The sequence below is a fragment of the Oncorhynchus kisutch genome, linkage group LG30 (assembly GCF_002021735.2).
Source record: "Oncorhynchus kisutch isolate 150728-3 linkage group LG30, Okis_V2, whole genome shotgun sequence".
Lineage (NCBI taxonomy): Eukaryota > Metazoa > Chordata > Actinopteri > Salmoniformes > Salmonidae > Oncorhynchus > Oncorhynchus kisutch.
In genome coordinates this window covers 42,481,228-42,536,831 of record NC_034203.2, presented here as the reverse complement: position 1 = coordinate 42,536,831, position 55,604 = coordinate 42,481,228, and the positions used below count along the sequence as shown (strand labels likewise).

At 43.1% G+C, this 55,604-nt stretch overlaps 1 protein-coding gene across 4 annotated transcripts; it reads right to left on the bottom strand.

Annotated features, from left to right (window-relative positions):
- Positions 1 to 18,341: 18,341 nt before the first annotated feature.
- Positions 18,342 to 42,374, bottom strand: xirp1 (xin actin binding repeat containing 1). Of its 4 annotated transcripts, XM_020467402.2 has the most exons (9): positions 42,245 to 42,374; positions 39,168 to 39,339; positions 38,767 to 38,830; positions 38,198 to 38,578; positions 37,994 to 38,075; positions 29,927 to 30,078; positions 29,665 to 29,706; positions 21,349 to 25,884; positions 18,344 to 20,861 (listed from the first exon to the last, which is right to left on the bottom strand). In XM_020467402.2, the coding sequence occupies exons 2-9, from the start codon at positions 39,302 to 39,304 to the stop codon at positions 20,859 to 20,861; spliced, it is 5,397 nt and encodes a 1,798-aa protein (XP_020322991.2). In that variant the 5' UTR covers positions 39,305 to 39,339; positions 42,245 to 42,374; the 3' UTR covers positions 18,344 to 20,858. The 4 variants fall into 4 exon arrangements, with proteins under 4 accessions (XP_031665727.1, XP_031665728.1, XP_031665729.1 ...); XM_031809867.1 differs by having other exon boundaries at positions 18,342 to 25,884; positions 42,245 to 42,364; XM_031809868.1 differs by having other exon boundaries at positions 18,342 to 25,884; positions 38,776 to 38,830; positions 42,245 to 42,364.
- Between the last annotated feature and the right edge of the window lie 13,230 nt (positions 42,375 to 55,604).

Genomic DNA, 55,604 nt, shown 5'->3' with positions numbered 1-55,604 from the left:
TGACTCTTGAAAATCCCTTGGTTTACATAGAGATTCTGGGAACATCAGAAGGTGGGGGGAAATGAACCATATTTTGGTAATCCAACCAGTTGAACATATGCATTGGTACTTAATGAATATGATGTCAGTTCGGTTGTCATCTGAGACATTCTCATCAATGATAGGATGACATAAACTGTACAGTGGAAAGTCTACACATTCACATGGAATTGTTGTGCAATTTAAATGTTTGGATATGAAATAATTTCTGAGGGGATGAAATTTGATTTTAGCTTCAAAAATGTGACAATTGGGTTTTCATGAGTGAATTAGGCCCAACTCAGTGGCTCGGCCATGTGAAGAGACATTGGTTTTCAACTATGAAACACGCCCTCCTCTCCCTTCCTATATAAAGCCTTGACGACAATATAACTTCCTGTTCTGGGGACATTAACGCGACTGCCTTGACGTTAGAAGGGCACCTACAGAGCAAAGCCAATCTCAGCTACCCAACGAAATTAGCATTGAATCATCACGTGAAGAGGACGATCGACACGTTGAATATGATGAATTTCGACAATACCAGCCAGAATATAACATGAGCATATAAGCATGGAAACGGGTTATGAACTTTGAACTCTGATTCACTCCAGCCGCCAAGCGTGAACTGGGAAATGACAGACAGAGTATACCGTCTACCACACAATCCCGTTACTAAAATGGGTACAGTTAACCACCAGAGACGCTCTTCAAAGGATGGAAGAACTCTTGGGCAACTCGGCCTTCCATCTACCACCAACCTATTGAAGTGCAGCTCAGAGTAAATATTCATTGCATTTTCCTTTTCCAAGTGGGCGGTAATTTAGAATGCATAAGATCCTGTATTTACGATAGAGACATCGCTTCTCCCTTTGTTCTTCAGTTTTCCCGCTCTTTCACTCAAACCCAGCCCCCTTTTCTTTGTGGGTAACCAGCTGTCATATCTGTTCCGCCTGCTAGGGACGTTTTCCTTATGACGTCATTTGTAATCAAGTTATGATTAATTATGTGTATGTGTAATTCTGTGTGATTTAGTTAGGTATTTAGTAAATAAATAATTAAACCCAATTTTGTATTGCTGATTCAACTTGTTAGCCAGGGTTCGTGAAGATAACCAAGAATTTACAACGTTCAGATGAGACTGAATTAAGAAGACAATTAATATTGACTGCTATTGATGGAAAATATTACCAGGTCTTTAAGAGTTTATTCGGAAGATAACAGCTCTATAAATATTTTTTCATGGTGCCCCGACTCTCTAGTTAATTACATTTACATGATTAGCTCAATCAGGTAATATTAATTACGGAGAAATTATTTTATAGAATAGCATGTCATATCACTTAATCCGGCATAGCCAAAGACACGACAATGGGTATGCTTGACATTGGCAAATACTGGGGAGTTTTTCAGGATAAAGAAATGTATGGAGCTAAGAACAGGCAAAATCCTAGCGGAAAAACTACTTCGGTCTAGAGGGGGATGCAAGTGGGTCCGACAGAGATCATTGTGGTGTGGGAGAGGGCAGTCAGACAGACGATTTTGGGATGAAATATTTTTATTGTACCGCAGATTATTTAGAAACGGTCATCTTTCTGCCTAGGCTAACCTATTGTATTAAAAGCACATCTTTGTCACGTTATTCACACACTCTCAGCATTTCGCTGCTTCAGGCCTACATCTCCATCTCCAATCCTATTTGGATGTACGAGATCAAGTGCGGCTAGTATATGTGTGGTCTCATTGAAATAGAGTAGGCTGCCTATTTATGGGCAGAGAATCACTGTCAGGTATCTTTCCAAGGAAATGTACTTATTAAAAATGATTAGGCTATAGTTGCCTGTATATTGCCTGGAAATAAATGTTGATCACCCATATTTGTCTTCGTCTGAAAATCGTAGGCTATAAAAATATCTCAAGAGAAAGTGCAAATCACTCCGACTCTGCTTTCTTCAGACTATGTCTAGAATATTGGCTGATATGGCTCAGTAATATCGATATCTTAATATAACGGGCCATGCGAGAATCTCTGGTAATTTAACCTAAGCTATTTTTTAGGTTATTTTTGTGCATTATTACATTGCCTACAGAATGCAAAATTGCCTGGACCATGGCTGGCAAGTGAGCTGTGTCACATATGCCTAAAGTAACAGGCGGGTGCGGTATGAAAAGCTACAAGGCAGGAGGGGGATGAAGAAATCAGTCCCATGCAGACCTCTACTTCAGTCTGATGTGCAATAGACACTGGGAGACCAATTCACCTTTCACCATGACAATAACCTACAGTTTTGCAGTTTTGACTAAAGCCCCTAATCTATCAAGTTTTCAAGATAAGTGACTTTCAAAATACAGAAATCATCACCCCAATACAGAGATGATTTCAATATTTTGAAAGTTACATATCTTGAAAACTTGATTGATGACAAGCAAAAGATTTTGGGACTATGTCAACAATAGACTAATGAAATAAATACCGAAAGTGAATTTTTAGGTGGAGTTTTCCTTTAAGGTGTCAGCATACTTCAGTTCGGCTGGCTAGCGAAAGTCGACTAGGCAAACCGGACGAGCGTGCTTGCATGATCCCTAAAAAGACATTCGCTTGAAAAATGACAGTAGAGGGTGATCAGCTGGTAATACGGCCAAACAAAGGAAATTACGACACACCCAAACATGGAAGACACGCGCGGGAAAATAAAATAGTGTACACAGAGAGATAAATAGCGAGAAAATTGAAGTTGTGCGTATTGCCACATATCTACTTGATTTGATGTACCAAGCAACACATATTGTATAATAGGTGAGATAAGGAGACAGAGAAGATGCCCGCTACAGGTTCACAATGGTGGCGGTAGGGGCACATGGCCTTGAGAGCTATGGTGGAGTGTTTCAAGAAAGTTATTTTGAGTCCAAACTGCTTCAGAAAACCGATGATGGCTGTCCTGCCAGGTACCACAACATTAAGTCCTCATGTTTTCCTGGGAGATGCAGCTTTCCTCATACATGAGAACATCTTGTGCCTTCATCCAGGTATGTTGATAATAGAATGTTAGAATGAATTTCACTTTTTCTGTTTCTAATTTCCCTTGATACTGAATACATGTATGAAACCTCTATGTCATTTTATCAAGGCTTTTAGAATATGATTGCTGGAAAAATATTTAAATTGTTTGTTTTTTTGTTTACCCAAAAAAAAAACGGTTTAAAAACAGTTTTTGGGAAAATTTTGCAAATGAATTTAAATAAATAAAACAGAAATACCTTATTTACATATGTTTTCAAACCCTTTGCTATTTCCGCCCAGGTGCATCCTGTTCCCATTGATCATCCTTGAGATGTTTCTTAATTGGTAAATTCAATTGATTGGACATGATTTTGAAAGGCACACACCTGTCTACATAAGGTCCCACAGTTGACAGTGCATTGTCAGAGCAAAAATCGAGCCATGAGGTCGAAGGAATTGACTGTAGAGCTCCGAGGCAGGATTGTGTGGAGGCCCAAAACATTTCAGCAGCATTGAAGGTCCCCAAGAACACAGTGGCCTCCATCATTCTTAAATAGAAGATGTTTGGAACCACCAAGACTCTTCCTAGAGCTGGCCGCTCAGCCAAACTCATCATTCAGGGGAGAAGGGCCTTGGTCAGGGAGGTGACCAAGAACCTGATGGTCACTCTGACAGAGGTCCAGAGTTCCTCTGTGGAGATGGGAGAACCTTCCAGAAGGACAACCATCTCTACAGCACTCCTCCAATCAGGCCTTTATGGTAGAGTGGTCAGACGGAAGCCTCTCCTCAGTAAAAGGCACATGGCAGCCCATTTGGAGTTTGCCAAAAGACACCTAAAGAAGTCTCAGACCATGTGAAACAAGATTCTCTGGTCTGATGAAACCAAGATTGAACTCTTTGGTCTGAATGCCAAGCGTCACGTCTGGAGGAAACCTGGCACCGCCACTACCGTGAAGCATTGTGGTGGCAGCATCATGCTGTGGGGATGTCTTTCACTGGCAGGGACTGAGAGACTAGTCAGGTTCGAGGGAAAGATGAATGGAGCAAAGTACAGAGAGATCCTTGATGAAAACCTGCTCCAGAGTGCTTAGGATCTCAGATTGTGGCGATGATTCACCTTCCAACAGGACAATGACCCTAAGCACACAGCCAAGACAACACAGGAGTGACTTTGGGATAAGTCTCTCAATGTCCTTGAGTGACCCAACCAAATGGAAATAAGCTGTTAAGCTTTATTATGTTGTCCTTGATGATTTTCTTAAATTGTATGTGGAGGCGTCACCAGTTGGAGGTCCCTTATGTATGGATTTGACAAATTGTCAAATAAACACAATCAAGCCTGGACTTGAACCTGATTTAACATCTCTGGAGAGACCTGAAAATAACTGTGCAGTGACGCTCGCCATCCAGCCTGACAGAACTTGAGAGGATCTGCAGAGAAGAATGAGAAGAAACCCCAAATACAGGTGTGCCAAGCTTGTAGCGTCATACCCAAGAAGAATCGAGGCCCTCAATGTGTAAAAAAGTAACTCAAAAGTTTGGACACACCTACTCATTCCAGGGTTTTTCTTAATTTTTTACTATTTTACTATAAAGAATGCCAAGTGTGCGACAGCTTTGCACACTCCAGGTGACTACCTCATGAAGCTGGTTGTGAGTGTGAAGAATCTCACATATAAAATATGTTTTGATTTGTTTAACACTTTTTGGTTACTACATGATTCCATATGTGTCATTTCATAGTTGTTATGTCTTCACTATTCTACAATGTAGAAAATATTTTAAAAATTAAGAATATCCTTGAATGAGTAGGTGTGTCCAAAATTTTGACTGCTACTGAATGCACGAATGGTTCTGAACTGTTTCGGTTGGGAAGCATGCGGCCGCCTTTAGACAGCACGGGAGGTTGCATATTTATCCAGATTGGTCTTTGGGCTGCCTTGGGGTGCATCAACTCGTAAAGTGCGCAGTATCAGGGTTACCACAGTTTCCTGTGGGTTTAAGCTTTGGGCTGCAGTGGTTCATTGACTCATTGGTCAATGCTTGTGTGCGCTTTACCAAGTCACTACAGGTGTTCTGTTGTTTCGGACTTACGGTTCCCTGTATGATTTCTGACATTTCACGATCGCAAGGTGAGTATTGTTCTTGGAACCATGTGGTCTAACGAATTTGACTGCAGTGGCAGTGTGTCCGTGCACATAGCGAAGTTGCAGCAGGTTCTGGTTCCCGATAAGGTGATCTGACAATTCAGGCTTCATGAGGCTATGACAGTTCAGGATTCATGAGGCTATGACAGTTCAGGATTCATGAGGCTATGACAGTTCAGGATTCATGCTTCATGAGGCTATCAGGATTTTCTAAGGAAAAAAGTGGCTTCTTTATCCTATTTTTGTAGCCGGTGGAACCTGTGTGTGGTTAGGCTGCCTAGTTCGGTACCCTCTGAGCCAGCTTGGGGCGTGATTATATGTCCCTATAGTATGTTATACCGACTGACCGACTGAAAGAGAAAGTACAGTTATGAAAATAACTACTGTTCCCTGAAGGAGGAAACGAGGTATAGCATATTTTGGCACAGCGTCGTCAGGAGGGTTTGGGCTCACTAAAGAGTGGTACTGATTTGAGGAAATGAATACTGGCCCCGGTATTATAGGCAGGAAGGCGGGGCTTCCGAGGGCGGGCTTGGCATCCATTGGCCTGTTGGCAGTGATTTTTGTTTTCTTCAAGTGAATATGATTGGTTGTTTTACTCCATGGACAGAAGGTAGCCTAGTGGTTGAAGAGTTGGACTAGTAGCCAAAAGGTTGCTAGATCAAATCTCAGAGTTGACAAGGTAATACAAATCTGTTGTTCGACCCCTGAACAAGGCAGTTAACCTACTGATCCTACGTTCTCATTGAAAATAAGACTTTGTTCTTAATAACTGACTTGCCAAGATAAAAAAGAGATAGTATGTTATACCTCCTTCAGGGAACAGTAGTTATATTCATAACTGTACATTTTGAATGACGTCCTTTACTTCTGGTCTTCTGTCACTCTGTAAAAATGCAACCAAACATAAAACAGTTTTTTTCAGAGGAACATTAAACAAACCTTCAAAAGGAGGTTTCAACCAGTTTTAACCAACATGGTTTTCTCACCTTTTCTCTTCCAGATTTGGTCGCCAACGAGCAACTCAGATACCCATGGTTATTATGCTCATTTTTACTGTAACGACAGGCTTGTCTCCAAACTTTTATTTGTATATGGCATCCCAGTTTTTAGTAGGGATCGCATTTGGTAGATGATACTAGGCAAAATCCTTTCCATTCCAAACAAATCTACGTTCTAAAGGAATAAACATGAGATAACAGAACTCAGTCAATGATTTGTCAGTCAGCCGGTCATATTAAGTTGTTTAACATTACTACATGTTCCTTCCACACAGCAACTGAATGGGTCGGAGTGACAAAACGTTCTTATGCGTCTTGTTTGAGTCAGACGTTCAGTGGAGTTGGCCAGTGCATCCTTGCTGGCATGATCTTCTTCATCCGAGACTGGAGACTTGCCCAGTTTGTCATGGCTGTACCAATAGCAGTGGTCGCTTCTATTGATGCCTTCGGAAGGTATTCAGACTTTTTAAACATTTTGTTACGTTACAGCCGTATTCTAAAATGTATGAAATAAAAAACAATTCTCAGCAATCTACACACAATACCCCATAATGACAAAGCGTAAACAGGTTTTTTTTCTTCTTTTTTCCCCAGACGTATATACCTAATTTACATAAGCATTCAAACCCTTTGCTATGAGATTGGAAATTGAGCTCAGGTGCATCCTGTTTCCGTTGATCATTCTTGAGATGTTTCTACAACTTGATTGGAGTCCACCTGCAGCATTGAACAATGGAGGGGATGGCTGCCGGTTTACTGGCTCCTAAATAACTTTGCTATTTTGTTTGTTTTTTCAACAAAAAAAATCTAACTAATTTTGTACATAATGTTGCTACTATCATCTCTTATGGCCAAAAAGAGCTTCTGGACATCATAACAGCGATTACTCACCTCGAACTGGACAAATATTTTTTATTTAATGAGTCCAACGCAAAGGATGTACTGCTTCCCGGAGACCAGGGCCCTCAACCCTGTCATTCGCATGAAGAAAAGACTAAAATACAGGGGGCGGAGGTCTGGGTGCCTTGTGAGAATTAGTCGGCGAATGAGTGACCACCTCTACCCTCTGTATTATTGGACAACGCACAGTCATTGGAGAATAAACTGGATGATCTACAATTGAACAATATCAGGACATTAAAAACTGTTATATCTTATTTTTCACCGAGACTTGGCTGAACTACGACACGGATTATATAGCGCTGTCTGGCTTTTCCGTTTTTCGTCAGGACAGAGCAGCTACGTCTGCTAAGACAAGGGGCAGGGGTGTGTGTCTATTTGTCAATAACTGCTAGTCCGCGATGTATGATATTAAAGAAGTCTCAAGGTATTGCTCACCTGAGGTAGAATAATTAATGATAAGCTGTAGACCACACTATATCTAGCAAGAGAGTTCTCATCTATAATATTCGTAGCCGTCTCAAAAAACTAAAGCAGGAATTACCAGTGACTCGCTCAATACAGAAGTGGTCAGATGACGTGGATGCTACGCTACAGGACTGTTTTGCTAGCACAGACTTGAAAATGTCAATAAGTGCATCGGTGACGTCGTCCCCACAGTGACAATACGTACATTTCCCAACCAGACGCCATGGATTACAGGCAACATCTGCACCGAGCGAAAGGCTAGAGCTTCCGCTTTCAAGGAGCCGGACACTAATCTGGACACTTATAAGAAATCCCTCTATGCCCTCAGACGAACCATCAAACAGTCAAAAATTCAGTACAAGACTAAGATTGAATCCTACTAAGCCATCTCTGATGCTCGTCAGAGCGGACTACAAAGGGAAACCCAAATTACCCAAATGTGAGCTGCCCAGTATCGCGAGCCTACCAGACAAGCTAAATGCCTTTTATACTCGCTTTGAGGCAAGAAACACTGAAGCATTCATGAGAACACCAGCTGTTCCGGATGACTGTGTGATCACACTCTCCATAGCCGATGTGATCAAGACCTTAAAACAGGTCAACATTCACAAAGCCACAGGCCAGACGGATTACAAGGACATGTACTCGAAGCATGCGTGGACCAACTGGCAAGTGTCTTCACTGACATTTTCAACCTCTCCCTGGCCGAGTTTGTAATACCTACATGTTTCAAACAGACCACCATAATCCCTGTGCCTAAAATAGAGAAGGTAACCTGCCTAAGTGATTACCACCCCATAGCACTCACGACTGTAGCCATGAAGTGCCTTGAAATGCTGGTCATGGCTCACATAAACACCATCATGCCAGAAACCCTAGACCCACTCCAATTCGCATACCGCCCAAACAGATCCACAGATGACGAAATCTCAATCGCTCTCCACACTGCCCTTTCCCACCAGGGCAAAAGGAACTCCTATGTGAGAATGCTGTTCACTGACTACAGCTCAGCGTTCAACACCATAATGCACATATAGCTAATGACTAAGCTAAGGACCCTGGGACTGAGCACCTCTCTCTGCAACAGGATCCTAGACTTCCTGACAGGCCACCCTCAGGCAGTAAGGGTAAGCAACAACACATATGCCACACTGTTCCTCTACAATGGCCACTCAGGGGTGTGTGGTTAGTCCCCTCCTGTACTCCCTGTTCACCCACGACTGTGTGGCCAAGCATGGAAGGTGCTACAGAGGGTAGTGCGTACGGCCCAGTACATCACTGGGGTAAATCTTCCTGACATCAAGGACCTATATACTAGGCGTGTCAGAGGAAGGCCCAAAAAATTGTGAAAGACTCCAGTCACCCCAGTCATAAACTGTTCTCTCTGCCACCGCACGGAAAGCAGTACTGGAGCGCCAAGTCTAGACCTTAAGCAGCCCCCAAGCCATAAGACTGTTGAACAACTAAACTAATCAAAATGGCTACCCAGACTATTTACATTGAACCCCCCAGCACATTGACTCAGTACCGTTACCCCCTGTATATAGCCTCGTAATTGTACATTTCTTGTGTTACATTTTGATTGATTCAACATTTTTTTTTTACTTTAGTTAATTTAGTAAATATTTTATTAACTCTATTTGTTGAACTGCATTGTTGGTTAAGGGCTTGTAAGTAAGCATTTCACCTTTTGTTTTCAAAGTGCATGTAACAAATAACATTTGATTAGATTTGATTTGAACGTCCCCCAAGAACACAGTGGCCTCAATCATTCTTAAATGAAGAAGTTTGGAACTACCAAGACTCTTCCTGGAGCTGAGCAATCGAGGGGGAGACGGGCCTTGGTCAAGGAGGTGACCAAAGTTGAAAATGGTCTTATTTTGTACAATGGACTGTGTTTTTATTCCTAGTTTTTATTCTTGCCCGGCAAACACCATCTTCAACTATTCCTCATCTACAATTTAGACCACAGTTAGTTGAATGAGGTGTACTGATCAAGCCTTTTTAATTCATCTCTTTGTTGTCCCTCACTTGGGGATATTAAAATGTTTTTCTATTCTACTGAGCCATTTACTTCATGTTCATATTATCTTTAATGTCTTATTGCTGTTGCATTGTTGAGAAGGAACCTGCAAGTAAGCATTTCATTGGACCGTGTGTATCCTGTACATACGACCAATACAACTTTTGAACAATGGACCGTGTTCTAAGGATTCATGCAGATGAAGGTGAACCAATGAAAGGGTTAATATGAATTAAACATGACAAGTGTTGATGTTTCCACACGGTTCCACACATGTTTCCACACGGTTCCACACGTTTCCACACGGTTCTACACATCTCCACACGGTTCCACACATGTCTCCACGCGGTTCCACACATGTCTCCACACGGTTCCACACGTTTCCACACGTTTCCACACGGTTCTACACATCTCCACACGGTTCCACACATGTCTCCACGCGGTTCCACACATGTCTCCACACGGTTCCACACGTTTCCACACGGTTCCACACACGGTTCTACACACGTCTCCACACGGTTCCACACATGTCTCCACGCGGTTCCACACATGTTTCCACACGGTTCCACACACGGTTCCACACACGTCTCCACACGGTTCCACACATGTTTCCACACGGTTCCACACATGTCTCCACACGGTTCCACACGTTTCCACACGGTTCCACACACGGTTCCACACACGTCTCCACACGGTTCCACACATGTTTCCACACGGTTCCACACATGTCTCCACACGGTTCCACACATGTTTCCACACGGTTCCACACACGGTTCCACACATGTTTCCACACGGTTCCACACATGTCTCCACACGGTTCCACACATGTCTCCACACGGTTCCACACATGTTTCCACATGGTTCCACACATGTTTCCACACGGTTCTGGGTTTAGAGTCGTGGGTATCTAGGCAGCTGCAGTTTATCTGTCTTGTCCCCTGTAGGGGGCGATAAAGGCATGAATAATATTACAATGGTCTATTCATTAAATGTAATATATATTCCTATTTGATATGAATGTATATAATTAAATTGGACATTGTATTTTATAACATGCCAGTGTTTTTGTTTTGTATCCAAAGCATTTAGCTTACATTAGGAGGAAGAAGCCTAGGTCTTTTATTCTAGTTGTATTACATCATATCACCTAGCAATATTAGCTATCAATGCATCAAGGTGAATATAAAACCACGCTATCTTGAACATCGGTGTCGTTTTAATAATAGGAATGGCTGTTATAGTTGTATGAATGTATTACAATGCCGGCTAACTGGAAATTAAACACCAGCAGTCCCAATGCAATGAAATATTTGCTTCACAGTGAAACACCACTATTCCTGGTAGTTATCAAATCAAATCAAATCAAACTTTATTTGTCACATGCGCCGAATACAACATGTACTGTGTAAATGCCTACTTACAAGTCCTTAACCAATTCAATATAAAAAATATTTAGTTATCACTCTTAAACAGTAAGTAAAATAGCTTATTTTACTATTTCCTCATATTTTTTGCTTCAGCCTCTGTCGAATTCATGAAAGCATACCTGTTAGGGGGGGCTCCCGAGTGACGCAGAGGTCTAAGGCACTGCATCTCAGTGCTAGAGGCATCACTACAGGCACTGTTTCAATTCCAGGCTGTTTCACAACCAGCCTTGATTGGGAATCCCATATGACGGCGCACAATTGGCCCAGCATAGTCCGAGGTAGGTAGAGGGCGGTGCACAATTGGTCCAGCGTCGTTAGGGTTTGGGCAGGGTAGGCGGTCGTTGTAAATAAGAATTTGTTCTTAACTGACTTGCATAGGTCCACAATGAAGTAGCAGCAGACCAAGCAATTTGTGAGAGGAGGACCCCTCACAAAATGATTCTGGTGTGTGTCAGTTGAATTCACTAACGTTTATTCTGTTACTTGTTTACTTGTTATTTGTGTTAAATATCTCCGTTCTGGGATGGTTTTTCACTGAATTGCGAGCACTAGTTGCTCACGGTGCTACATTGTCTATAATGTAAACAGACGTAGCTAGCTAGCATAAAAGACAGTTTTGTTGACGCTGGCTGATGATGCGGTTTCCTGTTTAGGTTAGAGGTTCATTTGAAGTATGTTTCAAATTTTGCCGATTTTACGCACTCTTGCGTTGTCTAGACAGTGTCAGGTGTTCTTGGAAGATCACCCTTGAAAGAACAGGAGAACGCAGAACAGAGCTCCAGAGTTCCTCTGTAGAGATGGGAGAACCTTCCAGAAGGACAAACATCTCTGCAGCACTCCACCAATCAGGCCTTTGTGGTAGAGTGGCCAGACCGAAGCCACTCAGTAAAATGAACATGAAAGCCCGCTTGGAGTTCGCCAAAAGTTACCTAAAGACTCTCAGACCATGAGAAACAAGATCATCTGGTCTGATGAAACCAAGATGGAACTCTTTGGTATGGAACTCTTTGGTAAACCTGGCACCATCACTAATGTGAAGCAGGATGGTGGTAGCATCATGCTGTGGGGATGTTTTTCAGCGGTAGCATCTGAGACACTAGTCAGGATTGAGGGAAAGATGAATGGAGCAAAGTACAGAGAGATCCTTGATGAAAACCTGCTCCAGAGCACTTAGGACCTCAGACTGGGGTGAAGGTTCACCTTCCAACAGTACAACAACCCTAAGCACACAGCCAAGACAACACAGGAGTGGTTTCGCGACAAGTCTCTGAATGTTTTTGAGTGGCCCAGCCAGAGCCCGGACTTGAACCTGATCGAACATCTCTGGAGAGACCTGAAAATAGCAGTGCAGTGACGCTCCCCATCCAACCTGACAGAGCTGGAGAGGTTCTGCAGAGAAGAATGGGAGAAACTCCCCAAATACAGGTGTGCCAAACTTGTGGCGTCATACCCAAGAAGATTCGAGGCTGTAATCGCTGCCAAAGGTGCTTCAACAAAGTACTGAGTAAAGGGACTGAATACTTATGGAAATGTGATATTTCAGGTTTTTTTTTTTATATAAATTTGCAAAAATGTCGAAAAAACTGCTTTGTCATAATGGGGTTTTGAATGTAGATGGAAAACAATTTGATCCGTTAAAGAATAATATAACAAAATGTGGAAAAAGTGAAAGTCTGAATACTTTCCAAATGCACTATATATTATTCATATTTTGGATTGTTTATATGTTTTTTAATGCACAAAACAAAAAAAATCTCAATCATTGACGAACATTAAATTAGAAACATCTCAAGAACAAATGCAACATTTACAATATCAATTTAAAGATTCATCCACTTCAGATTCGTTGAAATATTTTTGACATTTGGTCAAACTGCAAGACTGCATTGCAGTAAATAATATGAAACAGGTTGTAATATATACAACATAAAGTCAATATAGACTATTAGAGTTTTTAAAACAGACTGCAATGAAGATTAATTCACTATAAATAACCTGAAAAGAAGATGGGCTAAACGGTATGCAGAATCATTAAAGATGATTGGACAAAAAACTGTGGCATTCTGTTCATTACATCATGTCTTTAATAAAGGTTTTATGTCAGTGTTTAGGATATAATTTGCATTATAAAGTGCAATATGATACATTTTATGTGAAATCTGTTAGAAACAGTATTTTATTACACATTTATCATAATTCAATGTTATAAATGACAACACAAGAAACAAAATAATTTTCGATCACATTCTAAAATGCAGTTTGGATTAAGACAGAGTATTATGACAGTATATACTTTTGCATCACTAGATCAATGCTTCAAAGAAAATGATTTTATATTTAATTAAGGTGTTTTCACATTCATGTTATACATTGTTGGATGCATTTGCAGTTCGTTTTGGTTGTTTTTCAGATTATTATGTGCCCAATATAAATGAATGGTAAATTAATGTATTGTCATTTTGAAGTCACTCTTATTGCAAATAAGAATATAATATGCTTCTAAAAAATGTCTACATTAATGTGAATGCTACCATGTTTACGGATCATCCTGAATGAGTCGTGAATAATGATGAGTGAGAAAGTTACAGAGGATCAAAGATCATACACCCCCGACGACATGCTAACCTCCCCTGTTATTGGTAATGGTGAGAGGGGGGGGGGGGGGTGTAGCATCATGATCTTTGACCCTCTGTAACTTTCTCACATTGCATTCTCAAATGCATCCAACAAGTTTGTAGAGTCACAAGCTTGATATAGTCAATCCATGAATATGGGACCAAATACTAAACTTTTGACCACTTCCTTTCTAAGAATATTTAAGGGTGTCAATAATGTTGACCATTACCTTCTTTTGCTGAGTAATTGTATTAGTATAAATAAATAAAATTGTAGCATACGGTTTATTTAGCCGGATTTAGGTATTTTAATGATTTATTTTACACTGTCGTTATTGCTCTTTATCAAGGGTGCCAATATGTTAGGACTTCACTGTATATAGCATTACTCTCAGATCGAGGCATACTATCTAGTACCTAACTAGTGTAGGTTGCATGCGGTACAAATCACATTGTGGGAGCACCTCTGAGTATGAATTAGGCTGTTTGAGAAACTTTGCATCATAAACAACCTGAATACACATTGTTTGAAGTACAATAGACCAACGTTGCTACTGTAGTAGCAAAACCTCAGCAGAGTATGGGTGAAGTAGGCCTGGTGATGCTCATGTGAATATCCTTTATTTTTCAGGCTTCAGACCAATGCCTACTTCTGACTTAAAACAAAGTCTTTTGTGTTTAATTATCCTAAAAAGTCATCCATCCAGCTATTGTCAGAAGCAGACGTTGCTGTCACTGTCGTTGTTGCAGTGTTTCCACCGATAGGATCCAGAAATCCATCCATGAACATATCGGGATTGCTTGGTGCAGAAGATGGCTGCATTACAGGCTCTGAAGAGAAGGTATCATCAGTAAATAGACTCTGGCTTTGTGCAGGAGCAACAGGGGTGATGGCAATTTCTGGAGTATCTAACCCTAGGAAATCATCAAAGGTGCTAGAGTTGGAATTGGTTTGACTGGGCTTCTCTGTCACAGTGTCTCCACTGACTGAATTATTACTCATCCCAAAGATGTCATCAGAAAATGTGTAAGGATCCGCAAAGGGGTCTGCTCCGTCTTGGCCGAACACATTGGAAGCAGGTGATTGAGCAGTGATACTAATACTACACTCTGTGCCGAATATGTCGAAATCAACGTCGTTCGACACTGCCTGGATTGGTGTGGGTGTACTTAAATCAAATAGATTTTGGCTCTGTATCTCAGTGTGCTCTTGTTCAGTGGTATTGGTTTCACCCTGCCTTGCTTGGTCAGGGACTATAAACTCGTTACCAATCCCGAATATATCTTGATTCTCTGTAGATTTCATTTGAGACCCTAACATGCTGAAGGAATTGGCAACAGGAGCACTGGCTGAGAGAAAATCATGGCTCAGAGATACTGTTGATGATGTGTCTCCTGAGACATTGATGAATATATCCTCTTGAGGTTGTGGCGGATCAAAAGGATTGGGAGATTCTTGAGAAACCTCTCCACCCAGATTAAAAAGCCCTCCTTCGCTGAGATTATTTTCTTCTACCCCCAGCACGCCAGACGTTTGATTCATGAGGTTGAGAGATGCGTCTGGGTTTGTCTGAGTGGTCAGTGGGACAGCTGGTCTAGAATTTACACCATTTCCAAAAGGGTCGTCGACTGTGTCCCAAAGTGGTCCAGAAACTGGACAGGATACGTCGTCACCACTCTTAGAAGTTAAAGTCTGATCGGTTGAGGCCTCTAATATTTTGTCAGCAACTGTCATCTCTGTATCGTTCACAACAGTGGAACTAGAATTGAGATCACTGGAGACAGGCATAGCAGTGTCGAAAATTGACAGGCTTTCAACTTCGCTTCCCTGTGACGTTGGCTCGGGGTCACTGAATGGATTCATATCCTCAGCATCCACCACAGAGTTGATGTATTCAGAGGCAAGCAGATTAGGCTCTACAGGTGATAGATTGTCACCTGTGAAATCAGGGACAATCAAAGGAATCGTAGACTCAAGTGATGGGAGGGTGTCCGTGGTATTACCTTCAATTAGAACACTGTTAAATGGATTGAGGTCTTCAGAAATGGAGTTTTCAATGACATTACTTACACCCTCTGGTTGTTCCAAAGGTGAGGGTTTAGCTAGGTCACCACCTGTTCCTTTTTCTGCATCAAATACCTCATCCTTCATACCTTCCACATGTTTCTCTTCTGTCTGAACATTGACTGTTTCTTTCCTTTCATCTTCTGTGTCTGCTTTGGTCTCTTGGGTTTTCTTCAAGTCCTGTCCTTTATCTGGTGATGATTGGAACAGTTTTCCCAAGATGCTCCTGGGTTTGGCGTCAGGTTTCTTCTTATCCGTAGTTTCAGCCTTGTTGTTTTTTTCATTTCCACCTGACGTGAAAAGTTTTGACAAAGGACTTTTTCGGTTAGACCAGGATCCTCCCTTTTTCATAGGTGTCTTCTCATTCTGTTTGTTAACAGAGCTCTTCGAAGAGTTGGATCTCCCTACACCTTTCGACTGGTCAACCGTTGTCTCCTGCTGTTGTACTTCATCACTGCCATCAAGTTGATTTTCAGCATTTGTACGATTCTTCTCCTCAAGGTTCGGCTCGCTTTCCCTGACCTTTTGATCAACAGAATCAGATTGTTCAACTTGTTCTGCTCCAATGTCCATCATCTCTGCAGGTTCTGGGAGATTCACTGTTTTTGCCTCAGGAGTTGAATGATAATTTACTTGGACAACATGTGGATTATCAACAATATCAGAGGTCAGTAATAGTCCATTTAGACTCTCGCTGTTTGTGTTGACAGCCACTGGAACCTCGAACTGTGTGTTCTCCTGGCTGACACCAATACCTGCATGTTCTGCAACAGATGCTTGAGCACTGTCAACATGTTCACCATTGTGTCCTTCCATTTTCTCATGGGAATTGTATTCATAGGGATCTGTAATATTTTCATGGGAATTATATTGATATGGATTATAAATCGCCTCACTTTGTACTTCTCTTTCCTCTGCCTCAACTGACAAATGACCTTGCTTCATTGTGATATTGTTATCTATCTCCTCAACAGAAGCATAACCTGGGTGACCATTTTGATTTTGATTTTCTCTATCTGAATTCAACTCAGAGGCAGATGGACTGTCTTCTTTGTCAAGATCATCATCAAGGCTTGGTGAAAACCGAACAGACTTTTTAGTTTTCCCCGCAGAATCAGTCTTTCCATCAGAAATTGAAATGTATTTCTTTACTGCTGATGGCGTTGACTTAACCTGCTCTGTTTTCTGTTTTGTGGTGGTGACCGAGCTTCCTGGCATTGTACGAGATGAAGAGACAACGGTTTTCACTGTGGTAACTGTTTCCTGTTGAAAGAGGGCTCTTTTGGATGAAACACTCCATGGTCTGGTCTTCTCTGTACGAGGTGCCTCAGGTGAGTCAATCACATCTGTTTTTGATATTTCCCTTCTTCCTGAAGCTGTAGCAGTAGGGTGTATCTTGTCCTGTTCTGAAAGCACCTCTTTCCTTACTTCCACCTGGTTTCTCTTTGGTGTATTTTTCCCTGCTAGGTTTTCTGATCTATGATTAATCAATGACCTTTCCTGAGTTGGTGTGTCAGTAACTGGCACGATTGGTCTCGGAGTGTTAACCTGCTGTGCACTTGAACGACTAACCCCTGTCCATTTCTTCTCTGGTGGCCAACTATGCTTCAGCTTGTTCCTGCTATCAGGACTACTGTCACTAATAGGTTCCCTGACTGACTTTCCCTGACTGACACCTGCAGAGGGCTCTGCTAAACCATCAACAAAATCACCAACTGCCATGTTAGCTTTAGGGCCTTTAGACCTTGTAGAGCCTTTGGGGATTTTCTTGTCATTCTTGTTATCTGGTTCAGGTTCTTGGGGCTTTGGAAGCCAGCGATCTTTGTGTTGTTTGTGCCCAAACCCCTCATCATAATTTCCCTTCCTTTTAAAAAGCTGGTCGTAGTGGGAAATGCAGTAAAACTCTCCATAAAGAGATGAATAGTTTCGAATGCTGCAATGAAGTCAAAAACAAACATATATAGTCATGTTGTAGGCCTATTAGAAATGAATTTATTTTATTTTTGTTTACTTGATTTAGTTTCTCATTCCTTTTAAAATGCTTTAGAATGACTCCAATTAGAAATAGATTTTGAGAATTCACACATTAAAGATCATGGGTGGTTGCATATCTCATGTAATGGTCAATTCTATATTTGTTTATTGATTGATTGATTGATTGATTGATTGATTGATTGATTTGCATTGGATATACCGGTATCACAGGAAATATCTCACCTGAGCTTCTTTTTACAATGTTTGCAGCAGAAGCAGCTGTTGTGAAGCACCAGTTTATTGGCCACCATTTTCTCCATGGGGTAGACAGGTGTCAGGCAGGCGGAGCATATCTCCTTCTCAGGGGACTGAAACTATGACGATAGCAACAATGTGATGATGATTGTACTGTTATACCATATATTTACACAGTTTTTCACTAAATGCATAGATACTGTAGCTGTTCATAATTTGCTGTACCCAAAGTGGACTATGAGCATGTAATCAGAGTTATGTTGTTTTTAATTGACTTCGGCAATGTTGTGATGGTGTTGGCGATCGTTCCCAAAATGGTGCAAACAATGTCTGGACAGAAGAAAGTATGAGAAATATCCACACTTAGAGCAAATAAGTTGCAAATAAGTTGCTCTGGACATGAGAGTGTCTACTAAATGAGTAAAATGTAAATGTCAAATGTAAATATCATTATTTAATACAATATTTATTGATAATTTACACAACAGAAAATATATCAAACATATTGCAATTATTTGATAAAAGGACAAAACATTTGACTATAGTTACAGTTCAAAAAGTCCATGAGACACAATTTAACACCAATACTGTCTATACAAATCTTTTAATAATTATGGTAACATAATTTGCAGCTAAGAAGAAATATTTATATGACATAATTAACTAAATGGGCCATACTGGATACATGTAGGTTACAATAATACATCAATTAAATTGTTTTTGCAAACCATGCTACATTAAATGTGTCATTTCAAAGTTTTCCAGGTTTTGGTTGACCAAATGTTACAAAAACCGTACCACCTTCTTTGGCATTTTCTGAAAAGGGATGACCAGACCTTTGCATGATAGGGGATGTCACGACTTCATACCTGGTTGGACTGGTGACTACTCCAAACTTCTCAGAGTGCTTTGTGACAAACGTCGAAGTCTTTGACGAGACGAATGTGTTGCCGAAGCAGTCCATCTCCTCGTATTTCTCACTGACCGTCTTTGTGCCAATGATTCCGGCAGGAACAGTCTCAGGGACAGTTTGCACCTCCAAAATGCTGACCTTTCGTCTTGGACTAGCAGGACTGTAGAAGTGGTTTGGGGAATCAGAGGCAGATTGTTGACCCAGGTCACCATTGGCTCCATGGGAGCTTGGGGAAGGACACCGCTCTGGTTTAGGCTTGAATGATGAGAACTGTGGCTGTGATGACTTTGGCTGTTCTACAGGCTTCCTGGCAGCAGAGTGAATGGAGATGAATGATGGAGAGGATGGGGAGGTAGAGCTTTGTTTGATTTGGGGCTTGTCAAGTACCGGAGAGAGTGAGGTTGACTCTGATCTTTCTGACGATCCTGATACACCTTTCGTTTTCCCCTCAGATGCCTCCCTAACTGGTTCTGTTTTGGCCTTAGTGGCCTTGGTGGATGCGATACTGATTTTTCTTATGTTGTTGGTGGGTTGATGGCTTTGCTCGGTCTGCAAGGATTCGTTGAATAGTCCTGATAAACCTGCGATATCAGCCTCAGATTTTAAATTGGATACAGAATACAAAGCCTTTCTGATCGCCTCCTCTATGTCAATGAGTTTTGCTAACGTCTGCTCTTTCAAATGCATTATATCTTTGCTTGCCTTTTCTAGGTCTCCGAATACAGTCTCTACCGAAGATCCACTTTCCATATCATTGCTCACTGACTCTATTTCAACTTTCTTTTCCCCTTTTGTGTGACTTTGCTTTGTATGTTTACAAGGCGTGACTATCCAAGCGGGTACATTCTCGAATAAGCTCTTTAATGAACTGACATCCACTTCCCTGGTCTCTCCCTCTATCTCTTGAACTTGAGACAGGATCGTCTTGAGTTCCTCTCGTTTCCTCAGATTCTCGAATATCTCCATCGCTGCCTTCACGTTCCCTCTCATAATGTCATCTTTGTGAACAGACAGCCTCTGACGTCGCTGGTCCTCGGTCTCTTTCTTTTCTTTCTTCTTCCTCAGAACTACTTTGTCCTCAGGTCTCTGGTGATGCTCCTCTTGGCAGCTCGTCACTGTTATGGATGCTCCTCCTGGCAGCTTGTCACTGTTATGTTGGCTCATTGAAAGTCTATCTGTCGTAGTTGGGGAGTAGGGTTCTTGGAGATCTGTATTGCAGCCCTGATTGTGAATATCTGCTCTCCCCTGCTGCACAGTAGAGGGGTTTATCTCCTGTTGTATGTTGGTGTTTTTGGTGACCTGTTTTTCTTGGTTGACCTTTTCCCGAATTACTTTGATCTTATTTGGCAGCACAGGGGCTGTGTCCACAACATTCTTCTCCTTCCCCCTGAAGTTTTGGATTGCGACCTGAAAGTCTGTGTTTATTTCCTGTTGTACATCACCATCTTCTGTGTAGCTCTGCATGCACATTCGGATTTCTTTTGCTGCATTGATTTTCTGTATTACGTTTCTGTCCATCTCATTTTTAATGCCATTTGACATGGCCGAATGATGATCAACTGCCAATGTTGTTCCAATGTTTTTCTGTTCCCGCTTTTGCTTAAGCTGACCTGACTTTTTGTACTCGGCTGGGATGTTATTGGTAGCACTGGCCTGAGGGGAGTTCTGCTTTGCTTTTTTGGTACATTTGGGTTGCGAGTCCTTTGTGGTTTGTTGTCTATTTGATGAAGGTTTCTGAGGCAGAGGAGGGGGAGATGGGTTCCCTGGTTTCATTTTTGGGGGAATGACTGGGCTTTGCTGGTTACCTTTAATCGGGCTAGGTGTTTTTGGAGGAGGGGTGGGATTATCTGTTGCGTCGCTGGGTGTTTGTTTTGAGCATTGTGGTTTTGGTGGTAGAGCCGGCTTCTGGTATTGTGTTTTGTCATTTGCTTTGGGAGGAAGTGGAGGTGGCCTTAGGGCTTCCGTGGAGGGTGTTTTAGGGTTTTCATCAAGATTTGTAAAAGTGACAGTTGCTGAAGTCTGTGCTGCGCTGGCTGGTGGTTCGCCAAGGGTTACTGAAACCGAAGGAGACAATTCAGTGTCAGATGGAGGCATAGATACTACAACACACTGCTTTTTCACAGTCTCTGCATCCCTTTTCTTTCTGCTCCCTGCATAACCTGAGTTCCTGTATAGCATGGCAGCTTTATAGTCTCCTTTGGACACATTTATACTAGACTTTTCAAGATATTGCAGCGCCATCTGCATATTACCTCTTACAATTTCCTGTTTGTCTACTAGGGGTCTCTGCTCTGTCGCAGCACTGTGCAGAGACCTAATAGCAGCTTTTATATCTCCTCTCACCACTTCTGCTTCTGCCTCTTCTGTCCCTGTCCTCTCAATATCATCAAACTCTGAGTTTACATAAGGGTGGGTTTGTGTGCTGCCGGAAACCGCTGGCGGTGAATCCGCTGTGCTAACATGTATGACATCTGAACTCCTTGACACGTAGCCCTGTTGGCAAGCCTCAATTTTCTCCTGATCTCTCTCTGCGTCACTGACCTTTCGGAAAGTCGTCGTGATCCGCTGGCCTCTGGAGGTTGACGAAGACGCAGACTGCCTCACTGTCGTCGAGCTCTGTCCTTGAGATGAGATGTTGACGTTGTATATTTTTCCCGGCACGATGATGTCACGCTCCACACATAGACTCTGGTTCTTTGCCAGCTCAAGGGACTGCTTCGCTGCCTTCACATCTCCCGATACAATTTCCTCTTTCTGTGTCTGGTTTCCCTCTGATTCCGGCCCCTGTGTTGCTAGATCCATGTCATAGATAGTTCCCGGGGTTATGGTATCGCGCTCCAAGTGCATACTCTGTTGCTTTGCTCTTTCTAAAGACTGCAGAGTAGCTTTGATGTCACCGGCTACGATTTCCTCCTTTTCCATAGAGAGAGTCTGTTTTAAAGCAAGTTGCTGCTTAGCTGAGGAGATATCCCCACGGATGATCTCTTCTTTAGAAATGCAGTTTTCAACACTAAGGTCAATGGAACCCTCTGTAGAAAAGACTCTTTTGGCATTCTTCACATCCCCTGGTAAGACGTCTGAAATGGTACGTTCCACTTGATCCTTCTGTTTCTGAAGATTTTTCTTCGCCTCCTTCACATCGCCTTGCACAATCTCAATCTGTTCCTTTGTCATGAGGTCAAGTTCATCCAATTCTGATTGCTGTATTTGAAGACTCTTCAGTTTTTGGAGATCTCCTTTCTCGATGCAACTCCTGTATAAGTCGACATTTCCCTTTTCATTTTCATCTAGTCTACATGAAGCGGTTGTCCTCTGATTGTTAGCAGTAGCTAACAGGTTGCCTATAGTTGACTTCACATCTCCCCTTGTAATCTCTTGACTATCCATTTTAGTTTGACAGAGAAGTAAGTAAACAGTCATCTCTACATGTCCTCCCTCAGATTCCTGCATGATGATCCCCTTCTTCATCAGCTTATCTTGAACAAGCAAGCTTTCGATAAGTTTCTGTACACTTTGATCGTTGTCTTGGTTTGTTGATGCTGGCTGGTTGACTGCGACTTCTAATACTGTTGTCTGAACTTTGCCCTGTTCTACCTCTTTTAAGAGAGTGATCTGGGGCTTCAGGGTCGATCTGGACAATAACTGTAGCATGATGTTTCTGATGTTCCCTTCAACTATCTCCTCCTTCTGAATCTGTGCTCCCTCGGTTTTAATAAATTGGTATTTCACCATGTTGACGTTTGTGACCTCTTTTGCCTCTATTAAGATTCCACTTGAGTGGATGAATTCGAGCTGATGTAGACGAGACAGCGTGTCAATCACACTTTCAACTGTGACAATTTTGTCTAAGGGTGTGGTCTCGAACAGCCAGGTTGTGCTCTTCACGTCTGCTTTTGGGATCTCCTCCTCAATGACCTGTGCTGCATTCACATTGGATTCGGGATCCTTGATCTTGTCCAGTGTCTGGGATTCAAACAGCCACGTGCAGCGTTTCACCTCACCTTTCTGGTTGTCTTCCCTGTGGACCATCTGGACAGGGCCCTGCTCCTCTGGCTCTCCCTTCAGCCTGTCGATGGGCTGGTTCTCAAAGAGCCAGGTGGACGTCCTGACATCGCCTTGCTGAATGTCTGTCACACTAACCATCCTCACACACTTCTTACTGGCTGACTGGTCAGACTCGAAGAGCTGTTTGTTGAGCTTCACAGTTCGGTTTCCGAAGTCTTCCACAACCTTGACTGTGGGTTCCTCGTCTTCCTCCTTAGCTGTTAGGGAGTCCAGAGGCTGGGTCTCAAACTTCCACCTGGCTGACTTGACATCACCCTTTTTTACATCTTCCTGGGTGACAGCTCGGATCACGTAGATCTCCTTTTCCGCCTTGATGGCATCGAGGGGCTTCGTCTCGAACATCCACCGAGCTCCTCTCACATCGCCACTCATCACTTCCTCCTTCTGGACTGTGGTAACCTCGTGGAACTGGCCTTCCTTGTCTCTAATGGCGTACAGTGGCTGGGACTCAAATAGCATGGTGCTGGACTTGACGTCGACGTTGCTCACTGGCTTTTCCACGGATTCCGACTTGTGTTCCAGAAACTGATCTTTATCATGGATCTTGTCGAGAGAGAATGTTTCGAAGATGAACTTCTTGTTATGGACGTCACCACCCTCGATGTCATTGACACAATGCATGTCTGGGCCATTTTCCTCCTTGTCGTTTATCGTGTTGATGGGACGGTTCTCAAAAAGCCAGGTGCATTTACGCACGGATCCTTTCTGAATGCTTTCGTCTTCATCACACACTTTTATAGACTCTGAACCTATTTCATCTAAGGACTTGGACTCAAAGATCTCCTTGACCCTAGAGACATCACCAGACTGGACATGCAACTCGCTGACATATCTAACATCTTGCTCTGTGTCTGTGTCCTTCCTTATCCTATCTAAAGTCTCTGTCTCGAAAAGGTGCTTCACTGTTTTCACACCAACCTCAGCCTTGACACCATCCTGAATGGTACTGCATAATTTAAAACTTTGCTCCTCACTGTCTTTAATGCTATCCAGAGGCTGTGATTCGAAAAGCCAAGTGACAGACTTCACATTGGTATTCTCAATCTCTTCTTCTTTATCTGGGATCTTTTCTGATTTGTCGTACAAGATGTCCACAGGCTGAGTCTCGAACAACCACTTGCAGGTCTTGACATCACCTTTCCTAGTCTCCTTCTGTTGCTCTGTTGAATTATGCTGCTGCTCCGACTGGTTGAACTTGGAATGGATGCCATCAATGGTCTGTGTCTCAAAGAGCCACTTGGTCATCTTGACATCTCCTGACCTATCCTCCTGCCTGGTGATTCCTTTGATAACCTCAACATTCTTATTTCCCTCCTCAAACTGGTCAATGGGCTTGGTCTCGAACATCCACTTGTAATTTTGGACACTTCCTTTGATGCACTCCTCTCTGTTGACCGTTGTGACCTCGTGGAAATTCCCAGTGCAGTCTTTGATCGCATATAATGGTGTTGTCTCGAAGAGCGTTCTGTTTCCTTTCACATCTCCTGCCGTGATGTCGTTTTCTGTATTTCCGTTCAGCACTTCCTCCTGAGATTGGGTGATATTGCAAAGGGGAATTGTTTCGAAGAGATGCTTGTATGATTTAACGTCACCCTTCTCAATCTCATGATCTTTACTTGGGATTTCTTCTCCGACTAAGTTCTCTTTTCTAATGTTGTAGTTCTCGAACATGTGCTTTTTGCCTTTGACTTCTCCTTGTTCATCAGTAGAGAGGATCACTTTCTTCAAATGCCCAACTTCATAGCATTCCTTCAATGTTTCCATGGGTTGTGTTTCGAACAGCCAGAGGGAGGATTTGACATCTCCTCCAAGTATCTCCTCCTTCTCCAGAGCTACTTCTGTGGAGTCTCCTTTCAGTGCTGCCAAGGGCTGGGTCTCAAACATCTTTAGTTTGTTCCCAACATCAGCGTCAGGCACAACTTCGACCACTGTCCCCTGAAACCGGTCTTCTATGCCTTCCTCTCGGATGGAGTTGAACGGCTGAGTCTCAAACATCCATCTCTTCCTGTCCACCCCTCCTTTTTGCCCTTCCTCCAGCGATATCCCCCGGATGATCTGCATCCCAGATGTCCCCTTGTTGATGATGTCCAGAGGCTTAGTTTCAAAGAGCCAGCGTGCCGTGCTAATGTTGCTGCTACAGATCTCCTCTCTGCAGATGGACTTAATCTTGTGGATGTTGCCGCTTGCGTCTCTGAGGGCGCAGCAAGGATCAGCCTGGAAGAGCTTCACTGTCTTCCTCACATCTCCTTTCTGCTCCTGGAGCTCTGACTTCAGCTTGAGGAAGCTCTGGTCCTCTACAGAGCTACAACGGCCTAAGGCGTCCAGTGGCTTGGATTCGAAGAGTAGCCGAGTTCCTCTCACGTCTCCAATCTGCATCGGTTCCTTGAGAACAGCCTCGACCAGCTCGGCCTCCTCTGGCTGGAGTTTGTTGAGTGTATCCATGGGCTGGGTCTCAAACAGCCAAGTTGATGTCCGGACATCCCCTCGGACAGAACTCTGCCTTTGGACAATCTGTTGGGTTCCGTCCACTATGCAGTGCTCGAACATGGAGGATGTTCCTCTGACATCACCGCCTTGAAGAGTCTCATCTTCCAGAAGCTTCTTGGTCATGTGGGGGTGGTCCCCGATGTTGTCCAGGGTCCAGTTCTCAAAGATCCACCTCATGGACTGGACCTCACCCTGGTACCCCGCATCAGCTGCAGTCTGGGCACCTCCGGATTGCATTGCCGCAACCAACTCATCATCGACTACATCATTGATGTTTTCCCTCAGGTCTGGGTGAATGTGTTTGAAGAGTCTTTTCAGCTCATTCTTCTGTCGCTGTTGGTAGAATGTCGAGAAGGTTTCCTTTGGTGGGGGCACGGGGATGAAGGCTTGGTTGGGGCCACATACGGCTGGGGACTCTTCATAGTTCTGAGGTCTGGGTGGGATAGGGGGAGGTGGAGGCAGAGGCAGGTCATCTTCCTCGTGACCTGCTTCTGAAACTGTGTTTTTGGGGGATTTCTCGGCCATCTTGGAATGAAAAGAGAAAAGGGTCTTTGTGTTATTGTGAGTATTCAGTCGGTTAGAGAGTAGTATTAGTTAAGGTATGAGAAAATGTTAGGTAGCCATGCGTGTAGCAATTGAAGCCATACTTTACCTTTTTCTCTGTGCTTGTTCGATGTCTTTCACAGCAAACCATCTTCACTCAAGCTAAGGTTAGCCAAACTTCACGCCAGTTAGTAGAGCAGCGCTAATGCGCTAAGTCTTAAAGTCACTGAGTAGTGTTTGACGCAAGGTATTTCTTTCAGTTTCTGTTATTGCCTTGGGTTTGCTTTTCATATCAATATTATACATTTACCAAGTAGAAAAACTGCCATGTTAAAATGTGGACAGATTTAAGTATATTACAGTATGTATTTGACCGAGTTCGGGTAATAATGATGATTTTTTTAAACTAGGCAAGTCAGTTAAGAACAAATTCTTATTTTCAATGACGGCCTAGGAACAGTGGGTTAACTGCCTGTTCAGGGGCAAAACGACAGATTTGTACCTTGTCAGCTCGGGGATTTGAACTTGCAACCTTCCGGGTACTAGTCCAACACTCTAACCACTAGGCTACCTTGCCGCCCCATTGTTAATGTGACCACCGTCATCACCAGTGTTATGCAAAACCCATTGCCCATCAGCTCTTCAGTTGGATACCTTCCGGGTACTAGTCCAACACTCTAACCACTAGGCTACCTTGCCGCCCCATTGTTAATGTGACCACCGTCATCACCAGTGTTATGCAAAACCCATTGCCCATCAGCTCTTCAGTTGGATACCTTCCGGGTACTAGTCCAACGCTCTAACCACTAGGCTACCTTGCCGCCCCATTGTTAATGTGACCACCGTCATCACCAGTGTTATGCAAAACCCATTGCCCATCAGCTCTTCAGTTGGATACCTTCCGGGTACTAGTCCAACGCTCTAACCACTAGGCTACCTTGCCGCCCCATTGTTAATGTGACCACCGTCATCACCAGTGTTATGCAAAACCCATTGCCCATCAGCTCTTCAGTTGGATACCTTCCGGGTACTAGTCCAACACTCTAACCACTAGGCTACCTTGCCGCCCCATTGTTAATGTGACCACCGTCATCACCAGTGTTATGCAAAACCCATTGCCCATCAGCTCTTCAGTTGGATACCTTCCGGGTACTAGTCCAACGCTCTAACCACTAGGCTACCTTGCCGCCCCATTGTTAATGTGACCACCGTCATCACCAGTGTTATGCAAAACCCATTGCCCATCAGCTCTTCAGTTGGATACCTTCCGGGTACTAGTCCAACACTCTAACCACTAGGCTACCTTGCCGCCCCATTGTTAATGTGACCACCGTCATCACCAGTGTTATGCAAAACCCATTGCCCATCAGCTCTTCAGTTGGATACCTTCCGGGTACTAGTCCAACGCTCTAACCACTAGGCTACCTTGCCGCCCCATTGTTAATGTGACCACCGTCATCACCAGTGTTATGCAAAACCCATTGCCCATCAGCTCTTCAGTTGGATACCTTCCGGGTACTAGTCCAACACTCTAACCACTAGGCTACCTTGCCGCCCCATTGTTAATGTGACCACCGTCATCACCAGTGTTATGCAAAACCCATTGCCCATCAGCTCTTCAGTTGGATACCTTCCGGGTACTAGTCCAACACTCTAACCACTAGGCTACCTTGCCGCCCCATTGTTAATGTGACCACCGTCATCACCAGTGTTATGCAAAACCCATTGCCCATCAGCTCTTCAGTTGGATACCTTCCGGGTACTAGTCCAACACTCTAACCACTAGGCTACCCTGCCGCCCCATTGTTAATGTGACCACCGTCATCACCAGTGTTATGCAAAACCCATTGCCCATCAGCTCTTCAGTTGGATACCTTCCGGGTACTAGTCCAACACTCTAACCACTAGGCTACCTTGCCGCCCCATTGTTAATGTGACCACCGTCATCACCAGTGTTATGCAAAACCCATTGCCCATCAGCTCTTCAGTTGGATACCTTCCGGGTACTAGTCCAACACTCTAACCACTAGGCTACCTTGCCGCCCCATTGTTAATGTGACCACCGTCATCACCAGTGTTATGCAAAACCCATTGCCCATCAGCTCTTCAGTTGGATACCTTCCGGGTACTAGTCCAACGCTCTAACCACTAGGCTACCTTGCCGCCCCATTGTTAATGTGACCACCGTCATCACCAGTGTTATGCAAAACCCATTGCCCATCAGCTCTTCAGTTGGATACCTTCCGGGTACTAGTCCAACACTCTAACCACTAGGCTACCTTGCCGCCCCATTGTTAATGTGACCACCGTCATCACCAGTGTTATGCAAAACCCATTGCCCATCAGCTCTTCAGTTGGATACCTTCCGGGTACTAGTCCAACGCTCTAACCACTAGGCTACCTTGCCGCCCCATTGTTAATGTGACCACCGTCATCACCAGTGTTATGCAAAACCCATTGCCCATCAGCTCTTCAGTTGGATACCTTCCGGGTACTAGTCCAACACTCTAACCACTAGGCTACCTTGCCGCCCCATTGTTAATGTGACCACCGTCATCACCAGTGTTATGCAAAACCCATTGCCCATCAGCTCTTCAGTTGGATACCTTCCGGGTACTAGTCCAACACTCTAACCACTAGGCTACCTTGCCGCCCCATTGTTAATGTGACCACCGTCATCACCAGTGTTATGCAAAACCCATTGCCCATCAGCTCTTCAGTTGGATACCTTCCGGGTACTAGTCCAACACTCTAACCACTAGGCTACCCTGCCGCCCCATTGTTAATGTGACCACCGTCATCACCAGTGTTATGCAAAACCCATTGCCCATCAGCTCTTCAGTTGGATACCTTCCGGGTACTAGTCCAACACTCTAACCACTAGGCTACCTTGCCGCCCCATTGTTAATGTGACCACCGTCATCACCAGTGTTATGCAAAACCCATTGCCCATCAGCTCTTCAGTTGGATACCTTCCGGGTACTAGTCCAACACTCTAACCACTAGGCTACCTTGCCGCCCCATTGTTAATGTGACCACCGTCATCACCAGTGTTATGCAAAACCCATTGCCCATCAGCTCTTCAGTTGGATACCTTCCGGGTACTAGTCCAACGCTCTAACCACTAGGCTACCTTGCCGCCCCATTGTTAATGTGACCACCGTCATCACCAGTGTTATGCAAAACCCATTGCCCATCAGCTCTTCAGTTGGATACCTTCCGGGTACTAGTCCAACACTCTAACCACTAGGCTACCTTGCCGCCCCATTGTTAATGTGACCACCGTCATCACCAGTGTTATGCAAAACCCATTGCCCATCAGCTCTTCAGTTGGATACCTTCCGGGTACTAGTCCAACGCTCTAACCACTAGGCTACCTTGCCGCCCCATTGTTAATGTGACCACCGTCATCACCAGTGTTATGCAAAACCCATTGCCCATCAGCTCTTCAGTTGGATACCTTCCGGGTACTAGTCCAACACTCTAACCACTAGGCTACCTTGCCGCCCCATTGTTAATGTGACCACCGTCATCACCAGTGTTATGCAAAACCCATTGCCCATCAGCTCTTCAGTTGGATACCTTCCGGGTACTAGTCCAACGCTCTAACCACTAGGCTACCTTGCCGCCCCATTGTTAATGTGACCACCGTCATCACCAGTGTTATGCAAAACCCATTGCCCATCAGCTCTTCAGTTGGATACCTTTTTTTTATATTAATTCCACAGCACTCACACATTGTGGTAGATTAACATATTATACCTTGCTTCCTGTAGTCCTCTTTCCTGAGGAACTGATGGATTTCTGTTGAATGAAAACAAAGCAATTTACAATTCAGATAATCGTTTCGTTCAAATGTATGCTTGAGAAGTAATGCAACTCATTTTGAATCCTGAGAATGATGGCTATTCCCCGGTCTGCCTGGCATTTGATCCCAGTGTGTGTGTGTGTGTATACTTTTGTGCATGTATGTGTGTCCGTCTTTGTGGTGTGTGGAGGAATGGGAGGAATGCCAGGCACTCACTGTGTGTGTGGAGCTTCCTGGGGATTCGGCAGCTGCTACTCTTGACAGGTATAGAGCTGATCTGTCTCTCACTGAGCTGGAGGTCCTCTCTCTGTCTCGACCTTGTCTTGACGGGGTGTCTCTGTAACTCAGCTGGAGACTCCTCTTGTCATCTACAACACAGACATATATAGATTGATTGATTAGAAATTGATTTCATGAAAGCTTCTGATAATGTTGATCAATGTCATCTGGGTCTCATCTTGTATCCTAGCCTATACCGTATCTACAGCTCCAGTAACATACAATACATGTTTGTAGTCTATTATAAACTGGGTGGTTCGATCCCTGAATGCTGATTGGCTGACAGCCATGGTATATCAGACCGTATACTCCACGTTGTGTTGTGCCTAAGAACAGCCTTTAGCCGTGGTATATTGGCCATATACCACACCACCTCGGGCCTTATTGCTTAAGAACAACTTTTAATTATTAAAAGACACACAATTGTAAAAATTAGCACATGATTGAAAGGAATGACATGTCTGGTTGTTTAAAGGTTCAGTGCAGTCAAAAACGTGTTTGTCCTGTGTTTTATATATATTTTGACACATTGAGGTTGGAATAATAATGTGAAAATTATTATAATTGTGGTTTGAAAGAGTGGTTTGAAAAGACTGCCTGAAATTTCAGCCTGTAGGATGGAGTTTTCGACCAATAAGAAAGAGAGTTCCAAACCTCTCTGCCAATCACAGCTAGTTTTCATTTTTTTCCCCTCCCCACTCAGGCCACTCACAGACAGTCCTAACAAAATTCTCACTAGAGAAATTTCTCTTTGCTAAGAAGCTATTTTTGTTTCTTTTTGACATTTTGTTGTTGAAAACAATCACATTAAGTTACTTAATTGTTACCCAGAAAGGATTCAATATTGAGATTAAAGACAAAAGGCTGTATAAGACCTTTTAATGTTTCATTTAATATAGTAGACACTTTTTTGTTGATTTACATACAGTACGGTAACAGTCAGTATAAAAGTGCAGTGACCCACATAAGGACAGTGATATTTCTGTGCACCATGGTATGGTATGCACCGCACAGCATTAATAAACTGTGTCTCTGTTGTTGGCTATGCTGAGGGTTGGCTGATAATGGAGTCTATATATATATAGCTGGGAGGTGTTGGTATGTGTGGCTATCCTATCTGTTTGCTATTGTTACACTGTAGGAACTATTCCCTCTTAGACATGGGCCTTTATATGCCATTAGGACTGACTCTGCACAATAATCGACCTTTAGAACCCCAAAAAATCAAATAATGTAACAGGCAGTAATGTAATAACTTCATTATCAAGTGTCGCTGCATTATCTCTTGTTACAGATACAAACACATATCGTTGCTAAAATAATGGAATATATATACACTTAGAAAACATGCCTTTAACATGAAAAATTTGTCATTTCTGTTTAATGAATGGCTAGACCTAACCAACACCAGAGAAAGGACCTATACATTAGCAAAAACTAGAGTTCGATGGATGTTCTGGAATGACAAACAAAATGTCCTGCCGCAACACACAGCTACAACCTGCCACCAGTTGCCTTAGACACTCAACAAACACCATTCCCGTTGGCTGACCATCACGACTTGGAGGAAGAAACTAAAAACAACAACAACTGCTAGCTCAGCTGGAGCGACTCCTGATTTTGTTTTAAGCACATTGTTGGTGTGACTCACCTCCATTACAGCCATCCATACCTGACCAAAACACAACAGGTCAGAAGAATGCCTGAATGGAATACTTGATACTAGATTTAGAACGTTAGAATGCTTGTAATTCTATCTCGGCAGACAGGTTTTCCCCATTTAAACACAAAGGGGTGGTGTTTCACAGCTATTTCTTAGAAAAAATATATTTTACCTTTATTTAACATGGCAAGTCAGTTAAGAACAAATTCTTATTTTCAATGACAGCCTAGGAACAGTGGGTTAACTGCCTGCTCAGGGGCAGAACAACAGATTTGTACCTTGTCAGCTCGGTGATTTGAACTTGCAACCTTCCGGTTACTAGTCCAACGCTCTAACCACTAGACTACCCTGCCACGTTGTGTGCCACCAGATGTCCTATTCACTAGAGGCACATATAACATATATTGAGGCAAACATCTCCACTAGCATGTAATACAAAACCTCATCCCAATTTCGAAATAAACATTGAAACAATAGCAGCCCCAACCACTGAACGCCACGAGCCCCAGTGTGTATAGGAGTATTTTCACACTGTTCTGTCAGTCCAAACAACAGTAGCTAAGCCCCTGCAGGCCTGCTTTTAAGGGGTCAGCAGTAGCCTGGGCCCTGCTGGATAGACCCCTCATCTGTAACTAATGTCCAGATTCGAACATACCTCTGTCCGTTTTCACGCAGTAAGCTCTTGCCGGACAAAAGGATGGGTCAGCTTACTGGCGTCACCCATAGCTGGGTGAGCAGATGGAATGAGACAACATAATGTCATGCGAGTTGTGACTGAGGTCATAACCCCAGAGATGTGCCTGGGTCTAAGCTGAACACTTAGTGGGAACACAATAATAATGCTATTGATGCTTATTGATCAGCTATTGATAAAGGTGTTGGTCACTATTGGTTATGTCCTTTGACCTATGCTCTATTGATAACTCACAGTTTAAATTGAACACTTCCTGGGAATATGGTAACAATTAACATGCTTTTGATGTTTATTAATCAAGTGTTATTAAAGTTGAAGATGAGAGGTAATTGGGGGTAAAACAGAAGCGGTATTTCTGTGGTCACTAGTTACCAGAGCCACAAAGTCACAAACACCCACCTAATTCTGCCATTTCTCTTCTTATAATTCAGATTTTTAACCTAACCTTAACCACACTTTTAACCTTACGGCTAACCCTAACCTTAAATTGTAGGTTTCATGAATTTTTTACGACATAATCCATTTATGATTTTGTGTCTGTGGTAACTAGTGACAACTATTAATGTAATCAACGAGTGTTTCCTGATGATTCCCCTTGACTTTTGCCACTGTACAGAGGAGGAAACTTAAAAATCCAACTATGGACAAATCTCAACTGAAGTATTCTTTAATATGTTCGCTAGCTAGCTGTCTGGCAAAGCGCACATTTAGCCAAGCCAGCACATCTTTGAGTTATTTCACACGGTCAGACACCTCAAAGGGGTCCGGCTCTTCCAGTCTAGCTATCCCCTTCTCTATCTGCACAGGAATGGAGAGAGAAGCTATTAGCAGATCGGAAATGTGGGGATGTTGCACTACTGACAGCTGTCCAAATGACGTCTAAATGCAGTAGGTATTTGTTCCCAACCAACCAGCTCGACTGCTTTCGATTGCAGCTACAGATTCAGGTCATAAAACTACTACCGGTTTACAAAATGGTTGTCTAGGAAAATCCCCCCCCCCCCAAAAAAAATGTCACCAGACTTTAAAAAACGTGCACATTTTTAAATGGAATCGATACCAACTGTCAGCTTAGTAACCGGGAGGGGGGGTCAAATAAAATACATTGTGATGTCATTACTATTGCTCTTGCTCCACATCAACTCTATCACGATGCATTTAGGTTGGTCAATAATAGACTACATTGGTCAACCATGACCTCTGATCCTCCATTCTTGTCATGTCTAAGGATTAGGGTCTGAGAGACGATAGCCACTCACTTGAGAAATTGCAAATATGGCCCACGGGAAAAAACCTCTAAGACGCTTGGTTCCATGACCTTGGGTGGCTGCCTGCATATAGCCTTCTTAATATGACTCCCAAGTGTGTGCAGACGCGCACACGCACACACACACACACACACACACACACATTAGATATCAGTGTGTGACAAAGACAGGGTGGTCAAGGGGTAGGATTTGATCCATCAAACGGTGACTAAGTTAAGATTAAGTTGTCACTTTCCCCCCCCCCCAATTTTTATACTGATATTTGCTATTAAATGAAAGGATATTTAGAATAATGAATTACACTAAACTCTGCAGACGTTGATTCAGACACCGTGAAATGGACCGGCAATGTATGTTTGGCTAAGTTATTAATATTTTTGATGACAGATTAGTTATTTCCTTTGCTTCGAAAATCCGAAAAAATATCAAAATACCCCATATCCACATATCCACATATCCCCAAGTCAAAATATCCCCAAGTCAAAATATCCCCATGTCAAAATATCCCCATATCCACATATCCCCATGTCAAAATATCCCCATATCCACATATCCCCATGTCAAAATATCCCCATGTCAAAATATCCCCATGTCAAAATATCCCCATGTCAAAATATCCCCATGTCAAAATATCCCCATGTCAAAATATCCCCATGTCAAAATATCCACATGTCAAAATATCCCCATGTCAAAATATCCCCATATCCACATATCCCCATGTCAAAATATCCCCATGTCAAAATATCCCCATATCCACATATCCCCATGTCAAAATATCCCCATGTCAAAATATCCCCATGTCAAAATATCCCCATGTCAAAATATTCCCATATCCCCAAATCCCAATCCTCATTTAACTCACTGTCATCTTTTATCAGGCTGAAACACCAGGTTTTGTCTTATTGACAAGGCACTACAAAGCCTCCTCGTCGACTGGAACAAACAAAAAAATGTCATCTACAGCACCATTCGTATAGAAAAAAAACGGGTTTAATTTAAAAAATAAACACTTCTGTAAGCGAATCCATAATACTTACAAACAATACAGCAAAGTGTAGTTGTTATTCTCCCACTGTTGTTGTCTCTGTGAATACAGATCAAAACCCGCTTGTCGGCTGATGCAGTTCCTGTGATGGCTCTAGGATAGTTTGTGTTTCTCTGTAGTGTTTAGCCTTTTTGGACTGTGGCTGTTCCCCTCTCTCTCTCTCTCTCTCTCTCTCTCTCTTTCTCTGTGGCTCTCTGTCTGCCTGTCGTGTCACTGTGCCTCTCTTTAGTCTCTAGTCCTGTGGCTCTAGTGACAGCTGATTTTTATCAGGACTGCCCCCCCCCCCCCCCCCCTCCCGCTGGGAACGTTGGATCTATTTTGGGAGGGTGGGTGGTGGTGTGTTGGGGCAGTCTGTTAGTCACTGAGAGACTGGACTAGGGCACCCCCTCCTCACACTGTCACCCCTCATCCTCACCCCTTCTCACCCCTTCCTCCCATTGCCATAGATAACCCACACCCTTCCTCCCATCGCCATAGAGATACCGTCACCTCACCCCCCTCCTCTCATTGCCATAAAGATACTGTCACCCACTCCTCACTCCCTCCTCCCATTCTCATAGCTAACACACCCGCCCCCCATCCCATTCCCAAAGCTACCCCCATCATCAGGCACTGCATGGAGAAGGATCTGTAGTCCCAGTGATGCTATCAGGTGCTCAGTGGGCGCTGGGTAAGACAATACAAAAATAAAACAGTCAACTGCTGTGCTACTACTGTGCAACTGCTATTTTGGTCAAGTGGCACACTGATAATGTAGACTGAAATACGATTCGCTCTCAGGGGCTGATAATGTAGACTGAAACATGATTATCTCTCAGGTGCTGATAATGTAGACTGAAACATGATTATCTCTCAGGGGCTTTATTGCTGTTTTTGCTCATAAAAACTAAAAGAGGAGATTATGAAGAACAGAGACTCTGATGTGATTCATATGCTTGAGGAATGGAGATATCTTTATCAGAGAAAGTATTGTCTGAGTATTGGTGTCCTAACATGATCCTGACATTTTGTAGGGGTGATGTTATGTTGCCCAAGATCACTTGGGACCCCACATCTCCTTTGTTTTCTTTGGTCTCAGGTATAGGGGCTGATTATGGGGGTAGCTATGGGAATGAGATGGGATGGTGTTAGCTATGGCAATGGGAGGAGGGGGTGAGGAGTGGTAAGGATGATGGGTGACAGTGTGAGGAGGGGGTGCCCTTGTGACTCTCAGTGACTAACAGAGAGGGTTGACTCATTCCTAGATTTTGAGGATCTCTGAGGATCTTCCTGTCAATCACATTCCTGTCAGATTTTCTGTCACAGGATGATCCCAGACACATCACCAGGTCACAGAGTCATAGACGATATCCTGGAAATATGTCACCTCTAAGGAGGTTCGCGACCCTACCGGCTGTGTCACGGTCATACCAGCAAACACTGCGACACCCCCTGTTTTGAGCATGTGTGCGAAGCTGCATAGTTATGTGTCTACACATCCACATCTTACTCTGTATATAGCTTCGTAGAGCTTCCAGTGCCCAGGCACACCTTGGATTCAAACACTACTTGAAATCTTTTCAAATACCTTATGTGTTCTTGATTGAGTTAGCCTGGCTTAATCAACCAATAGTATAGTCCCAGAACTGCAAACCCCGCCTATCTGGCACTCCAGGCAGGTTAAAGTAAATCTCTCAAAGTCTTTGAACGATTACGAATAGTGTTTGAACCCGGGTGTGGGTCCAGGAACCATGGGGCTGTTGTTTACCTAATGGGGTTTCTGTTTGCTGGAGGCATTCTGAGGCTGTGACACGTCGGGATTCCAGAGAGATATTTATAACATGGCCACCATGCTGTGGCCCTGGCATTCTGACTCGGTGGCAACTTAAGACTGCTTCACTCACTCGATGACTGGTGTGTGTGTGTGTGTGTGTGTGTGTGTGTGCGGTTGTGTGTGTGGTTGTGTGTGTGTGTGTGTGTGTGTGTGTGTGTGTGTGTGTGTGTGTGTGCGGTTGTGTGTGTGTGTGTGTTTACCATTAGTTATGGCGCTGTGTGTGTGTGTGTGTGTGTGTGTGTGTGTGTGTGTGTGTGTGTGTGTGTGTGTGTGTGTGTGTGTGTGTGTGTGTGTGTGTGTGCGTGTGTGTGTGTGTATCTGTGTGTGTGTGTGTGTGCGGTTGTGTGTGTGTGTGTGCGGTTGTGTGTGTGTGTGGTTGTGTGTGTGTGTGTGTGTGTGTGTGTGCGGTTGTGTGTGTGTGTGTGTGTGTGTTTACCATTAGGTATGGCGCTGTGTGTGTGTGTGCGTGTGTGCGTGCGTGCGTGTGTGTGTGTGTGTCTGTGTGCGGTTGTGCGTGCGGGTCAGTGCCTTTGGATGCCCTCCCCCCCAGACCAATGGACATTCTGTCAGTATCATTCACTCTTTATGAGATATACAATCATATGTGCAGTAAAACGGGACCTCTGGATTGTTAACTTACACAAGCACCAATATTAACATCAGTGTTCCACATATAGCGGGAATCGTCAGGGGGGGACAAGGGTTTGATTCCAAGCTGTTTTTAATAGTCCTTCAGTCACAAGGCACCTAGGCAGTGAACAGTTCCCCCAGGGAAGGAGATTACCTCATTTTGGCGGGGTTCCTCCTCCGTCATACCTAGCCAATTGCATGTCATGCTGACTGTTATAATGACCCCAGTGATGTATTAGCGTGCTTACTACTCACCCCTCTGTCTGTAATTGCCAGTATTACTACTGACTGTAGTAATGTGTGAGTGTGTCTCACTGACGGACCCCCCCCCCACAGCCACCAGAAGGTGAGGGCCCCACCCCACAGCCCCCAGAAGGTGAGGGCCCCACCCCACAGCCACCAGAAGGTGAGGGCCCCACCCCACAGCCCCCAGAAGGTGAGGGCCCCACCCCACAGCCCCCAGAAGGTGAGGGCCCCACCCCACAACCCCCAGAAGGTGAGGGCCCCACCCCACAGCCCCCAGAAGGTGAGGGCCCCACCCCACAGCCCCCAGAAGGTGAGGGCCCCACCCCACAGCCCCCAGAAGGTGAGGGGGCCCACGAGCTTCGGGGGCCTCAATCCTCTCAAAAAGAGACAGTGTCATAAGCCATGATTTTATTATTACAGGAAATGAGCTTTAAAACTGAAAATCCTTGTCTCAGCCTCATGGCAAAATGTGTAGAATAGCATTAGATTACCTATTTAAACTACACATTTTTCTCTCTGTCCCCAAGGCAAAATGTGTGTGTGTGTGCGCGCGTGTGTGTGCGTGTGTGTGCGTGTGTGTGTGTGTGTGTGTGTGCGCGTGCGTACGTGCGCGTGCGTGCACGTGTGCGTGGTCCTACTACTCACCCGGTGTTGTAATTCTGGAACCTCTGACGGAAGACTCTGGGACACCACTAATGGTCTTCCTCCTCTCGCCCTGAACAGCACGCTGGAGAAAAAAACCCATTAACATTGAGACTAAGAAAAGGAGAATTTACTTTATTCAGATACATTTTTTTCAAGAGATAGTATCTTATGATATAAATGGTTGAATTTACATTAATCACACACCTGAGTGTTGTCCTTCCTCCCATTAGTCTCTTCAGTGCTGTAACCCCTCCTAGCCCCCAGAGGGCGATCTTTCTCCATCTCACTAGACTGAATCCCTGCCACCATCCTGCTGGCTGGAGAGGCTATATTCAGAATGGTGGAACTGTAGAAGTCCTCTTGCAGGGTGGCCTTGGACTCGAACAGGGCTCGCAGAGCGCTGGTCCCCTCCGGAGCTCGGTCCCGCTGGGGAAGATGGTCCATGGAGCGACTCCGAGACAGCAGGAAAGAACCAGAGTCAGTACCCAGACGGTCCACCTGGTCCCCCCGGCTCTCTAACCTCCTCCAAGGAGAAACAAGGCCCACTGACATCTCTTCTCTGGGGGAACTGAATGACAGGGACGCCTGGGAGAGAGGTGGTTATACCATTGATCAGTAATTAATCAAATCCAAGAAAACTTTATCGAAAGTTAATTTATTGAAAAGGAAAACGGCGCAACCATCACTCACCATTTATAAACATATTTATTTTTATTAAAACAAACAATTAAAAAATCTTCTTTCTGAAGTTTATTTTGGAAATCTCAACTCACATTACAAACCTTTATCTTTTCTTCCTTGGTTTCAGAAGTGCTTAGTTCCACACAGCTCTGGTAACTGGGGATAAAAAAAACTGGGTTAATCAAATGTAACATATATTTTTAAGGTCATGAGTTTTTCCTACTCGGGTCAAGTGGTCTGGCCTCAAAACACCAACAGTATTGAATCCAGGTAACTTGCATGACTCAAGACCCTGTTAGCTCACTGAGCTAAAGTTTTGGTGTTCAGGACTCAGGCAAACATAGTTCACCAAGCCGTGTCTGTTCCATCAACTTGGTTCAAGGTATATGTCATTGCATATACACCTGTGTTACAACATATAATATAATATATGAACTCATTAGATCTGTCAGTGTGAGTATGTTGTTGTTCACGAGTAAAACTTTAAACTTACTGTTGTACGAGCTGAGAGACAGACTTCTTGTTATCCCAGAGAGAGGACTTTGATGTTTCCCATGACCTTTCCTTAACCCCAAATCCAGACAGGCTCCTCAGTGATTGGCTCTTCCTCAGGGTGTTCATCGTCTCCATGGCGATACCTTAGGCAACCTCCGCATCTGATTGGACTGGCAGTAAAGTCAGGTGGCATCAAAAGACGGAGTTATTTATTTAAATATTTCCACTGGCGTAAACACATTAATATTTTTTATTTTATTTATTATTTCACCTTTATTTAACCAGGTAGGCTAGTTGAGAACACCTTTATTTAACCAGGTAGGCTAGTTGAGAACAAGTTCTCATTTACAACTGCGACCTGGCCAAGATAAAGCATAGCAGTGTGAACAGACATCTGTGAGTTACATTATAACAAAGAAACACAAGAAAAGTTATTGGCTCCTCCTCGGGCTAAATTACTAGAATGAAAGTGTATTTCTTGACCAGAAATATATTAAAGCTGAGAATAGGCCCATAGTTCCACTAAAAGTAGAGGGAGAAGGTACTGTTACACTAGGAGGGTGTGATTTCACAGCCTGTCACACACTGTCTGTCATCTGATTCTGTTAATGTTTAATGGTCCTCGGTGCTTTGACAGAACAGTTACAGGCTACCACCAATGACTACACCTGTTTACTACTGACTACACCTGTTTACCACTGACTACACCTGTTTACCACTGACTACACCTGTTTACCACTGACTACACATGTTTACCACTGACTACACCTGTAGACCACTGACTACACCTGTTTACCACTGACTGCACCTGTATACCACTGACTACACCTGTTTACCACTGACTACACCTGTTTCCCACTGACTACACCTGTATACCACTGACTACACCTGTTTACCACTGACTGCACCTGTATACCACTGACTACACCTGTTTACCACTGACTACACCTGTATACCACTGACTACACCTGTTTACCACTGACTACACCTGTTTACCACTGACTACACCTGTTTACCACTGACTACACCTGTTTACCACTGACTACACCTGTTTACCAATGACTACACCTGTATACCACTGACTACACCTGTATACCACTGACTACACCTGTTTACCACTGACTACACCTGTTTACCACTGACTATGTATACCACTGACTATGTTTACCACTGACTACACCTGTTTACCACTAACTATGTTTACCAATGACTACACCTGTTTACCACTGACTACACCTGTTTACCACTGACTACACCTGTTTACCACTGACTACACCTGTTTACCACTGACTACACCTGTTTACCACTGGGGCACCTGTGCACCGCATACTAAAGGGTAACACAGGTATACTGTTAATATCCTGGTACATCATCTAACAGTAGAGGGAGAAGGTACTGTTACACTAGGAGGGTGTGATTTCACAGCCTGTCACACACTGTCTGTCATCTGATCCTGTTAATGTTTAATGGTCCTCGGTGCTTCGACAGAACAGTTACAGGCTACCACCAATGACTACACCTGTTTACCACTGACTACACCTGTTTACCACTGACTATGTTTACCACTGATTACACCTGTATACCACTGACTACACCTGTTTACCACTGACTACACCTGTTTACCACTGACTACATCTGTTTACCACTGACTACACCTGTTTACCACTGACTACACCTGTTTACCACTGACTACACCTGTTTACCACTGACTACACCTGTTTACCACTGACTACACCTGTTTACCACTGATTACACCTGTTTACCACTGGGATACCTGTTTACCAATGACTACACCTGTTTACCACTGACTACACCTGTTTACCACTGACCTACACCTGTATACCACTGACTACACCTGTTTACCACTGACTATGTTTACCACTGACTAGACCTGTATACCACTGACTAAACCTGTATACCACTGACTACACCTGTTTACCACTGACTACACCTGTTTACCACTGACTACACCTGTTTACCACTGATTACACCTGTTTACCACTTACTACACCTGTATACCACTGACTACACCTGTTTACCAATGACTACACCTGTTTACCAATGACTACACCTGTTTACCACTGACTACACCTGTTTACCAATGACTACACCTGTTTACCACTGACTACACCTGTATACCACTGGAACAACTGTACACCACTGACTACACCTGTACACCACTGGAACAACTGTACACCACTGACTACACCTGTACACCACTGACTACACCTGTTTACCACTGATTACACCTGTTTACCACTCACTACACCTGTATACCACTGACTACACCTGTATACCACTGACTACACCTGTTTACCACTGATTTCACCTGTTTACCGCTGACTACACCTGTTTACCACTGACTACACCTGTTTACCACTGACTATACCTGTATACCACTGACTATACCTGTATACCACTGACTACACCTGTTTACCACTGACTACACCTGTTTACCACTGATTACACCTGTTTACCACTGACTACACCTGTTTACCACTGACTACACCTGTATACCACTGACTACACCTGTATACCACTGACTACACCTGTTTACCACTGACGACACCTGTTTAACACTAACTACACCTGTATACCACTGACTACACCTGTTTACCACTGACTACACCTGTATACCACTGGAACACCTGTACACCACATGCTACATGGTTACAGGTATACTGTTTATATCCTGGTACATCATCTTCTACTTATACAATTTTTTAAGTCCTTTACAATGCAATCCAACATTTGCATATTGTATTTAAGAGTTACCAATGAAAGTAGCAAAAGCTAACACATACTCCATCCCTACACTTGTCTGTGACTCAATCTGAGTTAGTAAGATCTTACTGAAATCAGATAAACACGAAGGTATCATTCACATTTCAGTCGTTGAGCAGACGCTCTTATCCGGAGCGACTTACAGTAGTAGTGAGTGCAGACATTTTCATTCTGGTCCCCTGTGGGAATCGAACCCACAACCCCATGCTCTACCAACTGAGCGACACGGGACCAGCATTAACAATTAACCGTTTGTTTATCCAGAGATATATTCATTATTAATATCCTTACCTGAGTGGGGATGTCTTCTGTGCATTCCCGTCTGTGCTATTCAGTCCAGTGTTGTTCTGGAAGCATCCGTCACTCACAAGACACAGCAATTCCCTTTGGCCAAAGTCCCTTTGTTTTACCACCCTGTGATTCCAAGAATTCAAGATTCCGGAATCCAGACAGATACATCTCCTCAATGGAACTCAAATCTCTCTGATTACGTCATAATTGTTGCCATAAAACAAAGAGCATAGTCTTGTTGATATCGTTCCTTGCTAAACCATGCCTTGTGCTGTGCAGTAAAGTTTAAGGCTTTGCAGGTGTAATGAAGGTGGTTCTGTAAAATGTGATCAGTAATCTTGCCTGAGACACGAGAAGACTTGCGTTTGTTTGCTCACTGAGCCTAATGCCTAGATTTTAGCTCAATGGGATAATAGCCTTGTGCCATGCAGGATGCCTGGCTTTAGCTCAGGGGGATAATGGCCTTCTGTCATGCAGGATACCTGAGTTTGAACCCAGTCTCTCTCTCCCCTCTCTCTGTCTCTCTCGCGCCCCCCCCCTCCCCCCCTCTCACTCTTGCTCTCCCTCTCCTTCCCCCCTTCCCTCTCTCCCTCCTTCTCTTTACCTCTCTCCCCCTCCTTCTCCCTCTTCCCCCCCTCTCTCTCTCTAACTCTCTCTCTAACACTCTCGCTCTCTCTCTCTCTCTCTCTCTCTCTCTCTCTCTCTCTCTCTCTCTCTCTCTCTCTCTCTCTCTCTCTCTCTCTCTCTCTCTCTCTCTCTCTCTCTCTCTCTCTGTCTCTGTCTCTGTCTCTGTCTCTGTCTCTGTCTCTGTCTCTCTCTGTCTCTGTCTCTGTCTCTGTCCATGTGAACCTGAGCAGCTGGTCTAGCCCCTTCCCTCTCTGATCTAGCCAGCTGGAATGCCTAGCACAGCCTTGATGTTACACTACCTCATACCACAATTGTGTCCCAAATAGCACCCTATTCCCTATATAGTGCACTACTTTTGACCAGAGCCCTATGGCACCCTATTCCCTATATAGTGCACTACTTTTGACCAGAGACCTATGGCACCCTATTTCCTATATAGTGCACTACTTTTGACCAGAGCCCTATGGCAACCTATTCCCTATATAGTGCACTACTTTAGACCAGAGCCCTATGGCACCCTATTCCCTATATAGTGCACTACTTTAGAACAGAGCCCAGAGTGCCATAGGGCTCTGGTCAAAAGTAGTGCACTATATAGGGAATAGGGTGCCATTCAAACAGCAAACATTTATCTCTCTCTCCACATAGTTTATCATACTGACTTTTTTCACCATAGCGAAAATCCCCTTTATAAACCCTGCTGTCGCTTTAGTAAGTGATTAATATGGCCCTGTGTTGTTGAATAGTCCTCATTGTCGATGTAATAATGCAGGCCACCCAGGGACAATACAGAGATCCATTACAACTGTTACAGTTATTTCTGTTTCTTATGTTAAGGCATGTTGTGTTGTTGCTATGGGAACCAATGTGATAAATGAACAGCAGTTTTATTCGCTGATCTGTAAATAAGTGTTCGCTCAAATTGACAAGATCTATGCAGTCCGGGATCTTAAGAACAAGAAATTCGTATCACTAAACTGATCATTAACATTTTGAAGAGGAGCCATTTTCTCACGCTCTGCTGCGCAGTACGGTCATATCTGACTGACTAAAATCATAACGTGGTGTCAGAAGCGCTTCCAACCTCGTCAAATATAAGACAGGAGAGATTATTTCACAGAAAATAATAACGTTCCTTGAGTTTAGAGTGACGGAGAGTAGCTAACGGCTCGCTCGTGTCTCATCATCTGAGCGGAGCAGCCCAAGTGGAGCTGTTGCTATGGTTACTCACAGACTCACAGTCATCGTGAGTAAAGTGCATGCAGAGTGAGCTGCCTGCACACAGGGAGCGAGTGACAGACAGCGAATGTATTTTCTGATTTCGAGTTTTGGTACAGGGCCGGGCCGGGCCTTAAATTTGACAGAAGCAATCGGGCCTGAGTAGGGCTAGGTCTTAAAATGCATGCCTGTTCAGGGCTTTACATAGTACACAAAAAAACAGGCACCCGTTTTGGATCAAAACTACTGGTTGGATTATACAAACCTTCCGGGGGGCATCACTTTAAGTCCGTTTCGGTAATACCACTTCACACATTCAAATGAGAGTCCTCCCAAAAACCTGTATTTTATGAGCACAGTATGTCCTCTCTTACAAAAATGTACCATGGTAGTACAATGGGGAGGAGACCATGGTATTTCCACCAGTACCATGGTAGTACAATGGGGAGGAGACCATGGTATTTCCACCAGTACCATGGTATTTTCCTGTCATTATAGTGACCAAAAAAAAAACATGATATTTGATTCATTGTAATAGTTACCATGGTACACAAATTAACCATGGTAGTACAATGAGAAAAATGACCATGGTTTTGTACGAGCAGCATGTAGTGAGACATGAAAGCAAGGTAGCTAGTTGTTTACAATGTATTATGATGGTCTGTGTCCCACTGTTTTTCAGGTAAAGAACCCAAAAACATAGTAATTTATGGTACTCACATAATTAAACGTTGACTACTCGCTTTGCAATGGCAAAGTGTAGGCCTAGTACCTTCTTAAACCCCTTAAGCTCATAGTGAAACCACAACACACATGGTCTAGTAGCGCAGTGTACCTTCTTAAACCTTGGGAGCTGAAGGGAGTCTGAAAACTTGAAGATTTAAAATAGTTTGTTTATCTGGTGCGTTTTTTTTTTCTTTTTCAGTTGGCTCTCTCTCATTCAACTGACTTGGCTACTCTTCGACAATTCTAGACGGTCAACATGCACAAATAATTGTTTGTAAAAATGTATTAATTATCATCTTATCTCATAGATACATTTTCATCATGTAATTCTCAGAATATCCCTAAAAACAGCAAGTTTAACAATGTTTCCCTTTGTTTACACTCTGTGTGAACGTCCATTGGTCCTGTCGCCATGACTACGACAGGCTAGTTTGACTGGACCTAACTTTAGCCTACATTAGCTTATATACTAAAGGACTTTTATAAATGAATTAACCTATCAAAACAATTTTTTTTTAAAATAACAACAATTATATCCTTACACTCCACTTAACTTGGTGTTTCATATCATATGCTTTATAACCGTGATGATAACATTTCAAATATTTAGTTTATCTTGTGCTTCTCTCTTCATTTTTCGGTTAGCTTAGCTCTCTCAATCAACGGACTCACCGACTAGGCAGGCTAGCCCGAGAGCCACTGTAGAGTAACTGCACGGGAAGAAAGAGTCGATCCCTCTTTGATCATTTTTGCTACCATTTATCGTAATTGTGCGTTACCATCTTAGAATGTATAATGCAGTATAAACTGGATGGTTCGAGTCCTGAATGCTGATTGGCTGACAGCCAATCATATCAGACCGTATACCACGGGTATGACAAAACGTGTATTTTTAGTGCTCTAATTACATTGGTAACCAGTTTATAATAGCAGTAAGGCACCTCAGTTGGCTTGTGGTATATGGCCAATATACCACGGCTAAGGGCTGTATCCAGGCACTCTGCGTTGCATCGTGCATAAGAACAGCCCTTAGCCGTGGTATATTAGCCATATACCAAAAACCCCTTGTGCCTTATTGGTTAATCATACAATGGTAATATGAAACATTTACAAAATAGCCCCCAACACTCTACTCAGCAAACTGGATGCAGTCTATCACAGTGCCATCCGTTTAGTCACCAAAGCCCCATATACTACCCACCACTGCGACCTGTATGCTCTTGTTGTGTGGCCCTCACTACATATTCGCCGCCAAACCCACTGGCTCCAGGTCATCTATATGTCTTTGCTAGGTAAAGCCCCTCCTTATCTCAGCTCGCTGGTCACCATAGCAACACCCACCCGCAGCACGCGCTCCAGCAGGTACATTGCACTGGTCATCCCCAAAGCCAACTCCTACTTTGGCTGCCATTCCTTCCAGTTCTCTGCTGCCAATGACTGGAACGAATTGCAAAAATCCCTGAAGCTGGAGACTTATATCTCCCTCTCTAACTTTAAGCATCAGCTGTCTGAGCAGCTTACCAATCACTGTAAATAGCCAATCTGTAAATAGCACACCCAACTACCTCATCCCCATATTAATACTTATCTTCTTGCTCTTTTGCACCCCAGTATCTCTACCTGCACATCATCATCTGCACATCTATCACTCCAGTATTAATGCTAAATTGTAATTATTTCGCCTCTGTGGCCTATTTATTGCCTACCTCCCTACTCTTCTACATTTGCACACACTGTACATAGATTTTTCTATTTTTTTTTTATTTTGTGTTGTTGACTGTACGTTTGTTTATGAGTAACTCTGTGTTGTCGTTTTTGTCGCACTGCCTTGCTTTATCTTGGCCAGGTCGCAGTTGTAAATGAGAACTTGTTCTCAATTGGCCTACCTGGTTTAAATAAAGGTGTTCTCAACTAGCCTACCTGGTAAAAGAAAGGTGTTCTCAACTAGCCTACCTGGTTAAATAAAGGTGTTCTCAACTAGCCTACCTGGTTAAATAAAGGTGTTCTCAACTAGCCTACCTGGTTAAATAAAGGTGTTCTCAACTAGCCTACCTGGTTAAATAAAGGTGTTCTCAACTAGCCTACCTGGTTAAATAAAGGTGTTCTCAACTAGCCTACCTGGTTAAATAAAGGTGAAATAAAACATGTAAAAACATATTTAGGTGCCATGGAAATACCACGGTAATACCATAATACTTCCAGGCTAAAACCATGGTACATGTTTATGATTCAGACCACAGTAGTAGCATGGTACATTTTTATGATTCAGACCACAGTAGTGCCGTGGTACATTTGTATGATTCCGACCACAGTAGTAAAATGGTACATTTGTATGATTCAGACCACAGTAGTACCGTGGTACATTTGTATGATTCAGACCACAGTAGTACCGTGGTACATTTGTATGATTCAGACCACAGTAGTACCGTGGTACATTTGTATGATTCAGACCACAGTAGTACCGTGGTACATTTGTATGATTCAGACCACAGTAGTACTGTGGTACATTTGTATGATTCAGACCACAGTAGTACTGTGGTACATTTGTATGATTCAGATCACAGTAGTACCATGGTACATTTGTATGATTCAGACCACAGTAGTACCATGGTTCATTTGTATGATTCAGATCACAGTAGTACCATGGTACATTTGTATGATTCAGACCACAGTAGTACCGTGGTACATTTGTATGATTCAGACCACAGTAGTACCATGGTTCATTTGTATGATTCAGATCACAGTAGTACCATGGTACATGTTAATGATTCAGACCACAGTAGTACCATGGTACATTTTTATGATTCAGATCACAGTAGTACCATGGTACATTTTAATGATTCAGACCACAGTAGTACAGTGGTACATTTGTATGATTCAGATCACAGTAGTACCATGGTACATGGTAATGATTCAGACCACAGTAGTACCATGGTACATGTTTATGATTCAGACCACAGTAGTACCATGGTAAATTTTTATGATTCAGACCACAGTAGTGCCATGGTACATGTTTATGATTCAGAGCACGGTAGTACCACGGTACATTTGTATGATTCAGACCACAGTAGTACCGTGGTACATTTGTATGATTCAGATCACAGTAGTACCATGGTACATGTTAATGATTCAGACCACAGTAGTACCATGGTACATTTTTATGGTTCAGACCACAGTAGTACCATGGTACATTTGTATGATTCAGATCACAGTAGTACCATGGTACATGTTAATGATTCAGACCACAGTAGTACCATGGTTCATTTGTATGATTCAGATCACAGTAGTACCATGGTACATGTTAATGATTCAGACCACAGTAGTACCATGGTACATGTTTATGATTCAGACCACAGTAGTACCATGGTACATGTTTATGATTCAGACCACAGTAGTACTATGGTACATTTTAATGATTCAGACCACAGTAGTACCATGGTACATTTGTATGATTCAGATCACAGTAGTACCATGGTACATGTTTATGATTCAGACCACAGTAGTACCATGGTACATTTTTATGATTCAGACCACAGTAGTAGCATTGTAAATTTGTATGATTCAGACCACAGTAGTACCATGGTACATTTTAATGATTCAGACCACAGTAGTACCATGGTACATGTTTATGATTCAGACCACAGTAGTGCCATGGTACATTTTAGTAAGGTTTTCAGTGTGGTTTGTGTGGGAATAAAAATGGAACAGGACACTAGTTGAGATGTACTCAACATTTCAACAATGGTGGCACATGATTTTCATACAATAAAACAGTGTCAAGGGTGACATTTATATGACAAGGTTTTAATGATTTGCCAAAAGAAATGAGTGTTTTCCACGGACATGAAGAAATTCAAGTAAACATTAACTGTGTCACTCTTTTTGTTGTTGTTGATAGCTTAGTTCAAACAAGCTATAACATCGAACTATAAAAATACTGGAATAGTTGGGCGGCGAGAGTTCCGTCTGAAACAATTGAGTGCGCCTCTGTTTCATGCAGGGATAAATTGGGTGGGTTCAATTCACCTGAACGTTTGCTATTTTGCTTAACGGTTTGTACTGAACGATAGATTTCCACCAAAACGTTCTTGAACAGACCTCGAGGTAGGTTTGCTCCCGTTTGGGGGGTGTGGTGAGATGTGATTTGAAGCAATGAATGACGTTTTTAAAGGGCAATGGCCAAGCTGCTGACAGCTTCCCCCAACCCCTCCCCGTGTTTTAACTGGTCGTTCTGTTCAGCACCGTCTCAGTATAATTACTTACTTGTTCCAGAACGTAAAACGTTCCAAGGATCCCAGATTCCAAATACTGTATAACCACACATCTGTTATTCAATCTTTTGCCAATACCAGTATCCACCAGTAGATGTCAGAAGAGTAACATATTAACCACTAACCTTCTCTTGAACTGTGTCCAGAGAAACATTGTCTGGGCTCTGCACTTGTTTCAGTGGCTTGGTGGTACACTGGAATGCCTGGTCAATAACAATAACAACCGTTTCCTCATAAACATACATGCCAGTTTGAGAACTCAGTATATCAAAGTTCAGCCATGATGTCACATAGTAAGAACATGGTATAAGCATGGATAATACCAAGCACATAATACTAATAAGCACATAGAAATATAATTATTATTATATTACTTTAATATTTATATGAGCAAGCATTTGTGCATGATAATTTTCACTGGTTAAGATGTGTTGTGGTGTATACTGTCACTGCCTTGTCATTTGAAACTCCATAGAGCCGTTTATTTATTTAACTAGGCAAAATCAGTTAAGAACAAATTATTTTTTACAATGACGGTCTGCCCTGGGAACAGTGGGTTAAATGCCTTGTTCAGGGGCATTTACCTTGAGGGATTCGATTCGGCAACCTTTCAGTTACTGGTCCAACGCTCTAACCACTAGGGTACCTGCCGCCTCTACACTCTAACCACTAGGGTACCTTCCGCCTCCACACTCTAACCACTAGGGTACCTGCCGCCCGTCTTCTACCTCATCAGATCAAACAAGCTGCTTGCTAGACTTAATTTATTCATGTGTAACACTTCCTGTATTCTAAAGTTCCTGGAGGAGATATAACCTAATCCGTTGCTGCTATGTCTAGTTCTTCCTTAGTCTCAACAGTTCAGCATTGTGGGTAAATGCAATGCTACACATTGGTAGTGAATGAGGTGAGTTTCCCCCTTTACCACTTAATGTATTAATGTCATGTGTAACTCCTGCACTGTAATGTCCCTTGAGAAGCCAAACAGATGATACTCTAATGGGTTAGTTCTTCCTTATTCTCTACAATTCCGCATTGTGGGTAATGCAATGTTATGCCATTGGTAGTGGATGAGGTGAAATACAGTGTAAAGGCTATAAAGCCCAATGGAAAAAGTGTTATATATTTCTCCAACCCCGTGTACTGCCATGGGACATGTAGTAGCTGCCTGGTGGGTGAGAGGCTACTCTGTTCCAGCAGCTGTGTTGGGAGCTCTCTGTTGCTCGTGTTTTGCCAGCTGCAATGGGAGAGAGGGAAGGAGGGCGGGTGGGAGGGAAGGAAGGAAGGAGGGAGGGAGGGATGGAGGGGGAACTGGGCGCCACACAGCCACAAAGAACAGACAGTACTGGACTGAACTTTCTCTCTCTCTCTCTCTCTCTCTCTCTCTCTCGTTGTCTGCACAGCCACAGAGTACAGTCAGTACTGGACTGAACAGGCAGGCTTTCCTCCCTCTCCTCTCCCTCCGCTGCCTGCTGGCTAACTGCTGCCTCTGCAGTACCTCACATGGAGAAACATGTGACGCTGCTGTCTCTAACAGAAAGAACTGACTGTGCTGCAGACAGACAGGCAGACAGGCAGGCAGGCAGACAGCAGGATTGCTAATATGCTAATATGCTAATATGCTATCCTGAATCAATGGAGAGATTTTAAAGAAGATATATTTAAAACTACCACACAAACAAACATACACATTCTCTTTCTTTCTCTCTGCACTTTTTAATTTCACAAAATGCCTTCCTTTTGGCAACCACATCGAATTAATGCACTTAGTGCCCGATTCAGACTTGAGATAAGTTGACTTAACATGGACTTATGTCAAAAAAATGTGGACTGAAGTCCATGTTAAGTCTACTTATCTCAAGTCTGAATCGAGCCCTTAGTAAAAGTTGATGTTAAGTAGAATAGGTCACAGCTGCAACTGGCTATGTATCAACAACAATAGGCTCATTGTTCAAAGAAAAAAAGTTACTCTTGAATGCAGCAGTCATACCACACTAACCCAACAGTTGGCTGCTGCTCTTTCTTTCATTCTCTAAGATCACTCTTGTAGAACAGAGCAAGGAAGACAAGACAAGAACAGAGAAGAGGGGAGAGGAGAGGAGAGGAGAGGGGAGGGGAGGGGAGGGGAGGGGAGGGGAGAGGAGAGGAGAGGAGAGGAGAGGAGAGGAGAGGAGAGGAGAGGAGAGGAGAGGAGAGGAGAGGAGAGGAGAGGAGAGGAGAGGGGAGGGGAGGGAGGGGAGAGGAGAGGAGAGGAGAGGAGAGGAGAGGAGGGGAGGGAGAGGAGAGGAGAGGAGAGGGAGAGGAGGGAGGGGAGGGGAGGGGAGGGGAGGGGAGGGGAGAGGAGAGGAGAGGAGAGGAGAGGAGAGGAGAGGAGAGGAGAGGGAGGGGAGGGAGGGGAGAGGGGAGGGGAGGGGGGGGAGAGGGGAGGGGAGGGGAGGGGAGAGGAGAGGGGAGGGAGGGGAGGGGAGAGGGAGAGGAGAGGAGAGGAGAGGAGAGGAGAGGAGAGGGAGGGGAGGGGAGGGAGGGGAGGGGAGGGGAGGGGAGAGGAGAGGAGAGGAGAGGAGAGGAGAGGAGAGGAGAGGAGAGGAGAGGAGAGGAGAGGGAGAGGAGAGGAGAGGAGAGGAGGAGAGGAGAGGAGAGGAGAGGAGAGGAGAGGAAAACAGGTGATTGCATAACCAAGTTAAGTCTACAGAGCTGCAGATTGACTTGATGTTGACTTGACTTCAGTTCCAGCCTGCACCGTATTGTGGTGACTATATGCTAATCGTGGACTAATGTTTGGAATGATAATTCACAGCAATATCAGTTCATCTGTAGTGTCCCCTAATTGGACAATTAGTTTGATATACACTATAACAAGGATCATCAACTAGATTCAGCTGTGTGAAGATTTGTTCTTGAGCGGATGGACAGGTTACACTATACACTATACACTATACACTATACACTACACACTACACACTACACACTATACACTATACACTATACACTACACACTATACACTATACACTATACACTATACACTATACACTATACACTACACACTACACACTATACACTATACACTATACACTATACACTATACACTACATACACTACACACTACACACTACACACTACACACTACACACTATACACTATACACTATACACTATACACTACACACTACACACTACACACTATACACTATACACTACACACTATACACTACAACACTACACACTACACACTATACACTACACATACACACTACACCAATACACCACTACACACTATACACTATACACTATGCACTACACACTACACACTACACACTACACACTATACACTATACACTATACACTACACATTACACACTATACACTACACACTATACACTATACACTACACATTACACACTACACACTATACACTATACACTACACATTACACACTACACACTATACACTATACACTATACACTACACACTACACACTACACACTACACACTATACACTATACACTACACACTACACACTACACACTATACACTATACACAATACACTACACACTATACACTACACACTACACACTACACACTATACACTATACACTATACACTACACACTATACACTACACACTACACACTACACACTACACACTACACACTATACACTACACACTACACCAATACACACTACACCACTATACACTATGCACTACACACTACACACTATACACTATACACTACACATTACACACTACACACTATACACTATACACTATACACTACACACTACACCAATACACACTACACACTACACACTATACACTACACACTACACACTACACACTACACACTACACACTATACACTACACACTACACACTACACCAATACACACTACACACTATACACTATGCCACTATGCACTACACACTACACACTATACACTATACACTACACATTACACACTACACACTATACACTATACACTATACACTACACACTACACCAATACACACTACACACTATACACTACACACTATATACTACACACTACACATTACACACTATACACTATACACTATACACTATACACTATACACTACACACTACACCAATACACACTACACACTATACACTACACACTATATACTACACACTACACATTACACACTATACACTACACACTACACACTACACACTACATCAATACACACTACACACTACACCCAATACACACTACACACTATACACTACACACTATACACTACACACTACACACTATACACTACACACTACACACTACACACTATACACTACACACTATACACTATACACTACACACTATACACTACACATTACACACTACACACTACACATTACACACTATACACTACACACTACACACTATACACTATACACTATACACTACACACTACACACTACACACTATACACTATACACTATACACTACACATTACACACTATACACTACACACTACACACTACACACTACACACTATACACTATACACAATACACTACACACTATACACTACACACTACACACTACACACTACACACTACACACTATACACTACACACTACACACTACACCAATACACACTACACACTATACACTATGCACTACACACTACACACTATACACTATACACTACACATCACACACTACACACTATACACTATACACTATACACTACACACTACACCAATACACACTACACACTATACACTACACACTATATACTACACACTACACATTACACCACTATACACTATACACTATACACTATACACTATACACTATACACTATACACTACACACTACACCAATACACACTACACACTATACACTACACATTACACACTATACACTACACACTACACACTATACACTACACATTACACACTATACACTACACACTATACACTACACACTACACACTACATCAATACACACTACACACTACACCAATACACACTACACACTATACACTACACACTATACACTACACACTACACATTACACACTATACACTACACACTATACACTACACACTACACACTACACACTATACACTACACACTATACACTACACACTATACACTACACATTACACACTACACACTACACATTATACATTACACACTATACACTACACACTACACACTACACACTACACACTACACACTATACACTACACACTATACACTATACACTACACATTACACACTACACACTACACATTACACACTATACACTATACACTATACACTACACACTATACACTATACACTATACACTATACACTATACACTACACATTACACACTATACACTACACACTATACACTACACACTATACACTACACACTATACACTACACATTACACACTACACACTACACATTACACACTATACATTACACACTATACACTACACACTATACACTACACACTACACACTACACACTATACACTACACACTATACACTATACACTACACATTACACACTACACACTACACATTACACACTATACACTATACACTATACACTACACACTACACACTATACACTACACACTATACACTATACACTACACATTACACACTATACACTATACACTACACATTACACACTACACACTATACACTACACATTACACACTATACACTATACACTACACACTACACCAATACACACTACACACTATACACTACACACTATATACTACACACTACACATTACACACTATACACTACACACTATACACTACACATTACACACTATACACTACACACTATACACTACACACTACACACTACATCAATACACACTACACACTACACCAATACACACTACACACTATACACTACACACTACACATTACACACTATACACTACACACTATACACTACACACTACACACTACACACTATACACTACACACTATACACTATACACTACACCACTATACACTACACATTACACACTACACACTACACATTACACACTATACACTACACACTACACATTACACACTATACACTACACACTATACACTACACACTACACACTATACACTACACACTATACACTATACACTACACACTATACACTACACATTACACACTACACACTATACACTACACACTATACACTACACATTACACACTACACACTATACACTACACATTACACACTACCCACTACACATTACACACTATACACTACACACCATACACTACACATTACACACTACACACTACACACTATACACTACACACTACACACTACACACTATACACTATACACTATACACTACACACTACACACTACACACCTTACACTACACACTATACACTATACACTACACACTACACACTACACACTACACACTCAGTGGTGACCCATCATTCGTTATATCTACCGTAGCTTTTATTGAACTGATCATGTCAGCATCATACTTTCAAAGACAAGCAGTCATCATCATGAATCACGTCCACAG

Bases quoted from the DNA above. Each gene is read 5' to 3' on its own strand.
- xirp1 (XM_031809867.1), bottom strand. From the start codon at position 39,304: ATGGAGACGATGAACACCCTGAGGAAGAGCCAATCACTGAGGAGCCTG. The intron at 38,579-38,766 runs GTGAGTTGAGAT...CCTCTCTCCCAG, and splicing joins AAAAGATAAAGGTTTGTAAT to GCGTCCCTGTCATTCAGTTC. The intron at 30,079-37,993 runs GTGAGTAGTAGG...TCTGTGTTGTAG, and splicing joins TTCCAGAATTACAACACCGG to ATGACAAGAGGAGTCTCCAG.